The 70,696-nt window shown below is 41.3% G+C and overlaps 1 protein-coding gene and 1 long non-coding RNA gene across 4 annotated transcripts; both read left to right on the forward strand.

The window, feature by feature from the left end:
* The first annotated feature begins 737 nt into the window (after positions 1-737).
* On the forward strand, positions 738-4,492 carry LOC135530834 (uncharacterized). Its single transcript, XR_010453908.1, has 3 exons — positions 738-897; positions 3,092-3,138; positions 3,573-4,492. It is a non-coding gene; the product is annotated as an uncharacterized LOC135530834 (long non-coding RNA).
* Positions 4,493-35,779: 31,287 nt separating this feature from the next.
* On the forward strand, positions 35,780-60,310 carry LOC135530835 (NLR family CARD domain-containing protein 3-like). 3 transcript variants are annotated; one of them, XM_064959006.1, is made up of 11 exons: positions 35,780-35,932; positions 39,431-39,498; positions 43,319-43,462; positions 43,747-43,860; positions 49,180-49,295; positions 49,607-49,691; positions 49,821-50,049; positions 51,999-53,769; positions 54,055-54,228; positions 56,730-56,903; positions 60,106-60,310. In XM_064959006.1, the coding sequence occupies exons 5-11, from the start codon at positions 49,246-49,248 to the stop codon at positions 60,293-60,295; spliced, it is 2,673 nt and encodes an 890-aa protein (XP_064815078.1). In that variant the 5' UTR covers positions 35,780-35,932; positions 39,431-39,498; positions 43,319-43,462; positions 43,747-43,860; positions 49,180-49,245; the 3' UTR covers positions 60,296-60,310. The 3 variants fall into 3 exon arrangements, with proteins under 3 accessions (XP_064815078.1, XP_064815080.1, XP_064815081.1); XM_064959008.1 differs by lacking the exon at positions 43,747-43,860; XM_064959009.1 differs by lacking the exon at positions 39,431-39,498.
* The last annotated feature ends 10,386 nt before the right edge of the window (positions 60,311-70,696 follow it).

Here is a 70,696-nt window from a genome sequence, read left to right on the forward strand (position 1 = left end):
ATTTACTATTGGGCAAAACATAACCCAAAGAAACTGCAAATGCACAAATGAATTTACAACCAAATACTAAACTCTTGACTACTTTAAAACACTTTGAGTGAATTGGTCAGACTACTTATGACTTCTTCAAATAAATACATAAAGTGTTTTTATTTTTGTAAATGGTGAAACAGATATGTATTAAAATATCCTCAAATAAAAGGTGACATTATATACTGTCACCTCATATGAAACATTTGATCTGAAATCCAAAATGTTGGAGTATAAAGGCACATTTAAAATGTTAGTTTCACTGTCAAAATAGATATGGTGTGGACTGAATAGTCAATACAATCTAAATCTGATACCTCACTGTCTAAATAGATATGGTGTGGACTGTATACTCAATACAATCTAAATATGATACCTCACTGTCTAAATAGATATGATGTGGACTGTATACTCAATACAATCTAAATCTGATACCTCACTGTCTGTCTTCTGACTGATACTGCTTTTTAAACTGGTCTGGTCAGTCTACTCAAATAATTGTACAATACATGTTTCTATCTGCAGGCAATACTTGATCATTTGTCACTTCTAATAATGAAACATTAATTTATGAATAGATATGGAAGGTTTTAGGACACTGATATATCTGAACATGTTGAAAAAAATATACTGCCACAATTTTTACCACCAAATAATAGCAGTGTGATTTTAATATGATTTGACTCTTTACAGGCTGTCAGGCTGTCTAGTCACAGAGGAAGGCTGTGCTTCTCTGGTCTCAGCTCTGAGGTCAAACCCCTCACACCTGAGAGAGCTGGACCTGAGCTACAATCACCCAGGAGACTCAGGAGTCAGACTGCTCTCTGCTGGACTGGAGGATCCACACTGCAGACTGGAGAAACTCAAGTATGGAGTAATGTTTTGCTTTGCTATCGATAAACTTACATCAACGCTTGGATTGCTTTCGCTGTAAAGCATAATTTCAAAATCTGAGACGACGGGTGGATTAACAAAAGGCTAAGCTGTGTTTTGCAATATTGCACTTGTGATGTCATGAATATTAATAATTTTTGCAATATTATTTGACTGTGGTGCCATGCTATTCAGCAGTTGCTGATGACAATTATCCCGCTTGAGAGATGGGCAGCGTCAAGAAGTTAAGACAAACGTTCTTGGACAAAGTTAAATGCTGACCGTGTGTGTGAGTTAAAAGAGGGCCACCATTCTCCCTGTTCCCAAGAAAGCTAAGGGAACTGAGCTAAATGACTACCGCCCCGTAGCACTGACTTCCATCATCATGAAGTGCTTTGAGAGACAAGTCAAGGACCATATCACCTCCACCCTACATGACACCCTAGACCCACTCCACTTTGCTTACCGTCCAAATAGGTCCACAGATGACGCAATCTCAACCACACTGCACACTGCCCTAACCCATCTGGACAAGATGAATACCTATGTATGCAGGGTAGCCTAGTGGTTAGAGCATTGGACTAATAACCGAAAGTTTGCAAGTTTGAATCCCTGAGCTTAAAGGTACAAATCTGTCGTTCTGCTCCTGAAATGGCAGTTACTCACTTTTCCTAGGCCGTCATTGAAAATAAGAATTTGTTCTTAACTGACTTGCCTCGTAAAATAAAGGTTAAAAATGTGAGAATGCTGTTCATCAACGACAGCTCAGCATTTAACACCATAGTACCCTCCAAACTCGTCATCAAGCACTGGGCGGGGTTGAGACCCTGGGTCTCGACCCCGCCCAGTGCAACTGGGTACTGGACTTCCTGACGGGCCGCCCCCAGGTGGTGAGGGTAGGCAACAACATCTCCACCCCGCTGATCCTAAACACTGGGGCCCCACAAGGGTGCGTTCTGAGCCCTCTCCTGTACTCCCTGTTCACCGACGACTGCGTGGCCATGCACACCTCCAACTCAATCATCAAGTTTGCGGACGACACTACAGTGGTAGGCTTGATTACAAACCACGACGAGATAGCCTACAGGGAGGAGGTGAGGTACCTCGGAGTGTGGTGTCAGGAAAATAACCTCATACTCAATGTCAACAAAACAAAGGAGATGATTGTGGGCTTCAGGAAACAGCAGATGGAGCACCCCCCTATCCACATCGATGGGACAGTAGTGGAGATGGTAGTAAGTTCCTCGGCGTATACATCGCGGACAAACTGAATGGGTCCACCCACACAGACAGCGTCGTGAAGAAGGTGCAGTAGCGTCTCTTCAACCTCAGGAGGCTGAAGAAATGCGCCTTGTCACCAAAAACACTCACAAACTTCTACAGATGCACAATCAAGAGCATTTTGTCGGGCTGTATCACCGCCTGGTACGGCAACCGCTCTGCCCACAACCGTAAGGCTCTCCAGAGGGTAGTGAGGTCTGCACAACGCATCACCGGGGGCAAACTACCTGCCCTCCAGGACACCTACACCACCCAATGTCACAGGAAGGCCATAAAGATCATCAAGGACAACAACCACCCGAGCCACTGCCTGATCACCCCGCTATCATCCAGAAGGCGAGGTCAGTACAGGTGCATCAAAGCTGGGACCGAGAGACTGAAAAACAGCTTCTATCTCAAGGCCATCAGACTGTTAAACAGCAACCACTAACATTGAGTGGCTGCTGCCAACACACTGACTCAACTCCAGCCACTTCAATAATGGGAATTGATGGAAATTATGTAAAATATATCACTAGCCACTTTAAACTAGCCACTTTAAACAATGCTACTTAATATAATGTTTACATACCCTACATTACTCATCTCATATGTATATACTGTACTCGATACCATCTACTGCATCTTGCCTATGCCGTTCTGTACCATCACTCATTCATAGATCTTTATGTACATATTCTTTATCCCCTTACACGTGTGTGTGTATAAGGTAGTAGTTTTGGAATTGTTAGGTTAGATTACCTGTTGGTTATTACTGCATTGTCGGAACTAGAAGCACAAGCATTTCACTACCCTCGCATTAACATCTGCTAACCATGTGTATGTGACAAATAACATTTGATTTTATTTAATTTTGAGTTCAGGTGTATCCCTCAATGACTATCTGTTCTTCTGCTTACCGCTACAGTGTGGAACATGGTGGAGAGAACAGAATGAAACCTGGGCTTAGAAAATGTGAGTGTTGACTGCTGTGAAGAATATGACTAAAAACAAGTCTTAATTCAAGTTTAAGTCAAAGTCAAAGACCACCATCATTACTTACTGGGTCATATTAAATATCAGCTGCTGTTCTACAGAAGCAGAAATCAGGGACATCAAAGATTATAAAGAGTTGCTTTGACAATGTGTGTGTCTGTCTGTGTCTGTCTGTCTGTGTGTGTGCGTGCGTGCGTGCGTGCGTGTGTGTGTGTGTGTGTGATTAATGGGAATCAGTGTGTTTTATATTACCAGACAGTATAACATATGATCATTCAACAAGTCTCAAGTTACCTTAACTTCTCATTTTGATACCTAGAAACATCTACATTAAATTAATTAGTGAAAAATTAGTTAACATTCTAATGTGAATGATGATGATTTCTAATATTGTGTCTGGTTTCATCCATCAGATGTCTGTTATCTCACGCTGGACCCAAACACAGCACACAGACTCTCTCTGTCTGAGGAGAACAGAAAGGTGACATGGAGGAGAAAGAAGCAACAGCCGTATCCTGATCACCCAGAGAGATTTAAGGACTGGCAGCAGGTGCTGTGTAGAGAGGGTCTGACTGGGCGCTGTTACTGGGAGGTAGAGTGGAGTGGGAGAGGTGCTGTTATAGGAGTGACATATAAAGGAATCAGCAGGAGAGGAAGGGGTGATGACTGTTGTCTTGGATACAGTGACAAGTCCTGGAGTTTGGACTGCTCTGACAAAAGTTACACTGCCTGGCACAATAATAATTACACTACCATAGACGTCCCCTCCTCCAGCTCCCACAGAGTAGGAGTGTATCTGGACTGGCCAGCCGGCACTCTGTCCTTCTATAGAGCCTCCTCTGACACACTGACCCACCTGATCACATGCACCTCCACATTCACTGAACCCCTCTATCCAGGGTTTTATGTTTGGTATGTTGACTCTTCAGTGTCCCTGGAAAAAATAACCTGACACACACACACACACACACTGGACACACACACACACTGGACACACACACACACTGGACACACACAAAAACACTGGACACACACACACTGGACACTGGAAACGCACACACACAAACACAATCTTGTACAGCTAACCTTGTGGGAACATACAATTCAGTCCCATTCAAAATCCTATATTCCTTTACCCCTAACCCTAAACCTAACCCTAACCCGTATCCTTACCTTAACGCTAACCCTAAACCTTAGCCCCTAACCCTAACCCTAACCCGTATCCTTACCTTAACGCTAATCCTAAACCTTAGCCCCTAACCCTAACCCTAACCCTAACCCGTATCCTTACCTTAACGCTAACCCTAAACCTTAGCCCCTAACCCTAAACCTAACCCTAACCCGTATCCTTACCTTAACGCTAACCCTAAACCTTAGCCCCTAACCCTAAACCTAACTCGTATCCTTACCTTAACGCTAACCCTAAACCTTAGCCCCTAACCCTAAACCTAACCCTAACCCGTATCCTTACCTTAACGCTAACCCTAAACCTTAGCCCCTAACCCGTATCCTTACCTTAACCCGTATCCTTACCTTAACGCTAACCCTAAACCTTAGCCCCTAACCCGTATCCTTACCTTAACCCGTATCCTTACCTTAACGCTAACCCTAAACCTTAGCCCCTAACCCGTATCCTTACCTTAACCCTAACCCTACACCTTAGCCCCTAACCCTAAACCTTAGCCCCTAACCCTAAACCTAACCCTAACCCGTATCCTTACCTTAACGCTAACCCTAAACCTTAGCCCCTAACCCTAAACCTAACCCGTATCCTTACCTTAACGCTAACCCTAAACCTTAGCCCCTAACCCTAAACCTAACCCTAACCCGTATCCTTACCTTAACGCTAACCCTAAACCTTAGCCCCTAACCCTAAACCTAACCCTAACCCGTATCCTTACCTTAACGCTAACCCTAAACCTTAGCCCCTAACCCTAAACATGTGCTTAATGTGCCCCAGCTGTGGGCCAAGATGTGACAAATAGGGAAATTTGAACCCGTACCTCTCCTCTTTGTCCATCAAAGGGCCATGGCTCAACGTGTAGTACACGAGCCTCATCTGCCAGGTTTGATCCCCACCTAGGATATGCCCAAGGTGTAAGGTTGGACATAGTCTCTGGAGCAAAAGTTCAAGTTTGGACTATGTCCAGCCTGTGCACCTGGTGATTGTACGGGTTACCAGGCGCACATTTTTTATGTTTTTTTTAATGCCTTTAGGGGGGTTCCAGGATCCATGCCTGGGTAGGGAGTCCCCCAACCGGGATTGTCCACAAGGAGGTGCCACTTGCCATTTTAAGCCGTTTTTAATCACTAATGTACAGTGGGGCAAAAAAGTATTTAGTCAGCCACCAATTGTGCAAGTTCTCCCACTTAAAAAGATGAGAGAGGCCTGTAATTTTCATCATAGGTACACTTCAACTATGACAGACAAAATGAGAAGAAAACAATCCAGAAAATCACATTGTAGGATTTTTAATGAATTTATTTGCAAATTATGGTGGAAAAAAAGTATTTGGTCACCTACAAACAAGCAAGATTTCTGGCTCTCACAGACCTGTAACTTCTTCTTTAAGAAGAGAGAGAGAGACACACACACATTGGACACACACACACTGGACACACACACACTGGAGACACACACACACTGGAGACACACACACATTGGAGACACACACACATTGGACACACACACACACACACAGGAGACACACACACACACTGGACACACAGAGACTGTAAATTAAAATGTTAATTGTATGCGTCCACATAACTGAGTATTAGACTAACCTTGTGAAACTGTCATGTTATAATCTCCTGTCCTTCTGAGTATAAGTCTGTGTTGCAAACCAGTTTGCTCCTGTGTCCTGGTAGAGAATGAAAGGGAACAGAGAGTTCCTCCCAACTACAGGAACTATAAAGATATGTGCTGATCAATGTTTCTGAATTCAGACTGTCTACACTGTGGAACTCTGTTATTCTCTCTGAGATCACAATGCTTCAGAATTCAGACTGTCTACACTGTGGAACTCTGTTATTCTCTCTGAGATCACAATGCTTCTGAATTCAGACTGTCTACACTGTGGAACTCTGTTATTCTCTCTGAGATCACAATGCTTCAGAATTCAGACTGTCTACACTGTGGAACTCTGTTATTCTCTCTGAGATCACAATGCTTCTGAATTCAGACTGTCTACACTTTGTATTCTTTCTGAGCTCAGAAATAAAGAATCTTGGTTTCTTGGACTCCAGGAGATCCTAATTTTTATATATCCATGACAACACACACACACACACACACACACATACACCTTTGACACACAAACACATACACTGAACACACACAAACACACACTGTACACACACACTAGCCACACACACAATGTACACACACACGGGACACACACACACACACCAGTTTGAGCCAGTTTATTCCTGTAAATACAAACATAGAAAGGCAACATGTAAAGTGTTGGCTCCGTGTTTCATGAGCTGAAATAAAAGATGAAATGTTCCATATGCACAAAAAGGGTATAAGTTTTACATTAGTGAGCATTTCTCCTTTACCCAGATAATCCATCCACCTGACAGGTGTTGCATATCAAGAAGCTGATTAAACAGCATGATCATTACAAAGGTGCACCTTGTGCTGGGGACAATAAAAGGCCACTCTAAAATGTGCAGTTTGGTCACAGAACACAATGCCAGATGTCTCAAGTTTTAAGGGATTGTGCAATTTGCATGCTGACTGCAGGAATGTCCAACAGAGCTGTTGCTAGAGAATTGAATGTTCATTTCCCTAAACCACCTTGAATGTTGTTTTAGAGAATGTTGGTTTTCTGATCCACACTCCTACTGTTTTATTAAGGTGTCTGACAAACAGATGCAGATCTGTATTCCCAGTCATGTGAAATCTGTAGATCAGGGCCTAATGAATTTAGTTTTTCAACTGACTGATTTCCTTATAAGAACTATAACTCAGTAAGACCTTTGGTGTCCATTTACTTACATTATTGTCTTGTATACAGTCTGATATATAATGGACCTTATGCTTGTTATGTCACCTCTTTTGTTCAGTGTAACAAAACATATCAGTTGCAAATGTTTTATTTTGGATATGCTTGATATGATGTTAGTAACACTCTGAAGTCATTCCATCCTTTCACTAAATGGTAGTAACACTAAGTCATTCCATCCTTTCACTAAATGGTAGTAACACTAAGTCATTCCATCCTTTCACTAAATGGTAGTAACACTAAGTCATTCCATCCTTTCACTAAATGGTAGTAACACTGAGTCATTCCATCCTTTCACTAAATGGTAGTAACTCTGAAGTCATTCCATCCTTTCACTAAATGGTAGTAACACTAAGTCATTCCATCCTTTCACTAAATGGTAGTAACACTGAGTCATTCCATCCTTTCACTAAATGGTAGTAACTCTGAAGTCATTCCATCCTTTCACTAAATGGTAGTAACACTAAGTCATTCCATCCTTTCACTAAATGGTAGTAACACTCTGAAGTCATTCCATCCTTTCACTAAATGGTAGTAACACTAAGTCATTCCATCCTTTCACTAAATGGTAGTAACACTCTGAAGTTATTCCATCCTTTCACTAAATGGTAGTAACACTGAGTCATTCCATCCTTTCACTAAATGGTAGTAACACTAAGTCATTCCATCCTTTCACTAAATGGTAGTAACACCAATTCATTCCATAACTTTCACTAAATGGTAGTAACACTAAGTCATTCCATCCTTTCACTAAATGGTAGTAACACCAAGTCATTCCATAACTTTCACTAAATGGTAGTAACACTAAGTCATTCCATCCTTTCACAAAATGGTAGTAACACTCTGGCATCAATCATTACATGCACCTGGCATCCATCATTAGACACACCTGGCATCAATCATTACAAGCACCTGGCATCAATCAATACATGCACCTGGCATCAATCATTACATGCACCTGGCATCAATCAATAGACACACCTGGCATCAATCATTACATGCACCTGGCATCAATCATGACATGCACCTGGCATCCATCATTACATGCACCTGGCATCCATCATTACATGCACCTGGCATCAATCATTACATGCACCTGGCATCAATCATGACATGCACCTGGCATCCATCATTACATGCACCTGGCATCCATCATTACATGCACCTGGCATCCATCATTACATGCACCTGGCATCCATCATTACATGCACCTGGCATCCATCATTACACGCACCTGACATCAATCATTACACGCACCTGGCATCAATCATTACATGCACCTGGCATCAATCATTTCATGCACCTGGCATCCATCATTACACGCACCTGGCATCCATCATTACATGCACCTGGCATCCATCATTACAGGCACCTGGCATCAATCATTACACGCACCTGGCATCAATCACTACACGCACCTGGCATCAATCATTACACGCACCTGGCATCCATCATTAGACGCACCTGGCATCAATCATTACACGCACCTGGCATCAATCATTAGACACACCTGGCATCAATCATTACACGCACCTGGCATCAATCATTAGATGCACCTGGCATCAATCATTACACGCACCTGGCATCAATCACTACACGCACGTGGCATCAATCATTACACGCACCTGGCATCAATCATTAGATGCACCTGGCATCAATCATTACACGCACCTGGCATCAATCACTACACGCATCTGGCATCAATCATTACACGCACCTGGCATCCATCATTAGACCTACCTGGCATCAATCATTACACGCACCTGGCATCAATCATTAGACACACCTGGCATCAATCATTACACGCACCTGGCATCAATCACTACACGCAACAGGCATCAATCATTACACGCACCTGGCATCAATCATTAGACGCACCTGGCATCAACCTTTACACGCACCTGCGCTTCATCATGAGGCACACCTGGACCCCATTATCTCACTCATTACCTCCCCTTTATCTGGCACTCTCTTAGGTTCATTACCCAGGAAGTATTAGCTGTGTTTCATGTCTGTAGGTCACTCTTGTTCCCCAGGCAGTATTGACTGTGTTTCATGTCTGTAGGTTACTCTTGATCCCCAGGCAGTATTGACTGTGTTTCATGTCTGTAGGTTACTCTTGTTTCCCAGGCAGTATTGACTGTGTTTCATGTCTGTAGGTTACTCTTGTTCCCCAGGCAGTATTGACTGTGTTTCATGTCTGTAGGTTACTCTTGTTCCCCAGGCAGTATTGACTGTGTTTCATGTCTGTAGGTTACTCTTGTTCCCCAGGCAGTATTGACTGTGTTTCATGTCTTTAGGTTACTCTTGTTCCCCAGGCAGTATTGACTATGTTTCATGTCTGTAGGTTACTCTTGTTCCCCAGGCAGTATTGACTGTGTTTCATGTCTGTAGGTTACTCTTGTTCCCCAGGCAGTATTGACTATGTTTCATGTCTGTAGGTTACTCTTGTTCCCCAGGCAGTATTGACTATGTTTCATGTCTGTAGGTTACTCTTGTTCCCCAGGCAGTATTGACTATGTTTCATGTCTGTAGGTTACTCTTGTTCCCCAGGCAGTATTGACTGTGTTTCATGTCTGTAGGTTACTCTTGTTCCCCAGGCAGTATTGACTATGTTTCATGTCTGTAGGTTACTCTTGTTCCCCAGGCAGTATTGACTGTGTTTCATGTCTGTAGGTTACTCTTGTTCCCCAGGCAGTATTGACTATGGTTCATGTCTGTAGGTTACTCTTGTTCCCCAGGCAGTATTGACTGTGTTTCATGTCTGTAGGTTACTCTTGTTCCCCAGGCAGTATTGACTGTGTTTCATGTCTTTAGGTTACTCTTGTTCCCCAGGCAGTATTGACTGTGTTTCATGTCTTTAGGTTACTCTTGTTCCCCAGGCAGTATTGACTGTGTTTCATGTCTGTAGGTTACTCTTGTTTCCCAGGCAGTATTGACTGTGTTTCATGTCTGTAGGTTACTCTTGTTCCCCAGGCAGTATTGACTATGTTTCATGTCTGTAGGTTACTCTTGTTCCCCAGGCAGTATTGACTGTGTTTCATGTCTGTAGGTTACTCTTGTTCCCCAGTCAGTATTGACTATGTTTCATGTCTGTAGGTTACTCTTGTTCCCCAGGCAGTATTGACTGTGTTTCATGTCTGTAGGTTACTCTTGTTCCCCAGGCAGTATTGACTGTGTTTCATGTCTGTAGGTTTCTCTTGTTCCGCAGGCAGTATTGACTGTGTTTCATGTCTGTAGGTTACTCTTGTTCCCCAGGCAGTATTGACTGTGTTTCATGTCTGAAGGTTTCTCTTGTTCCCCAGGCAGTATTGACTGTGTTTCATGTCTGTAGGTTACTCTTGTTCCCCAGGCAGTATTGACTGTGTTTCATGTCTGTAGGTTACTCTTGTTCCCCAGGCAGTATTGACTATGTTTCATGTCTGTAGGTTACTCTTGTTCCCCAGGCAGTATTGACTGTGTTTCATGTCTGTAGGTTACTCTTGTTTCCCAGGCAGTATTGACTGTGTTTCATGTCTGTAGGTTACTCTTGTTCCCCAGGCAGTATTGACTGTGTTTCATGTCTGTAGGTTACTCTTGTTCCCCAGGCAGTATTGACTGTGTTTCATGTCTGTAGGTTACTCTTGTTCCCCAGGCAGTATTGACTATGGTTCATGTCCGTAGGTTACTCTTGTTTCCTGTATTGGTCCATATTCCGTTTATTTTTAAACTATCCACTTGCTTCCCGACTCCCAGCATCTCTACGTTACAGGGCTTACTTCGTCAGAGGGCTTTCATCAACGGATCTGAAGTCAGCCTTCCTCCTTGACTACTGCCATAGACTGACTGATGGTCAACAAAGACTACCTAGATATCTCCCTCTGATGTGAGCAGATCTCACTCCCGGTTCTGAGGTGATGTAACTGTAGTGATATCTGATTGGAGAAGGTTTGTTCTATCTAACTGCACAGGACTTCTAGAGTAATGGATATTTTAGATTTTTTTTCTCTGACTTTTTGCTATTTTTACCTGCAGTAAAGGCAGTGAGATATTTGATTCTTGGTCTGGCAGGTATCTTTGAGAGAGAATAGTGTCATGATAACAATCATTTAAATCTATATGGAGGTCTGGCAGGAATCTTTGAGTGAGAATAGTGTCAGCATAACAATGATTTACATCTATATGGTGTGCTGCGCTGGTTTCTTATCAGTTTTACTAGAGTTTGTAATTGTTTATCTCGTAGTACTTTCTGTTCTGTATTCCAGTTTGTCGTTGTTTATAGTTTCACTCAATTCCGGGGGTTAAGAAATAATGTATAGCACAATGCCTTATTTTTTCTTGCCAAACAGATTGATGTCAACTTCTACAGATGTCAGTGGGGAAATGATTAGTGTCTCCTGGTTCTGACCTCTCTGCTGGAGTCCCCACTCTAATGAATCAGTTCAATGGAAGGATTTTACACTCAGACTGGGACCCTATTGGTCACTTTCTGTGTCTTGTCATCAACTGTAACGACATCATCATTATTACCGACATTCATTGGTTCAATTCCAAACTTGAAAATGATCAGTGACTTGAATCTTTGGAAAAGCGTATTCTCCATTGGCTAACCAAGTTCCCTAATGCTTTACTTATAGTAGGCTAACCAAGTTCCCTAATGCTTTACTTATAGTAGGCTAACCAAGTTCCCTAATGCTTTACTTAAAGTAGGCTAACCAAGTTCCCTAATGCTTTACTTAAAGTAGGCTAACCAAGTTCCCTAATGCTTTACTTATAGTAGGCTAACCAAGTTCACTAATGCTTTACTTATAGTAGGCTAACCAAGTTCCCTAATGCTTTACTTATAGTAGGCTAACCAAGTTCCCTAATGCTTTACTTATAGTAGGCTAACCAAGGTCCCTAATGCTTTACTTATAGTAGGCTAACCAAGGTCCCTAATGCTTTACTTATAGTAGGCTAACCAAGTTCCCTAATGCTTTACTTATAGTAGGCTAACCAAGTTCCCTAATGCTTTACTTATAGTAGGCTAACCAAGTTCCCTAATGCTTTACTCATAGTAGGCTAACCAAGTTCCCTAATGCTTTACTTATAGTAGGCTAACCAAGTTCCCTAATGCTTTACTTATAGTAGGCTAACCAAGTTCCCTAATGCTTTACTTATAGTAGGCTAACCAAGTTCCCTAATGCTTTACTTATAGTAGGTGGCGATTTCAATATTTTTCTGAATCATTTAAATGAAAGATGAGAGTCCTTTTCTATGAATATTAGTTTGGCCTCCAGGACAGTTCATTTCTATGAATATTAGTTTGACCTCCAGGACAGTTCATTTCTATGAATATTAGTTTGACCTCCAGGACAGTTCATTTCTATGAATATTAGTTTGGCCTCCAGGACAGTTCATTTCTATGAATATTAGTTTGGCCTCCAGGACAGTTCATGTCTATGAATATTAGTTTGAGCCAGTTGATGGAGAGGTTTGATATTGTAGATATTTGGAGAGTAAAGTTTCCTAATGACGAGTCTTTCACTTGGAGTAATAAGACCCACTCCAGACAATCACCACAGATCTTTGGTTGGTGTCTAAATGTTTTGATTAACAGGCTATTTCTGTTAACATCCTGGTCACTCCCCTTTCTGATCATAGAGCTGTTTATAATGACATTACACTGTTTATCTCTGATAATGGCCCTTACTGATCATAGAGCTGTTTATATTGACATTACACTGTTTATCTCTGATAATGGCCCTTACTGACCATAGAGCTGTTTATATTGGCATTACACTGTTTATCTCTGATAATGGCCCTTACTGATCATAGAGCTGTTTAAATTGACATTACACTGTTTATCTCTGATAATGACCCTTACTGATCATAGAGCTGTTTATATTGACATTACACTGTTTATCTCTGATAATGGCCCTTACTGATCATAGAGCTGTTTATATTGACATTACACTGCGTATCCACTCTAAAAATAATACAATTCAGCATTTAAATATGACTGGTCTCATCACAGATGACCCCACATTAATCTCCATCTTTAGTTGCATCTTCTACAGTATTGTGAGGTGTCCTCATCCTCTACAGTATTGTGAGGTGTCCTCATCTTCTACTGTATTGTGAGGTGTCCTCATCTTCTACAGTATTGTGAGGTGTCCTCATCTTCTACAGTATTGTGAGGTGTCCTCATCTTCTACAGTATTGTGAGGTGTCCTCATCTTCTACAGTACTGTGAGGTGTCCTCATCTTCTACAGTACTGTGAGGTGTCCTCATCTTCTACAGTATCGTAAGGTGTCCTCATCTTCTACAGTATCGTAAGGTGTCCTCATCTTCTACAGTATTGTGAGGTGTCCTCATCTTCTACAGTATTGTGAGGTGTCCTCATCTTCTACAGTATTGTGAGGTGTCCTCATCTTCTACAGTACTGTGAGGTGTCCTCATCTTCTACAGTACCGTAAGGTGTCCTCATCTTCTACTGTATTGTGAGGTGTCCTCATCTTCTACTGTATTGTGAGGTGTCCTCATCTTCTACAGTACTGTGAGGTGTCCTCATCTTCTACAGTATTGTGAGGTGTCCTCATCTTCTACAGTACTGTGAGGTGTCCTCATCTTCTACAGTACTGTGAGGTGTCCTCATCTTCTACAGTACTGTGAGGTGTCCTCATCCTCTACAGTATTGTGAGGTGTCCTCATCTTCTACAGTATTGTGAGGTGTCCTCATCTTCTACAGTACTGTGAGGTGTCCTCATCTTCTACTGTATTGTGAGGTGTCCTCATCTTCTACAGTATTGTGAGGTGTCCTCATCTTCTACAGTATCGTGAGGTGTCCTCATCTTCTACAGTATCGTGAGGTGTCCTCATCTTCTACAGTATCGTGAGGTGTCCTCATCTTCTACAGTATTGTGAGGTAGCCTCATCTTCTACAGTATTGTGAGGTGTCCTCATCTTCTACAGTATTGTGAGGTGTCCTCATCTTCTACAGTATTGTGAGGTAGCCTCATCTTCTACAGTATTGTGAGGTGTCCTCATCTTCTACAGTACTGTGAGGTGTCCTCATCTTCTACAGTACTGTGAGGTGTCCTCATCTTCTACAGTACTGTGAGGTGTCCTCATCTTCTACAGTACTGTGAGGTGTCCTCATCTTCTACAGTATTGTGAGGTGTCCTCATCTTCTACAGTACTGTGAGGTGTCCTCATCCTCTACAGTATTGTGAGGTGTCCTCATCTTCTACAGTATTGTGAGGTGTCCTCATCTTCTACAGTACTGTGAGGTGTCCTCATCTTCTACAGTATTGTGAGGTGTCCTCATCTTCTACAGTATTGTGAGGTGTCCTCATCTTCTACTGTATTGTGAGGTGTCCTCATCTTCTACAGTACTGTGAGGTGTCCTCATCTTCTACAGTATCGTAAGGTGTCCTCAACTTCTACAGTATTGTGAGGTGTCCTCATCTTCTACAGTATTGTGAGGTGTCCTTATCTTCTACAGTATTGTGAGGTGTCCTCATCTTCTACAGTATTGTGAGGTGTCCTCATCTTCTACAGTATTGTGAGGTGTCCTCATCTTCTACAGTACTGTGAGGTGTCCTCATCTTCTACAGTACTGTGAGGTGTCCTCATCTTCTACAGTACTGTGAGGTGTCCTCATCTTCTACAGTATTGTGAGGTGTCCTCATCTTCTACAGTATTGTGAGGTGTCCTCATCTTCTACTGTATTGTGAGGTGTCCTCATCTTCTACAGTACTGTGAGGTGTCCTCATCTTCTACAGTATCGTAAGGTGTCCTCAACTTCTACAGTACTGTGAGGTGTCCTCATCTTCTACAGTATTGTGAGGTGTCCTCATCTTCTACAGTATTGTGAGGTGTCCTCATCTTCTACAGTACTGTGAGGTGTCCTCATCTTCTACATTATTGTGAGGTGTCCTCAACTCTTTGTTGTGATTGTCTGGGGGATGTGAAATCAGTTGGTGAGGCTGACAGGGAACAGTGTCATGACCCTGTTATAGTTGAACACATCATTTATTCTATTGAACAACTTCAAAATAATAAGACTCCTGGGACTGATGGTGTATCTGCTGAGACTGATGGTGTATCTGCTGAGACTGATGGTGTATCTGCTGAGACTGATGGTGTATCTGCTGAGACTGATGGTGTATCTGCTGAGACTGATGGTGTATCTGCTGAGACTGATGGTGTATCTGCTGAGACTGATGGTGTATCTGATGAGACTGATGGTGTATCTGCTGAGACTGATGGTGTATCTGCTGAGACTGATGGTGTATCTGCTGAGACTGATGGTGTATCTGCTGGGACTGATGGTGTATCTGCTGAGACTGATGGTGTATCTGCTGAGACTGATGGTGTATCTGCTGGGACTGATGGTGTATCTGCTGAGACTGATGGTGTATCTGCTGAGACTGATGGTGTATCTGCTGAGACTGATGGTGTATCTGCTGAGACTGATGGTGTATCTGCTGAGACTGATGGTGTATCTGCTGAGACTGATGGTGTATCTGATGAGACTGATGGTGTATCTGCTGAGACTGATGGTGTATCTGCTGAGACTGATGGTGTATCTGATGAGACTGATGGTGTATCTGATGAGACTGATGGTGTATCTGCTGAGACTGATGGTGTATCTGATGAGACTGATGGTGTATCTGATGAGACTGATGGTGTATCTGCTGAGACTGATGGTGTATCTGCTGAGACTGATGGTGTATCTGCTGAGACTGTTGGTGTATCTGCTGAGACTGATGGTGTATCTGCTGAGACTGATGGTGTATCTGCTGAGACTGATGGTGTATCTGCTGAGACTGATGGTGTATCTGCTGAGACTGTTGGTGTATCTGCTGAGACTGATGGTGTATCTGCTGAGACTGATGGTGTATCTGCTGAGACTGATGGTGTATCTGCTGAGACTGATGGTGTATCTGCTGAGACTGATGGTGTATCTCCTGAGACTGATGGTGTATCTGCTGAGACTGATGGTGTATCTGCTGGGACTGATGGTGTATCTGCTGAGACTGATGGTGTATCTGCTGAGACTGATGGTGTATCTGCTGAGACTGATGGTGTATCTGCTGAGTTTTACACAACTGTTTACAGAACAGTTAGTCCCTTTTCTGATGGTCTTTTCTGATTACATTGTAAATAATGCTCTCCCTCCCAGTCTGACTCCAGGTCTGATTACATTGTAAATAATGCTCTCCCTCCCAGTCTGACTCCAGGTCTGATTACATTGTAAATAATGCTCTCCCTCCCAGTCTGACTCCAGGTCTGATTACATTGTAAATAATGCTCTCCCTCCCAGTCTGACTCCAGGTCTGATTACATTCATCCATAAGCCCAAGAAAGACTTGCTTGTCTCCTATAATTTACATCCAGTCTGTCTGCTCAACAACGAATACAAAATATTAGCTTCTATATTTGCAAAAGGAATGAAAGCAATATTGGACTCAATTATAGAGGAGACCCAATCTGTCTTCATGAGGAATAGACATATGTTACAGACTGTGTGATAGACAGATGTTACAGACTGTGTGATAGACATATGTTACAGACTGTGTGATAGACAGATGTTACAGACTGTGTGATAGACAGATGTTACAGACTGTGTGATAGACAATGTTACAGACTGTGTGATAGACATATGTTACAGACTGTGTGATAGACATATGTTACAGACTGTGTGATAGACAATGTTACAGACTGTGTGATAGACATATGTTACAGACTGTGTGATAGACAGATGTTACAGACTGTGTGATAGACAGATGTTACAGACTGTGTGATAGACATATGTTACAGACTGTGTGATAGACATATGTTACAGACTGTGTGATAGACATATGTTACAGACTGTGTGATAGACATATGTTACAGACTGTGTGATAGACATATGTTACAGACTGTGTGATAGACATGTTACAGACTGTGTGATAGACACATGTTACAGACTGTGTGATAGACATATGTTACAGACTGTGTGATAGACATATGTTACAGACTGTGTGATAGACATATGTTACAGACTGTGTGATAGACAGATGTTACAGACTGTGTGATAGACATATGTTACAGACTGTGTGATAGACAGATGTTACAGACTGTGTGAATCCCTCTATCTGCAATATTCCACTTAAGGAAAATGTAACATACCTTGGGATTACCATATCTAAGGATCAACAGAAAATATGCTCATTCAATGTGTGTACTTATTATTGAAGAAAACAAATGAAAAGAAGTTGAACCAATGGTTGCAGAGGGTTTATCCTTGAAAGGTTGAGTATTGCTTTCTAAAGATGAAGTTATTTACAGATCTACTTCCAGATCTACTTCCAGAACTTATTCCAGAACTACTTACAGATCTACCTACAGATCTACCTACAGATCTACCTACAGATCTACCTACAGATCTACCTACAGATCTACATACAGATCTACTTACAGATCTACCTACAGATCTACATACAGATCTACCTACAGATCTACCTACAGATCTACCTACAGATCTACCTACAGATCTACATACAGATCTACCTACAGATCTACCTACAGATCTACCTACAGATCTACCTACAGATCTACATACAGATCTACCTACGGATCTACCTACAGATCTACATACAGATCTACCTACAGATCTAACTACAGATCTACCTACAGATCTACTTCCAGATCTACTTCCAGATCTACTTCCAGATCTACCTACAGATCTACTTACAGATCTATTTACAGATCTACTTCCAGATCTACTTAGTTCCTGAATTAAGTTTTGAGATTATGCTGCAGGATTTAGAGGTAATTTGTGTTTTAGTACATTACCCTGCTTGACTGCTTATTTCATTGCTCCACACCACCACAAGGGGGAGGTAGAACACTGACTGTGCTCTTGGGTTCCAAGGCGCTCATTTGTCTAATGTAGCTGACAGTGAATGAATGGGCTGATGTAGCTGACAGTGAATGAATGGACTGATGTAGCTGACAGTGAATGAATGGACTGATGTAGCTGACAGTGAATGAATGGACTGATGTAGCTGACAGTGAATGAATGGGCTGATGGAGCTGACAGTGAATGAATGGGCTGATGTAGCTGACAGTGAATGAATGGGCTGATGGAGCTGACAGTGAATGAATGGACTGATGTAGCTGACAGTGAATGAATGGGCTGATGGAGCTGACAGTGAATGAATGGGCTGATGTAGCTGACAGTGAATGAATGGGCTGATGTAGCTGACAGTGAATGAATGGGCTGATGTAGCTGACAGTGAATGAATGGGCTGTTGTAGCTGACAGTGAATGAATGGGCTGATGTAGCTGACAGTGAATGAATGGGCTGATGTAGCTGACAGTGAATGAATGGACTGATGTAGCTGACAGTAAATGAATGGGCTGATGTAGCTGACAGTGAATGAATGGGCTGATGTAGCTGACAGTGAATGAATGGGCTGATGTAGCTGACAGTAAATTAATGGGCTAATGTAGCTGACAGTGAATGAATGGGCGGCATAAACCAAACAGAAACTGATAATTGTGCACAACTTCAAAACTGTATTTCAATGAACTGAATGATGAGGATGAAGAAGGTGATTGAATTTAGAACAAGTTAAGAATTGCTATTCCTCTGTCCTGCACTTGTTTGTTCAGGAGAACTGTACCTGTGGGAAATGACAAACTGTTGTTCCACTGAGGTTGTGATTCTAAGAGGAACTAAAATGACCTGGTTGTCATGTATTATAGTCTCTAAAAGGAAACATATTACCACCGTCTCTTATTGTCCTTTCATAATGCATCCTGATTTACAAAGTTATTATTATTATTATTAGATATTGTCACAGAACAGATTTGCACTAATGAAAAATGCCCCTTAGATATGAATTCGGAGGGCAGAATGTTAAATATTAAAGCATTAGACTAAATCACTAAAGGCGTCAGTCATACAGAAGTTGTTTGCAGCCCAGTTCCTACATCTTGACCACGAAATAGGGAAAGAGGTTGATTAGATGCTTTTCAACTTCATCTGGGAAAATCACACATTATATAAGGACATCTGTCGTTATCAACATTTTGTTGATTTTACTATAAATAATGCTAATACTACTTTAAAGAGAAATTGGGAAAAACATTTCTTTCTCACGAGGAGGATAAACACTCCTAACAACCCCACCACTAGGAGGTGTCCACATGGTCTGATAAACACTCCTAACAACCCCACCACTAGGAGGTGTCCACATGGTCTGATAAACACTCCTAACAACCAGACCACTAGGAGGTGTCCACATGGTCTGATAAACACTCCTAAAAACCAGAACACTAGGGGGTGTCCACATGGTCTGATAAACACTCCTAACAACCCCACCACTAGGAGGTGTCCACATGATCTGATAAACACTCCTAACAACCCCACCACTAGGAGGTGTCCACATGGTCTGATAAACACTCCTAACAACCCCACCACTAGGAGGTGTCCACATGATCTGATAAACACTCCTAACAACCCCACCACTAGGAGGTGTCCACATGGTCTGATAAACACTCCTAACAACCCCACCACTAGGAGGTGTCCACATGGTCTGATAAACACTCCTAACAACCCCACCACTAGGAGGTGTCCACATGGTCTGATAAACACTCCTAACAACCCCACCACTAGGAGGTGTCCACATGGTCTGATTAGCACTCCTAACAACCCCACCACTAGGAGGTGTCCACATGGTCTGATAAACACTCCTAACAACCCCACCACTAGGAGGTGTCCACATGGTCTGATAAACACTCCTAACAACCCCACCACTAGGAGGTGTCCACATAGTCTGATAAACACTCCTAACAACCCCACCACTAGGAGGTGTCCACATGGTCTGATAAACACTCCTAACAACCCCACCACTTGGAGGTGTCCACATGGTCTGATAAACACTCCTAACAACCCCACCACTAGGAGGTGTCCACATGGTCTGATAAACACTCCTAACAACCAGACCACTAGGAGGTGTCCACATGGTCTGATTAACACTCCTAACAACCCCACCACTAGGAGGTGTCCACATGGTCTGATAAACACTCCTAACAACCCCACCACTAGGAGGTGTCCACAGGGTCTGATTAACACTCCTAACAACCCCACCACTAGGAGGTGTCCACATGGTCTGATAAACACTCCTAACAACCCCACCACTAGGAGGTGTCCACATGGTCTGATAAACACTCCTAACAACCCCACCACTAGGAGGTGTCCACATGGTCTGATAAACACTCCTAACAACCCCACCACTAGGAGGTGTCCACATGGTCTGATAAACACTCCTAACAACCCCACCACTAGGAGGTGTCCACAGGGTCTGATAAACACTCCTAACAACCCCACCACTAGGAGGTGTCCACATGATCTGATAAACACTCCTAACAACCCCACCACTAGGAGGTGTCCACAGGGTCTGATTAACACTCCTAACAACCCCACCACTAGGAGGTGTCCACATGGTCTGATAAACACTCCTAACAACCCCACCACTAGGAGGTGTCCACATGATCTGATAAACACTCCTAACAACCCCACCACTAGGAGGTGTCCACAGGGTCTGATAAACACTCCTAACAACCCCACCACTAGGAGGTGTCCACATGGTCTGATTAACACTCCTAACAACCTGACCACTAGGAGGTGTCCACATGGACTGATTAACACTCCTAACAACCAGACCACTAGGAGGTGTCCACATGTTCTGATAAACACTCCTAACAACCCCACCACTAGGAGGTGTCCACAGGGTCTGATAAACACTCCTAACAACCCCACCACTAGGAGGTGTCCACATGGTCTGATAAACACTCCTAACAACCCCACCACTAGGAGGTGTCCACATGGTCTGATAAACACTCCTAACAACCAGACCACTAGGAGGTGTCCACATGGTCTGATAAACACTCCTAACAACCCCACCACTAGGAGGTGTCCACATGGTCTGATAAACACTCCTAACAACCCCACCACTAGGAGGTGTCCACATGGTCTGATAAACACTCCTAACAACCTGACCACTAGGAGGTGTCCACATGGTCTGATAAACACTCCTAACAACCCCACCACTAGGAGGTGTCCACATGGTCTGATAAACACTCCTAACAACCCCACCACTAGGAGGTGTCCACATGGACTGATAAACACTCCTAACAACCCCACCACTAGGAGGTGTCCACATGGTCTGATAAACACTCCTAACAACCCCACCACTAGGAGGTGTCCACATGGTCAGTGGTATGGTCAGATAGACTAGTGGTGAGAGTGTTGGGTCAGTAACTGGTATGGTCAGATAGACTAGTGGTTAGAGTGGTGGGTCAGTAACTGGTATGGTCAGATAGACTAGTGGTTAGAGTGGTGGTGGGTCAGTAACTGGTATGGTCAGATAGACTAGTGGTTAGAGTGTTGGGTCAGTAACTGGTATGGTCAGATAGACTAGTGGTTAAGTGGTAGGTCAGTAACTGGTATGGTATGGTCAGGTAGACTAGTGGTTAGAGTGGTGGATCAGTAACTGGTATGGTCAGATAGACTAGTGGTTAGAGTGGTGGGTCAGTAACTGGTATGGTATGGTCAGATAGACTAGTGGTTAGAGTGGTGGATCAGTAACTGGTATGGTCAGGTAGACTAGTAGACCGCAGTACCTCCAGGCTCTGATCAGGCCCTACACCCAAACAAGGGCACTGCGTTCATCCACCTCTGGCCTGCTCGCCTCCCTACCACTGAGGAAGTACAGTTCCCGCTCAGCCCAGTCTAAACTGTTCGCTGCTCTGGCCCCCCAATGGTGGAACAAACTCCCTTACGACGCCAGGACAGCGGAGTCAATCACCACCTTCCGGAGACACCTGAAACCCCACCTCTTCAAGGAATACCTAGGATAGGATAAAGCAATCCTTCTCACCCCCCCCCCTTAAATGATTTAGATGCACTATTGTAAAGTGGCTGTTCCACTGATGTCAGAAGGTGAATTCACCAATTTGTAAGTCGCTCTGGATAAGAGCGTCTGCTGAATGACTTAAATGTAATGTTAATGTAATGTAGTGGTTAGAGTGGTGGGTCAGTAACTGGTATGGTCAGTTAGACTAGTGGTTAGAGTGGTGGGTCAGTAACTGGTATGGTCAGGTAGACTAGTGGTTAGAGTGGTGGTGGTCAGTAACTGGTATGGTCAGATAGACTAGTGGTTAGAGTGGTGGGTCAGTAACTGGTATGGTATGGTCAGGTAGACTAGTGGTTAGAGTGGTGGTCAGTAACTGGTATGGTATGGTCAGGTAGACTAGTGGTTAGAGTGGTGGGTCAGTAACTGGTATGGTCAGGTAGACTAGTGGTTAGAGTGGTGGGTCAGTAGCTGGTATGTTCAGGAAGACTAGTGGTTAGAGTGGTAGGTCAGTAACTGGTATGGTCAAATAGACTAGTGGTTAGAGTGGTGGGTCAGTAACTGGTATAGTCAGATAGACTAGTGGTTAGAGTGTTGGGTCAGTAACTGGTATGGTCAGATAGACTAGTGGTTAGAGTGGTGGGTCAGTAACTGGTATGGTCAGATAGACTAGTGGTTAGAGTGGTGGGTCAGTAACTGGTATGGTCAGATAGACTAGTGGTTAGAGTGGTGGGTCAGTAACTGGTATGGTATGGTCAGATAGACTAGTGGTTAGAGTGTTGGGTCAGTAACTGGTATGGTCAGGTAGACTAGTGGTTAGAGTGTTGGGTCAGTAACTGGTATGTTCAGGTAGACTAGTGGTTAGAGTGGTGGGTCAGTAACTGGTATGGTCAGATAGACTAGTGGTTAGAGTGTTGGGTCAGTAACTGGTATGTTCAGGTAGACTAGTGGTTAGAGTGGTGGGTCAGTAACTGGTATGGTCAGATAGACTAGTGGTTAGAGTGTTGGGTCAGTAACTGGTATGTTCAGATAGACTAGTGGTTAGAAGTGGTGGGTCAGTAACTGGTATGGTCAGATAGACTAGTGGTTAGAGTGTTGGGTCAGTAACTGGTATGTTCAGGTAGACTAGTGGTTAGAGTGGTGGGTCAGTAACTGGTATGGTCAGATAGACTAGTGGTTAGAGTGTTGGGTCAGTAACTGGTATGTTCAGATAGACTAGTGGTTAGAAGTGGTGGGTCAGTAACTGGTATGGTCAGATAGACTAGTGGTTAGAGTGGTGGATCAGTAACTGGTATGGTCAGGTAGACTAGTGGTTAGAGTGGTGGGTCAGTAACTGGTATGGTCAGGTAGACTAGTGGTTAGAGTGGTGGGTCAGTAACTGGTATGGTCAGGTAGACTAGTGGTTAGAGTGGTGGGTCAGTAACTGGTATGGTCAGGTAGACTAGTGGTTTGAGTGGTGGGTCAGTAACTGGTATGGTCAGATAGACTAGTGGTTAGAGTGGTTGGTCAGTAACTGGTATGGTCAGATAGACTAGTGGTTAGAGTGGTGGGTCAGTAACTGGTATGGTCAGATAGACTAGTGGTTAGAGTGGTGGGTCAGTAACTGGTATGGTCAGATAGACTAGTGGTTAGAGTGGTGGGTCAGTAACTGGTATGGTCAGATAGACTAGTGGTTAGAGTGGTGGGTCAGAAACTGGTATGGTCAAATAGACTAGTGGTTAGAGTGGAGGGTCAGTAACTGCTATGGTCAGATAGACTAGTGGTTAGAGTGGTGGGTCAGTAACTGGTATGGTCAGATAGACTAGTGGTTAGAGTGGTGGGTCAGTAACTGGTATGGTCAGATAGACTAGTGGTTAGAGTGGTGGATCAGTAACTGGTATGGTCAGGTAGACTAGTGGTTAGAGTGGTGGGTCAGTAACTGGTATGGTCAGTTAGACTAGTGGTTAGAGTGGTGGGTCAGTAACTGGTATGGTCAGGTAGACTAGTGGTTAGAGTGGTGGTGGTCAGTAACTGGTATGGTCAGATAGACTAGTGGTTAGAGTGGTGGGTCAGTAACGGGTATGGTATGGTCAGGTAGACTAGTGGTTAGAGTGGTGGTCAGTAACTGGTATGGTATGGTCAGATAGACTAGTGGTTAGAGTGGTGGGTCAGTAACTGGTATGGTCAGATAGACTAGTGGTTAGAGTGGTGGGTCAGTAACTGGTATGTTCAGGAAGACTAGTGGTTAGAGTGGTGGGTCAGTAACTGGTATGGTCAGATAGACTAGTGGTTAGAGTGGTGGGTCAGTAACTGGTATGGTCAGATAGACTAGTGGTTAGAGTGGTGGGTCAGTAACTGGTATGGTCAGGTAGACTAGTTGTTAGAGTGGTGGGTCAGTAACTGGTATGGTCAGATAGACTAGTGGTTAGAGTGTTGGGTCAGTAACTGGTATGTTCAGGTAGACTAGTGGTTAGAGTGGTGGGTCAGTAACTGGTATGGTCAGATAGACTAGTGGTTAGAGTGTTGGGTCAGTAACTGGTATGGTCAGATAGACTAGTGGTTAGAAGTGGTGGGTCAGTAACTGGTATGGTCAGATAGACTAGTGGTTAGAGTGGTAGATCAGTAACTGGTATGGTCAGGTAGACTAGTGGTTAGAGTGGTGGGTCAGTAACTGGTATGGTCAGGTAGACTAGTGGTTAGAGTGGTGGGTCAGTAACTGGTATGGTCAGGTAGACTAGTGGTTAGAGTGGTGGGTCAGTAACTGGTATGGTCAGGTAGACTAGTGGTTTGAGTGGTGGGTCAGTAACTGGTATGGTCAGATAGACTAGTGGTTAGAGTGGTGGGTCAGTAACTGGTATGGTCAGATAGACTAGTGGTTAGAGTGGTGGGTCAGTAACTGGTATGGTCAGATAGACTAGTGGTTAGAGTGGTGGGTCAGTAACTGGTATGGTCAGATAGACTAGTGGTTAGAGTGTTGGGTCAGTAACTGGTATGGTCAGATAGACTAGTGGTTAGAAGTGGTGCGTCAGTAACTGGTATGGTCAGATAGACTAGTGGTTAGAGTGGTAGATCAGTAACTGGTATGGTCAGGTAGACTAGTGGTTAGAGTGGTGGGTCAGTAACTGGTATGGTCAGGTAGACTAGTGGTTAGAGTGGTGGGTCAGTAACTGGTATGGTCAGGTAGACTAGTGGTTAGAGTGGTGGGTCAGTAACTGGTATGGTCAGGTAGACTAGTGGTTTGAGTGGTGGGTCAGTAACTGGTATGGTCAGATAGACTAGTGGTTAGAGTGTTGGGTCAGTAACTGGTATGTTCAGGTAGACTAGTGGTTAGAGTGGTGGGTCAGTAACTGGTATGGTCAGATAGACTAGTGGTTAGAGTGGTGGGTCAGTAACTGGTATGGTCAGGTAGACTAGTGGTTTGAGTGGTGGGTCAGTAACTGGTATGGTCAGATAGACTAGTGGTTAGAGTGGTGGGTCAGTAACTGGTATGGTCAGATAGACTAGTGGTTAGAGTGGTGGGTCAGTAACTGGTATGGTCAGATAGACTAGTGGTTAGAGTGGTGGGTCAGTAACTGGTATGGTCAGATAGACTAGTGGTTAGAGTGGTGGGTCAGTAACTGGTATGGTCAGATAGACTAGTGGTTAGAGTGGTGGGTCAGAAACTGGTATGGTCAAATAGACTAGTGGTTAGAGTGGAGGGTCAGTAACTGCTATGGTCAGATAGACTAGTGGTTAGAGTGGTGGGTCAGTAACTGGTATGGTCAGATAGACTAGTGGTTAGAGTGGTGGGTCAGTAACTGGTATGGTCAGATAGACTAGTGGTTAGAGTGGTGGATCAGTAACTGGTATGGTCAGGTAGACTAGTGGTTAGAGTGGTGGGTCAGTAACTGGTATGGTCAGTTAGACTAGTGGTTAGAGTGGTGGGTCAGTAACTGGTATGGTCAGGTAGACTAGTGGTTAGAGTGGTGGTGGTCAGTAACTGGTATGGTCAGATAGACTAGTGGTTAGAGTGGTGGGTCAGTAACTGGTATGGTATGGTCAGGTAGACTAGTGGTTAGAGTGGTGGTCAGTAACTGGTATGGTATGGTCAGATAGACTAGTGGTTAGAGTGGTGGGTCAGTAACTGGTATGGTCAGATAGACTAGTGGTTAGAGTGGTGGGTCAGTAGCTGGTATGTTCAGGAAGACTAGTGGTTAGAGTGGTGGGTCAGTAACTGGTATGGTCAGATAGACTAGTGGTTAGAGTGTTGGGTCAGTAACTGGTATGTTCAGGTAGACTAGTGGTTAGAGTGGTGGGTCAGTAACTGGTATGGTCAGATAGACTAGTGGTTAGAGTGTTGGGTCAGTAACTGGTATGGTCAGATAGACTAGTGGTTAGAAGTGGTGGGTCAGTAACTGGTATGGTCAGATAGACTAGTGGTTAGAGTGGTGGATCAGTAACTGGTATGGTCAGGTAGACTAGTGGTTAGAGTGGTGGGTCAGTAACTGGTATGGTCAGGTAGACTAGTGGTTAGAGTGGTGGGTCAGTAACTGGTATGGTCAGGTAGACTAGTGGTTAGAGTGGTGGGTCAGTAACTGGTATGGTCAGGTAGACTAGTGGTTTGAGTGGTGGGTCAGTAACTGGTATGGTCAGATAGACTAGTGGTTAGAGTGGTGGGTCAGTAACTGGTATGGTCAGATAGACTAGTGGTTAGAGTGGTGGGTCAGTAACTGGTATGGTCAGATAGACTAGTGGTTAGAGTGGTGGGTCAGTAACTGGTATGGTCAGATAGACTAGTGGTTAGAGTGGTGGGTCAGTAACTGCTATGGTCAGATAGACTAGTGGTTAGAGTGGTGGGTCAGTAACTGGTATGGTCAGATAGACTAGTGGTTAGAGTGGTGGGTCAGTAACTGGTATGGTCAGATAGACTAGTGGTTAGAGTGGTGGGTCAGTAACTGGTATGGCCAGATAGACTAGTGGTTAGAGTGGTGGGTCAGTAACTGGTATGGTCAGGTAGACTAGTGGTTAGAGTGGTGGTCAGTAACTGGTATGGCCAGATAGACTAGTGGTTAGAGTGGTGGGTCAGTAACTGGTATGGTCAGATAGACTCGTGGTTAGAGTGGTGGGTCAGTATCGCTCGTTTGACCCATCAAGGTGAAAATCTGTCGATGTGCCCTGAAGCAAGACACTTATATCTAATTTGCTCCATGGTCACCTTGGTTACTACGACCCTGTAAAACAACACCTATCACACTACTATGACCCTGTAAAACAACACCATACTACTATGACTGACCCTGTAAAACAACACCTATCATACTACTATGACTGACCCTGTAAAACAACACCTATTATACTACTATGACTGACCCTGTACAACAACACCTATCATACTACTATGACTGAGCCTGTACAACAACACCTACCATACTACTATGACTGACCCTGTAAAACAACAGCTATTATACTCCTATGACTGACCCTGTGAAACAACACCTATCATACTACTATGACTGACCCTGTACAACAACACCTACCATACTACTATGACTGACCCTGTAAAACAACAGCTATTATACTCCTATGACTGACCCTGTGAAACAACACCTATCATACTACTATGACTGACCCTGTAAAACAACACATATCATACTACTATGACTCTGTACAACAACACCTATCATACTATGACTGACCCTGTAAAACAACACCTATCATACTACTATGACTGACCCTGTAAAACAACACCTATCATACTACTATGACTGACCCTGTAAAACAACACCTATCATACTACTATGACTGACCCTGTAAAACAACACCTATCACACTACTATGACTGACCCTGTAAAACAACACCTATCATACTACTATGACTGACCCTGTAAAACAACACCTATCATACTACTATGACTGACCCTGTAAAACAACACCTATCATACTACTATGACTGACCCTGTAAAACAACACCTATCATACTACTATGACTGACCCTGTACAACAACACCTATCATACTACTATGACTGACCCTGTACAACAACACCTACCATACTACTATGACTGACCCTGTAAAACAACAGCTATTATACTCCTATGACTGACCCTGTGAAACAACACCTATCATACTACTATGACTGACCCTGTAAAACAACACCTATCATACTACTATGACTGACCCTGTAAAACAACACCTATCATACTACTATGACTGACCCTGTACAACAACACCTATCATACTACTATGACTGACCCTGTACAACAACACCTACCATACTACTATGACTGACCCTGTAAAACAACAGCTATTATACTCCTATGACTGACCCTGTGAAACAACACCTATCATACTACTATGACTGACCCTGTAAAACAACACCTATCATACTACTATGACAGACCCTGTAAAACAACACATTTCACACAACCAATCTGATGTCTGTGACAATCAAACACTTTAAAAGCTAACCAACATCAAGAAAATGACAGCGTAGATTATTTTTTATTACAACAGTTAATTTAACAATGCTGTTTATAAATCTAGTTGACATTCATCCCAGGACACCTTGACTTGCATTCCACTCTCACTGCAGAACAACATCCTCATGAAATCACATGACTTCTAGTTAGAGGAGAGGATTCCTGTGAACACAGCCTGCTACAAGCAGGAAACTAGTTCTGGACCAACCAGAAATGTGACATGTCTGTTTGACAGTTACCCTGAACCATGCATGTGTGAACTATCTTGTCATCTATTTGGCTAACCACATTGGAACATTCTAGTCTTTAAGGACATGAACTGGCGGAACAGGTTTCAGCAAAGAATGGAGTCATTGTTTTCAGGAAGGTGTAACCATGACGATGGGAGGGACAACAGGCAGACTAAGTGCAAAGACTTGAACTACTGTCCTACAGAGACAAACAGCCACCTGAACTACTGTCCTACAAAGACAAACAGCCACTGTGGGAGCAAATATAACACATAGACAAATGCATAAGATGTACAGAATAGCTGAAAATTAAAACCAGACTACATGAAGAGAAGGACACATAGAAGCCTAGTCCAGCTGGACATACAAAGGTCAGAGGTTGTATAAGGAGGGGGTCAGCCAAAGGACCAACTGATGGATTACAGATATCAATCACATCACAGGGGAGATACAAGTCTGTTTGATCTTAGACAGCCATAGGAAGTGAAGGCGACCAGAACAGCTGGGCACCCTAAAGCTAAAGGAGATGAAGACACACACACAAAAGGGACACAGAGTTAATTACAGAGCCAAAGCATAGGGCTGTAAAATAGAGGAATGTAAACTAGTTTTAGTATAGCTGGACATGCTAGAAACTGAGGAGACACATAGTCTGCTGATCCTGGATAGTCCACAAACAAAAGAATGCTTTTAGCTAAATACAAGAACAAGGCAAGGGTCTTATCATCATAATCTGACGGAAAGCAGGTATGGGCGTTGTTGAGCTGAACAAGCGGGATGCACGGATGGGAATGTAACTTTATTTGCATTTGGGATGGGCTCATATGCAATATGTGGATAAATACTGGAGCCGGGGCTCTGGGAAGTGGGGGTGTTCCATGGACCTTCCCGGCTTGCTATATTCTTGTATTAAAAAGCCGAATTGACTTCACAAGTTCTGTAATGCGTTGTATTTGATCCGATTTTCTACTACACCACCTGAACTACTGTCCTACAAAGACAAACAGCCACCTGAACTACTGTCCTGCAAATACAAACAGCATCTACACAAACAGCCACCTGAACTACTGTCCTACAAAGACAAACAGCATGTACACAAACAGCCACCTGAACTACTGTCCTACAAAGACAAACAGCATCTACACAACCAGCCACCTGAACTACTGTCCTACAAAGACAAACAGCATCTACACAACCAGCCACCTGAACTACTGTCCTACAAAGACAAACAGCATCTACACAAATAGCCACCTGAACTACTGTCCTACAAAGACAAACAGCATCTACACAACCAGCCACCTGAACTACTGTCCTACAGAGACAAACAGCCACCTGAACTACTGTCCTACAAAGACAAACAGCATCTACACAAACAGCCACCTGAACTACTGTCCTACAAAGACAAACAGCCACCTGAACTACTGTCCTACAAAGACGAACAGCATCTACACAAACAGCCACCTGAACTACTGTCCTACAAAGACAAACAGCATCTACACAAACAGCCACCTGAACTACTGTCTTACAAAGACAAACATCATCTACACAAACAGCCACCTGAACTACTGTCCTACAGAGACAAACAGCCACCTGAACTACTGTCCTACAGAGACAAACAGCATCTACACAAACAGCCACCTGAACTACTGTCCTACAAAGACAAACAGCATCTACACAAACAGCCACCTGAACTACTGTCCTACAAAGACAAACAGCCACCTGAACAACTGTCTTACAAAGACAAACAGCATCTAAAGAAACAGCCACCTGAACTATTGTCTTACAAAGACAAACAGCATCTACACAAACAGCCACCTGAACTACTGTCCTACAGAGACAAACAGCATCTACACAAACAGCCACCTGAACTACTGTCCTACAAAGACAAACAGCATCTACACAAACAGCCACCTGAACTATTGTCCTACAAAGACAAACAGCATCTACACAAACAGCCACCTGAAATACTGTCCTACAAAGACAAACAGCATCTACACAAACAGCCACCTGAACAACTGTCCTACAGAGACAAACAGCCACCTGAACTGCTGTCCTACAGAGACAAACAGCCACCTGAACTACTGTCCTACAGAGACAAACAGCCACCTGAACTACTGTCCTACAAAGACAAACAGCCACCTGAACTAATGTCCTACAAAGACAATCAGCCACCTGAACTACTGTCCTACAAAGACAAACAGCATCTACACAAACAGCCACCTGAACTACTGTCCTACAGAGACAAACAGCCACCTGTACTACTGTCCTACAAAGACAAACAGCATCTACACAAACAGCCACCTGAACTACTGTCCTACAAAGACAAACAGCATCTACACAAACAGCCACCTGAACTACTGTCCTAAAAAGATAAACAGCATCTACACAAACAGCCACCTGAACTACTGTCCTACAGAGACAAACAGCATCTACACAAACAGCCACCTGAACTACTGTCCTAAAAAGATAAACAGCATCTACACAAACAGCCACCTGAACTACTGTCCTACAAAGACAAACAGCATCTACACAAACAGCCACCTGAACTACTGTCCTACAAAGACAAACAGCATCTACACAAACAGCCACCTGAACTACTGTCCTAAAAAGACAAACAGCCACCTGAACTACTGTCCTACAAAGACAAACAGCCAACTGAACTACTGTCCTACAAAGACAAACAGCATCTACACAAAACAGCCACCTGAACTAATGTCCTACAAAGACAATCAGCCACCTGAACTACTGTCCTACAAAGACAAACAGCATCTACACAAACAGCCACCTGAACTACTGTCCTACAAAGACAAACAGCCACCTGAACAACTGTCCAACAAAGACAAACAGCCACCTGAACTACTGTCCTACAAAGACAAACAGCATCTACACAAACAGCCACCTGAACTACTGTCCTACAAAGACAAACAGCCACCTGAACAACTGTCTTACAAAGACAAACAGCATCTAAAGAAACAGCCACCTGAACTATTGTCTTACAAAGACAAACAGCATCTACACAAACAGCCACCTGAACTACTGTCCTACAAAGACAAACAGCATCTACACAAACAGCCACCTGAACTATTGTCCTACAAAGACAAACAGCATCTACACAAACAGCCACCTGAAATACTGTCCTACAAAGACAAACAGCATCTACACAAACAGCCACCTGAACAACTGTCCTACAGAGACAAACAGCCACCTGAACTGCTGTCCTACAGAGACAAACAGCCACCTGAACTACTGTCCTACAGAGACAAACAGCCACCTGAACTACTGTCCTACAAAGACAAACAGCCACCTGAACAACTGTCCTACAAAGACAAAGAGCCACCTGAACTAATGTCCTACAAAGACAATCAGCCACCTGAACTACTGTCCTACAAAGACAAACAGCATCTACACAAACAGCCACCTGAACTACTGTCCTACAGAGACAAACAGCCACCTGTACTACTGTCCTACAAAGACAAACAGCATCTACACAAACAGCCACCTGAACTACTGTCCTACAAAGACATACAGCATCTACACAAACAGCCACCTGAACTACTGTCCTACAAAGACAAACAGCATCTACACAAACAGCCACCTGAACTACTGTCCTAAAAAGATAAACAGCATCTACACAAACAGCCACCTGAACTACTGTCCTACAAAGACAAACAGCATCTACACAACCAGCCACCTGAACTACTGTCCTACAAAGACAAACAGCCACCTGAACTACTGTCCTACAAAGACAATCAGCCACCTGAACTACTGTCCTACAAAGACAAACAGCATCTACACAAACAGCCACCTGAACTACTGTCCTACAAAGACAAACAGCCACCTGAACTACTGTCCTACAAAGACAAACAGCATCTACACAAACAGCCACCTGGACTACTGTCCTACAAAGACAAACAGCATCTACACAAACAGCCACCTGAACAACTGTCCTACAGAGACAAACAGCCACCTGAACAACTGTCCTACAAAGACAAACAGCCACCTGAACTTCTGTCCTACAAAGACAAACAGCATCTACACAAACAGCCACCTGAACAACTGTCCTACAAAGACAAAGAGCCACCTGAACTAATGTCCTACAAAGACAATCAGCCACCTGAACTACTGTCCTACAAAGACAAACAGCATCTACACAAACAGCCACCTGAACTACTGTCCTACAAAGACAAAGAGCATCTACACAAACAGCCACCTGAACTATTGTCCTACAAAGACAAACAGCATCTACACAAACAGCCACCTGAACTACTGTCCTACAGAGACAAACAGCCACCTGAACTACTGTCCTACAAAGACAAACAGCCACCTGAACTACTGTCCTACAAAGACAAACAGCCACCTGAACTACTGTCCTACAAATACAAATAGCCACCTGAACTACTGTCCTACAAAGACAAACAGCATCTACACAAACAGCCACCTGAACTACTGTCCTACAAAGACAAACAGCATCTACACAAACAGCCACCTGAACTACTGTCCTAAAAAGACAAACAGCCACCTGAACTACTGTCCTACAAAGACAAACAGCATCTACACAAACAGCCACCTGAACTACTGTCCTACAAAGACAAACAGCATCTACACAAAACAGCCACCTGAACTAATGTCCTACAAAGACAATCAGCCACCTGAACTACTGTCCTACAAAGACAAACAGCATCTACACAAACAGCCACCTGAACTACTGTCCTACAAAGACAAACAGCCACCTGAACAACTGTCCAACAAAGACAAACAGCCACCTGAACTACTGTCCTACAAAGACAAACAGCATCTACACAAACAGCCACCTGAACTACTGTCCTACAAAGACAAACAGCATCTACACAAACAGCCACCTGAACTACTGTCCTACAGAGACAAACAGCATCTACACAAACAGCCACCTGAACTACTGTCCTACAGAGACAAACAGCCACCTGAACTACTGTCCTACAGAGACAAACAGCCACCTGAACTACTGTCCTACAAAGACAAACAGCAACCTGAACTACTGTCCTACAAAGACAAACAGCCACCTGAACTTCTGTCCTACAAAGACAAACAGCATCTACACAAACAGCCACCTGAACTACTGTCCTACAAAGACAAACAGCCACCTGAACTACTGTCCTACAGAGACAAACAGCATCTACACAAACAGCCACCTGAACTACTGTCCTACAGAGACAAACAGCCACCTGAACTACTGTCCTACAGAGACAAACAGCATCTACACAAACAGCCACCTGAACTACTGTCCTACAGAGACAAACAGCCACCTGAACTACTGTCCTACAAAGACAAACAGCATCTACACAAACAGCCACCTGAACTACTGTCCTACAGAGACAAACAACATCTACACAAACAGCCACCTGAACTACTGTCCTACAGAGACAAACAGCCACCTGAACTACTGTCCTACAAAGACAAACAGCATCTACACAAACAGCCACCTGAACTACTGTCCTACAAAGACAAACAGCATCTACACAAACAGCCACCTGAACTACTGTCCTACAAAGACAAACAGCCACCTGAACTACTGTCCTACAGAGACAAACAGCATCTACACAAACAGCCACCTGAACTACTGTCCTACAAAGACAAACAGCATCTTCACAAACAGCCACCTGAACTACTGTCCTACAAAGACAAACAGCATCTTCACAAACAGCCACCTGAACTAATGTCCTACAAAGACAAACATCATCTACACAAACAGCCACCTGAACTACTGTCCTACAAAGACAAACAGCATCTACACAAACAGCCACCTGAACTACTGTTCTACAAAGACAAACAGCATCTACACAAACAGCCACCCGAACTACTGTCCTACAAAGACAAACAGCATCTACACAAACAGCCACCTGAACTACTGTCCTACAGAGACAAACAGCCACCTGAACTGCTGTCCTACAGAGACAAACAGCCACCTAAACTACTGTCCTACAGAGACAAACAGCCACCTGAACTGCTGTCCTACAAAGACAAACAGCATCTACACAAACAGCCACCTGAACTACTGCCCTACAAAGACAAACAGCATGTACACAAACAGCCACCTGAACTACTGTCCTACAAAGACAAACAGCCACCTGAACTACTGTCCTACAAAGACAAACAGCCACCTGAACTACTGTCCTACAAAGACAAACAGCCACCTGAACTACTGCCCTACAAAGACAAACAGCATGTACACAAACAGCCACCTGAACTACTGTCCTACAAAGACAAACAGCCACCTGAACTACTGTCCTACAAAGACAAACAGCCACCTGAACTACTGTCCTACAAAGACAAACAGCCACCTGAACTACTGTCCTACAAAGACAAACAGCCACCTGAACTGCTGTCCTACAAAGACAAACAGCATCTACACAAACAGCCACCTGAACTACTGCCCTACAAAGACAAACAGCATCTACACAAACAGCCACCTGAACTACTGTCCTACAAAGACAAACAGCATCTACACAAACAGTGAATCTGAGAAAAATGGCTTTAAAGTTTGTTTTTTTGTCCATGCATATCAGCCATGACCACTGATCTGACCTATGACCCCTAAGTACTGATACTACACTCTGCCTTGGTATGACCTATGACCCCTAAGTATTGATACTGCACTCTGCCTTGGTATGACCTATGACCCCTAAGTACTGATACTGCACTCTGCCTTGGTCTGACCTATGACCCCTAAGTAATGATACTACACTCTGCCTGGGTATGACCTTAAACAGCTGTCTGGGTAATGAAACAGCAAAGTGCAGCATCTAGAAATCTAAATGTGTTGATCCAGATGTATTGTTGTTTTTCTGTTTGATGGAAACAGTTTGAGTTCTAACTACATTCCAACTGTATTTAATGGTGTTATGTAGTTGTGTTGTCATGTTGTGAATGTTGTATTGTAGCAGGCCGATATGATGGAGTGAGACACAGACAAGACACAGAGACAACAACAGAATAGGATATGATGGAGAGAGACACCAGACAAGACACAGAGACAGCAACAGACGACACAGAGAAAGTAATGGAGAGAGACAGAAGAATAGAGTTCCAGACAGTTGTAGAATGTATGCCAAGACACATTGTAAGAGCTATAAAGAGAGAGGGAGAGAGAACAGGCAGAACCTGATATGTAAATGAGCAGAGCAAATGAAACTAACTTTTGACGACCTGATGATCATCCAGACTCTGTTTCTATTGAGAGATAAAAGGTAAGACGACGATTGTTCTGTGTATTCATATAGTTGATGATATTGTTATGTGTATTCATATAGTTGATAATATTGTTATGTGTGTTCATATAGTTGATGATATTGTTATGTGTGTTCATATAGTTGATGATATTGTTATATGTATTCATATAGTTGATGATATTGTTATATGTATTCATATAGTTGATGATATTGTTGTTTATTCATATAGTTGATGATATTGTTATGTGTATTCATATAGTTGATGATATTGTTATTTGTATTCATATAGTTGATGATATTGTTATGTGTATTCATATAGTTGATTACATTGTTATGTGTATTCATATAGTTGATGATATTGTTATGTGTATTCATATAGTTGATGATATTGTTATGTGTATTCATATAGTTGATGATATTGTTATGTGTATTCATATAGTTGATGATATTGTTATGTGTATTCATATAGTTGATGATATTGTTATGTGTATTCATATAGTTGATGATATTGTTATGTGTATTCAGATAGTTGATGATATTGTTATGTGTGTTCATATAGTTGATGATATTCTTATGTGTTTTCATATAGTTGATGATATTGTTATGTGTATTCATATAGTTTATGATATTGTTATGTGTATTCATATAGTTGATGATATTGTTGTGTATTCATATAGTTTATGATATTGTTATGTGTATTCATATAGTTGATGATATTGTTATGTGTATTCATATACTTGATGATATTGTTATGTGTATTCATATAGTTGATGATATTTCTGGTGGACAGTGTTACAATAGTCCTACTCTCCTTAAAATGTTTTAGATACAAATTAGATGTGTGGGGTAAATTTGTTCTGTGCCCATCTGTGTGCCCCAAGGTGATCACTCCTACACTATCTAGAATCTAAAAGGGTTCTTTGGCTGTCCCCATAGGATAACCCTTTGCAGAACCCTTTTTGGTACTTGGTAGAAACCTTTTGGATTCCATGAAGAACCCTTTCCACAGAGGGTTCTACATAGAAGCCAGGAGAATTCTACCTGGAACCCAAAAGCGTTCTCCTACGGGGACAGCCAGAGGACCTGTTTGGAACCCTTTACTCTAAGATTGTACTGTATCATAGGTCTATAGACCAGGGTGATCTCCTACTGTATCATAGGTCAATAGACCAGGGTGATCTCCTACTGTATCATAGGTCTATAGACCAGGGTGATCTCCTACTGTATCATAGGTCAATAGACCAGGGTGATCTCCTACTGTATCATAGGTCTATAGACCAGGGTGATCTCCTACTGTATCATAGGTCTATAGACCAGGGTGATCTACTACTGTATCATAGGTCTATAGACCAGGGTGATCTCCTACTGTATCATAGGTCTATAGACTTGTCTTCTCAAAACTGGCTTAAAAAACAACAAGCAACAAACAAACATTTTTTCTTTCTAATCTACTGTTAATGCTTTTCACTCAGGGAGGTATTTTGTGTGAAAGAGACAAATAAATATTGTGGAAAGACTAACAACAACTTACACTTCCTCAAAACAGGTTGTGTGTATTCATTAGTGCCATTTAAAACTGTTGGCTGTGGAGTAAACTAATGAACACAACCCAGGTTGTTGCCTACGACTCGGCATGTTGATACCTGCCTGATGCTGAAACCTGATTGTAGCCTGAGGGGTAAACTATGATACTAGCTAGATATACTGGTTTTCTAAAAATAGCCAGGTTCAGTTAGCTTCACATTCCAGCTCAGGCCTCATCCATCAGAATATACAGAACAGAACAGAAAATATCTCAATGTCTTGACATGTTCTGGTTGTGAATTCAGGCTAGAAGGTGAGAATCCTGCCAGGGATTATTGTAAAGTGTGTAGAGACATTCAATGTATGGTGTAATGTTAGTATAGTGAATGACAGTAAAACACTCCTAACAGTAGATACATTAAATGTCTGGTGTAATGTTAGTATAGTGAAGTAAAACACTCCTAACAGTAGATAAATTAAATGTCTGGTGTAATGTTAGTATAGTGAATGACAGTAAAACACTCCTAACAGTAGATAAATTAAATGTCTGGTGTAATGTTAGTATAGTGAAGTATAACACTCCTCACAGTAGATACATTAAATGTATGGTGTAATGTTAGTATAGTGAATGGAAGTAAAACACACCTAACAGTAGATACATTAAATGTATGGTGTAATGTTAGTATATGATAATGTAATTGTTTCATAGTTCCACTATAGTGTAGTGATACTCACTATATGAGCCACGTCACAATTCCAACCAAGTTACCCAATTGATGCCAATGGTGTGATGTGTAGTGTGTTCACCTTTAACACATGCAACCTGGGTTCACTTCCCTGCCCCGCTGTTTGCTACATTGGTGTCAGAAGGGGTGTCTGAGACATGCTTTTGTGTGAGCCAGGTAACAATTTCCACCACGTGGGTTAACCCTATTGGTGCAATACGTAGGGTGTTGACCTCCCTGCCCGCTGTTTTCAACTATATTAACAGCACAGGTTGCCTGTAGGGTGTTGATCTCCCTGCCTGCTGTCTTCAACTATATTAACAGCACAGGCTGCCTGTAGGGTGTTGACCTCCCTGCCCGCTGTTTTCAACTATATTAACAGCACAGGCTGCCTGTAGGGTGTTGATCTCCCTGTCTGCTGTCTTCAACTATATTAACAGCACAGGCTGCCTGTAGGGTGTTGACCTCCCTGCCCGCTGTTTTCAACTATATTAACAGCACAGGCTGCCTGTAGGGTGTTGACCTCCCTGCCCGCTGTTTTCAACTATATTAACAGCACAGGCTGCCCCACATTCGTTGAACAAAGAGACACAATAATAGGAGTGAAAGGATGTTAGGATAATATGAGTAAGTGTTGATTTAGAGTTGTCTCCTGGGTTCAGCCTTCTAGTTGCCTTCATCAACAGGTTGAAATGTAACTAATGACATCACAATGACATGTCCTCAGAGTTGGAAAGATCCTACATCTGAACACATTATTTAACATGGTGACATGGTGCTGCTAGTGAAAGAAAACATTAAGAGACAGAATACAGGCGGTGGAGTTTGCACAAAGTTTACGTACAACAATATATTGAACTAGGTAGACTGAGCATAGAGCTAAAGGCTATAACCACGGGGAAGAAACTGTTCAGATTGGGGTCTATAACATCCAATCACAGAGGTTTACAGCAGCTGACAGTTGCAACTTCATTGCTAATAACTCAAACTTCATTTTTCATATAAAGACATCATCTCTGTACAGATGTAGGATCTGAATTTGATCACCCTGTTGCAGGAAAACTAAAACTTGCAGTGTATTTGATGTTTTAAAAGGCTTCTGAAGTTTGTCATTTCCACTTTCCACTTTAAAATGTTCATTATAATCCACATAATTTTTCTGCTGTCGTAAACTGTCTCAAATTAAGATCCTACATCTGTAGCAAAATACCTGTCTTTCATGTGTTCTCCTTTGACGATTTGACATCTTGTATTTACTGTTGTTTAGGCTGGTTGAATGAGTTGTCTATGAAAGCTACTTCATCTGTAAGAAAACAGGCATCTGCACCAGTGACTGTAAGTTATGTGATTTCCTCATATGAAATTAAAAGTATGTTGGTAGCCTACGCATTTATAAAATGGCTGTTGAAACTGTGGCACATATTTCTCAGTACATTAGAAGTCAGATAAATGTGTTGAGACCTAGGAAAGATGGGCAAACTCTCGTTGGTCTTGGCTTTCTACACACTATTATAAGGTTAGTTGATGTCAGACATTCAATAGTCAGAGTAGGTTGGAGTTATGATCACTTATCATGCTGACAAACCTGATGGTCTCTGTGAACTGATCTGAACAGGTTTAGACTGGTCATCTATGATATGTAGGTTATATACAGTACATTCTCTGTCCTGCTACTGGTAGGACTATAACATTATGTGAACTGATCTGAACAGGTTTAGACTGGTCATCTATGATATGTAGGTTATATACACTACATTCTCTGTCCTGCTACTGGTAGGACTATAACATTATGTGAACTGATCTGAACAGGTTTAGGCTGGTCATCTATGATATGTAGGCTGTAGCCGAGGGATAGACCTTGATCTGCATATCACTAACAAACTACTATTATACATTATAACCTAGTCTACTTTACATAATATAACATCTACATATAACTAACAAACCACTAGTATACATTATAACCTAGTCTACTTTACATAATATAACATATCACTAACAACCCACTACTATACATTATAACCTAGTCTACTTTACATAATATAACATCTACATATCACTAACAACCCACTACTATACATTATAACCTAGTCTACTTTACATAATATAACATCTACATATCACTAACAACCCACTACTATACATTATAACCTAGTCTACTTTACATAATATAACATCTACATATCACTAACAACCCACTACTATACATTATAACATAGTCTACTTTACATAATATAACATCTACATATCACTAACAACCCACTACTATACATTATAACCAAGTCTACTTTACATAATATAACATCTACATATCACTAACAACCCACTACTATACATTATAACATAGTCTACTTTACATAATATAACATCTACATATCACTAACAACCCACTACTATACATTATAACCAAGTCTACTTTACATAATATAACATCTACACATCACTAACAACCCACTATTATACATTATAACCAAGTCTACTTTACATAATAAAACATCTACACATAATTAACAACCCACTATTATACATTATAACCTAGTCTACTTTACATAATAAAACATATACATATCACTAACAACCCACTACTATACATTATAACCTAGTCTACTTTACATAATATAACATCTACATATCACTAACAACCCACTACTATACATTATAACCTAGTCTACTTTACATAATATAACATCTACATATCACTAACAACCCACTACTATACATTATAACCTAGTCTACTTTACATAATATAACATCTACATATCACTAACAACCCACTACTATACATTATAACATAGTCTACTTTACATAATATAACATCTACATATCACTAACAACCCACTACTATACATTATAACCAAGTCTACTTTACATAATATAACATCTACACATCACTAACAACCCACTATTATACATTATAACCAAGTCTACTTTACATAATAAAACATCTACACATAATTAACAACCCACTATTATACATTATAACCTAGTCTACTTTACATAATAAAACATATACATATCACTAACAACCCACTACTATACATTATAACCTAGTCTACTTTACATAATATAACATCTACATATCACTAACAACCCACTACTATACATTATAACCTAGTCTACTTTACATAATATAACATATCACTAACAACCCACTACTATACATTATAACCTAGTCTACTTTACATAATATAACATATCACTAACAACCGACTACTATACATTATAACCTAGTCTACTTTACACAATATAACATATCACTGACAACCCACTACTATACATTATAACTTAGCCTACTTTACATAATATAACATATCACTAACAAGCCACTACTATACATTATATCCTAGTCTACTTTACATAATATAACATCTACATATAACTAACAACCCACTAGTATACATTATAACCTAGTCTACTTTACATAATATAACATATCACTAACAACCCACTACTATACATTATAACCTAGTCTACTTTACATAATATAACAACTACATATCACTAACAACACACTACTATACATTATAACCTAGTCTACTTTACATAATATAACATCTACATATCACTAACAACCCACTACTATACATTATAGCCTAGTCTACTTTACATAATATAACATATACATATCACTAACAACCCACTACTATACATTATAACCTAGTCTACTTTACACAATATAACATGTCACTGACAAACCACTACTATACATTATAACCTAGTCTACTTTACATAATATAACATCTACATATCAATAACAACCCACTACTATACATTATAACCTAGTCTACTTTACATATGAAACATTTCTGAATGGATCAATAATTTTCCCTCAGATCAATCACTCCAGTTTTAGCCCTTCTGTCTATATTCTCAGATACATTTAGAAAATAACAGATTGAAAGACAATAAATAGCCTACTTTTAATGAATTAAAATAATTGTGAGACATGGCCTTGTGTTGCTGTACTGTCTATAACTACCTTAACAAACAGTGACTTATTATTATAATTATTATTATTGTTATTGTTGTTGTACTGTCTATAACTACCTTAACAAACAGTGACTTATTATTATTATTGTTATTGTTGCTGTACTGTCTATAACTACCTTAACAAACAGTGACTTATTATTATAATTATTATTATTGTTATTGTTGTTGTACTGTCTATAACTACCTTAACAAACAGTGACTTATTATTATAATTTTTATTATTGTTATTGTTGTTGTACTGTCTATAACTACCTTAACAAACAGTTACTTATTATTATTATTATTATTGTTGCTGTACTGTCTAGAACTACCTTAACAAACAGTGACTTATTATTATTATTATTATTATTATTATTATTATTGTTATTATTGTTGCTGTACTGTCTATAACTACCTTAACAAACAGTGACTTATTATTGTTATTATTATTACTATTATTATTATTGTTGTTGTTGTTGTTGTTGTTGTTGTACTGTCTATAACTACCTTAACAAACAGTGACTTATTATTATTGTTATTATTATTATTATTATTGTTATTGTTGCTGTAATGTCTAGAACTACCTTAACAAACAGTGACTTATTATTATTATTATTATTATTGTTATTATTATTATTGTTGCTGTACTGTCTAGAACTACCTGAACAAACAGTGACTTATTATTATTATTATTGTTATTGTTGCTGTACTGTCTATAACTACCTTAACAAACAGTGAATTATTATTATTATTATTAGTAATGTTGATGTACTGTCTATAACTACCTTAACAAACAGTGACTTATTATTATTGCTATTATTGTTGCTGTACTGTCTATAACTACCTTAACAAACAGTGACTTATTATTATTATTATTATTATTATTATTGTTGCTGTACTGTCTATAACTACCTTAACAAACAGTGACTTATTATTATTATTATTATTGTTATTATTGTTGTTGTACTGTCTAGAACTACCTTAACAAACAGTGACTTATTATTATTACAGACTGTTACCATGGAGATGAAATGTCACAACTACATGTTCATGTGATGCATTAAATCACCTGACTGTTTCTATGTCTGTTAGTAAATGTTTTATAAGAGATAATTAATAAATGAAAACAATTGACATTCAATAATTACTGTGTTAACCACAACAAACATGTTGGATCTCTGTTTAGGGGCCAGTGCTCAAAAATGAGTGTCTCTGGGGAGAGAGAGGAGGGGGACCCTGCCTCTAAAATGAGTCTCTCTGGGGAGAGAGGGGAGGGGGGCCCTGCCTCTAAAATGAGTCTCTCTGGGGAACATGACACCAAAGCTAAGAGGTGAGATGACAATTTTTGATATCATTATTGTGAGTTTCCAAAATGTTCACATTTGTTTTTTTTAAATCAGAAATGGTTGCTTCAATATTACTGTTCTCAGATTTTTTATTAATAGATTTTAGATTTTATATGTATATATATATATATATATTTATTTTTTCAAAACGCTATAAATCCATTGTTTAGCTGGAATATAATGCTCCTATCTTGTATATTTGACTGTATTATGAGCTTGGATAAGAGCATCTGCTAAATCAGGGGTTCTCAATCCGGGGTCTGCGGAGGTACTGCAGGGGTTCTCAATCCGGGGTCTGTGGAGGTACTGCAGGGGTTCTCAATCCGGGGTCTGTGGAGGTACTGCAGGGGTTCCGCGGCACCCTGACTGTACTCGATGCAATGTAAGACATTTGATAGAATTTTAACATGACAATACCACTTTGCCTACTCTTAATTTTTGCCGAATATAATGTAATGCATATTTTTTTAACCAATTGTGATTGATGATACAAACATAATTTGGACATTATTACCGTTATATCAACACACTCTTCACACCTGTTTAACAACTCTAAATATCTTTGGCTTCGTTGGCATCAAGTCCCGTGCCAATAATGTTATAAGCAGCATACTAGTTATCCTATCCTCCCTCTCTCGTTGATTGATGCTGGCAACCTCTGTCCGGTTCTCCTCTCTTCACTAGATGGACTGTAACTTCCGTGTTTAACCCCTCTGTGTCCATGGACCAAACTTTTTTATATTATTTTCGGGAGGGCCTCAAGTAGGCTGGACAAATTCCATTTTTAACATTTCTTTCTGATAGAAACTAGTTCATTGAATCTACCATAGAGCCAAGTTTCATAACATGACCTTATTCCCCTAGTCATGAAGTCATCGTGAAAAAACAGGCCTTATTTTAGGTCATTTTTCACCCTGCCAGCTCCTATTAGTTCTATTGAGCAGCGTGGAATCATCTCACCTTCTGAACGTTCTATTCCCAGCTCATTGTTCTGTTTCACAATGGCAGCTTCACTATTGTGTCAATCACACCTACGTTTACCTTGGGTTCATTACTAAGCTGATTACTGCTATTTTATGAGCGCCAACCCTGTATGCTGAAGTACACGTTGTGGTGACCCACAGTGCTAAACTTTAAGATTTTTCTGGTCATGGTTAACCATATTTATTTTCAGAAAAGGTATACAACCTAAACAATATACATATCCCTGTCCTCTTTTTCAAGATGCGGCCGATTTAAAAAGCCAGAAGACATTTTTTATTACGAAATAACATAATACTTTTTTTGACTTCTTGTCGTTTTTTCTAAATGGCTGCTGGGTAATTTGATATGTATCGAAATCTTCATTTGAAGGCATCAAATTGAGTGAATGCTGTGCAGGTTCACTGAGTTGCAAACCAAATGGAAAGGTCTAGCTCACTGATTTGTAGATCTGACGCAGGTGCTGCTTCAGATTATGAGCCTAGGTGTCGTGAAAGAGATATGTAGTACCCACACAGGCCACAGGTAGGAGGACACTTTTAGAAACTATTTGAGTAATAATATTATGTATTATGTAAATACAACACTTGATAAACAAGACACATTAGTTTTATTTTTCAAATGCGGTTTGAACTGTGTGACCTAGTAACTTCAATGTGAAAGTCTAGCAATTGCCGTGAGATGGGTGGGGTGAGACAGGTTTGAGACTGATCTAAGGAATTAACAAGAAAAATACACTTTATTTCGCAGCTGCCTCACCAATGTCTGTTCATGAAATTATTACCTTTTAATTGCTAAATATTTCCAATAGACAGCAGTATAAGACCATGAAGCATCAGTTATAGGCTTCAAGCAGCAATATGATGGACCATGAAGCATCAGTTATAGGCTACAAGCAGCAATATGATGGACCATGAAGCATCAGTTATAGTCTACAAGCAGCAATGTGATGGACCATGAAGCATCAGTTATAGTCTACAAGCAGCAATATGATGGACCATGAAGCATCAGTTATAGGCTACAAGCAGCAATATGATGGACCATGAAGCATCAGTTATAGTCAACAAGCAGCAATATGATGGACCATGAAGCATCAGCTTTAGGCTACAAGAAGCAATATGATGAACATAAAATAGCAGCAATCACAGACTATATGTACCATGATTTTCTACAACGGTCAATCATTACTAGTTAGCTATTTATCTCATATTAGAGCTGATAGTAGTGATTATAGCAGGTATTGAATACCAGGTAAATAATCACTAGTCAGAGCCTCAACCTTAGTATTCATTCATTGTAAAATATAATCTTAATATCTGATATTGTGAGTAAACAACCTCTGAATAGAAAAGACAACAGTGCGTCTTCCAGCCCACCAATAAATTACATCATTCAACCCTCCCGGTTAGTAAATTAACCTCAACCTTCCCCTGGAGAAGGCAGAGTGACGACACCAGCTTTTTAGCGGGACTGAGTTGACTACTAGCGAGAGAAGGCAGAGTGACGACACCAGCTTTTTAGCGGGGCTGAGTTGACTACTAGCGAGAGAAGGCAGAGTAACGACACCAGCTTTTTAGCGGGGCTGAGTTGACTATTTGCGAGAGAAGGCAGAGTGACGACACCAGCTTTTTAGTGGGACTGAGTTGACTACTAGCGAGAGAAGGCAGAGTGACGACACCAGCTTTTTAGCGGGACTGAGTTGTCTAATAGCGAGAGAAGGCAGAGTGACCACACCAGCTTTTTAGCGGGACTGAGTTGTCTACTAGCGAGAGAAGGCAGAGTGACGACACCAGCATTTTAGCGGGACTGAGTTGACTACTAGCGAGAGAAGGCAGAGTGACCACACCAGCTTTTTAGCGGGACTGAGTTGACTACTAGCGAGAGAAGGCAGAGTGACGACACCAGCTTTTTAGCGGGGCTGAGTTGACTACTAGAGAGAGAAGGCAGAGTGACGACACCAGCTTTTTGCGGGGCTGAGTTGACTACTAGCGAGAGAAGGCAGAGTGGCTCGATGCTGGTTCATGAATTTTACAGTGAATGTACTATGAAAGTATGATTTTCTCAACCAGAGATGTCTGAGTTAATGTTCAGGCTTATTGATAACCGTTATATTAATGAAGTATAATTTCAAAACATGAGCATAAAACCAGGTAATAATAAACATGAATCATCATTATATTACTTCACAGTAATCTGTTAAATGCTGTTTCAGTGCTTCCTCTTGTGTTAGCAGTGTGGAAAGGGACAGGAAGAAGCACACAGGAGTTTTCCTGTGAGGGGAGGGGTGGTGTATCCAGGGAGGAAACTAAACTAATCTTCTGAAATGTCATTAGTGGTCTTATGCTGCCATCTATTGGAATTATGTAGCAACTGCAGTAGTACTGAATAATGTGTAATTCCTTACTAAAGTACTAATTACTTAGAATTGCAAAATCTAACATTTTCTAGTTCATTTCATACTTACAACCATAAAATAACAATTTATAGCAAAACAAACCATGAATCTGACTTAAACAGTATCTGCCCTGTAGACAAAGAAGAGCTCTCCAGTAGGTACCAAAACAATCAATGGCCATTTTCTCAAACGTGAGGTTACAAGTTAATCAACGTTCAGAGCAGAATTACTTTCCCATTGCTCCTCAACAGTAGTGTATGATATACACCACCGTACCTGCGCAATCCGGTTTCAGAGGTGCACCTCAGCCATGCTCATGGTACTAAACGATATCATAACCACCATCGATTAAACACAGTACTGTGCAGCCGTCTTCATCCACCACCAGAATACAGTCCATCAAATCTGAGAGCCTGTTGTCCGGACCTTCTGGCTGTCTCTATGGGGGTACCACAGAGTTCAATTCTTGGGCTGACTCTTTTCTCTGTATATATCAACGATGTCGCTCTTGCTGCGGGCAATTCCATGATTCACCTCTACGAAGACGAGACCATTCTGTATCCATCTGGCCCTTCTCTGCACACTGTTAATTAACCTCCAGAGGAGCTTCAATACAACCTCCTTCTGTGGCCACCGGATGCTCTTAAACGCCAGTAAAACTAAATGCTTTACAACCGATTGCTGCCTGCACCCGCCCGCCCGCCTAGCATCACTACTCTGGACCCGCACGCCTAGCATCACTACTCTGGATGGTTTTTGACTTAGAATATGTGGACAACTACAAATAGGTGTCTGACTAGACTGTAAACTCTCCTTCTAGACTCATATTAAGCATCTCCAATCAAACATTACATCTAGATTCGGCATCCTATTTCGCAACAAAGCCTCCTTCACTCACGCTTCCAAACATAACCTCGTAAAACTGACTATCCTACCAATCCTTGACTTCTGCCATGTCATTTACAAAATAGCCTCCAACACTCTACTCAGCAATGTGGATGCAGTCTATCACAGTGCAATCCTTTTTGTCACCACAGCCCCTTATACCACTGCGAACTGTATGCTCTAAACGGCTCGCTACATATTCGTCGCCAGACCCACTGACTCCAGGTCATCTATAAGGCTTTGCTATGTAAAGCTCTGCCTTATCTCAGCTCACTGGTCACCATAACAACACGCGCTCCAGCAGGTATATTTCACTGGTCATCCCCAAAGCCAACATCTCCTTTGGCTACTTTTCCTTCCAGTTCCCTGCTGCCAATGACTGGAACAAATTGTAAAAATCACTGAAGTTGGAGTCTTATATCTCCCTCACTAACTTTAAGCTTCAGCTATCTGAGCAGCTTACCGATCGCTGCAGCTGTACACAGCCCATCTGTAAATAGCCCACCCAATCAACCTACCTCATCCCCATATTGTTTTTATTTACTTTTCTGCTCTTTAGCACACCAGTCTTTCTACTTGCACATCATCATCTGCACATCTATCACTCCAGTTTTAATTTGCTAAATTGTAATAACTTTGCTACTATGGCCAATTTATTAACTTACCTCCTCATGCCATTTCCACACCGTATATAGACTTTTCTATTGTGTTATTGACTGTACGTCTGTTTTATCCATGTGTAAGTCTGTGTTGTTGTTTGTGTCGCACTGCTTTGCTTTATCTTGGCCAGGTCGCAGTTGTAAATGAGAACTTGTTCTCAACTGGCAAACCTGGTTGAATAAAGGTGAAATTATAAAATAAAAAAATAAAATAAAATTTTCTAGCTCGGAGTCTCTAATTTTATCCAATGTAAAAAACATAATTTCAAATGTTACTTACATGAATTGAGCCGGTCGGTAACATTTGACTGTATAAAACCTAGCAGTACTACTGATTCCTCTGAGTGAGACAGATATATATTATTACTGTATAAAACCTAGCAGTACTTCTGATTTCTCTGAGAGTGAGACAGATATATATTATTACTGTATAAAACCTAGCAGTACTACTGATTTCTCTGAGAGTGAGGCAGATATATATATTATTACTGTGTAAAACTTAGCAGTACTACTGATTTCTCTGAGAGTGAGGCAGATATATAGCATTTAGCAAAATAAACATGATTTTTTTCTCTGAAATGAAAAATCAAGTGAAAGACATTGAACAAATACATGTCTGTCATTGAACGACCCCATGCCATGATTAGATAGTGAAAAAAAACATCTCGTTCATAATTTCTATAAACAATAAAAGCTTATTTACAAACATTTCTGAAAAGTGTTTTGGAATCTGAGCTCAGAGTAGATGAGAGATGTAATGTTTGTCTCTGTTGTGTTGAAGCCCAATCAAGCAGGAGAGACCAGCCTCCCCTGTTCCCAGCTGTGTGTCCATGAAGAGTGACTGGTCATGGAACAACCTATACTGTTTAGAGAGGGAGACTTTTCTACTGAACAAAGGTAAGAAGAACTCATGGGTCCTGGTCAGTGAGTTAAACAACACTGTCTCTAGTCATTTCTCCTCTCCCATTTTCCCATTTATTGTTGTTGTTTTCATAATCCATAGGCTCATCCTTTTGTCCATTTTCATAGTCCTAAAACAATATTAAACAAACACAACATTCCCTCCATGTGTGTGTGTGTGTGTGTGTGTGTGTGTGTGTGTGTGTGTGTGTGTGTGTGTGTGTGTGTGTGTGTGTGTGTGTGTGTGTGTGTGTGTGTGTGTGTGTACTCCCTGGATGAGGAGATGTAATCTCATGTTTTGTCCACAGAAACCAACAGGAGAGATCAGAGTCAGATATTCTCAGCGATCAGTCTTCCCAGAGTCATCAAACAGACCTGGCCTCCATATTGAGTGTATGTGGTCCTGTTCTGTACATTTGTTTTCGTTTATCTCAAGTAAAGTTGATCTGTCAAACATTCATTAATGTGTTGATGAGAAAGCATTTATTCTCTTGCTTAACTTATTTACTTTATTTATTTCAGTTGCTTGAAGAGAATATTATGACATTTGTGAAGAACGAGCTGAAGATGTTCAAGAGGATTCTTAGTCCAGAACTCCCAGAAGGCTTTGAGAGTCAGAAGCAGGATAAGGAAGTGGTGGATGCTGAAGATGAGAAGCAGGAGAGCAGTGCCAGAGAGGGGGCTCTGAAGATCACACTTCACATCCTGAGGAAAATGAACCAGAAGGAGCTTGCTGACATACTGGAGAAATGTAAGATCTGTCTGCCTCATGTTGAATGCTGTTTTATAACATTTAAAAGCTGTAGCTAAAGTACAGCTAAAGTAGCTGTGTAACTCAATGATATTGTAGCAGCCTGAACACAACACCCTAGTGACCTCATCAAGTAGCAGCAGTGATGTGTTGTGCTGATTAATTTAGAGAGAGAGAGAGAGAGAGAGAGAGAGAGAGAGAACATTAATAATATCATCAATAATAATATAGTCAGTCACACCAGTCTATAATGCATTATGAAAACATCCCTCTACTATATACCTTCCTCCTACAGATACCCATTAACTTCTAATGTAGACCCTCCACTATATACCTTCCTCCTACAGATACCCATTAACTTCTGGTGTGGACCCTCTACTATATACCTTCCTCCTACAGATACCCATTACCTTCTGGTGTAGACCCTCCACTATATACCTTCGTCATACAGATACCCATTACCTTCTGGTGTAGACCCTCCACTATATACCTTCCTCCTATAACCATTACCTTCTGGTGTAGACCCTCCACTATATACCTTCCTCCTACAGATACCCATTACCTTCTGGTGTAGACCCTCCACTATATACCTTCCTCCTACAGATACCCATTAACTTCTGGTGTAGACCCTCTACTATATACCTTCCTCCTACAGATACTCATTACCTTCTGGTGTAGACCCTCTACTATATACCTTCCTCCTACAACCATTACCTTCTAGTGTAGACCCTCTACTATATACCTTCCTCCTACAACCATTACCTTCTAGTATAGACCCTCCACTATATACCTTCCTCCTATAACCATTAACTCATGGTGTAGACCTTCCACTATATACCTTCCTCCTACAGATACCCATTACCTTCTGGTGTAGACCCTCTACTATATACCTTCCTCCTACAGATAACCATTACCTTCTGGTGTAGACCCTCCACTATATACCTTCCTCCTATAACCATTAACTTCTGGTGTAGACCCTCCACTATCTACCTTCCTCCTACAGATAACCATTACTTTCTGGTGTAGACCCTCCACTATATACCTTCCTCCTACAGATACACATTACCTTCTGGTGTAGACCCTCCACTATATACCTTCCTCCTATAACCATTACCTTCTGGTGTAGACCCTCCACTATATACCTTCCTCCTATAACCATTACCTTCTGGTGTAGACCCTCCACTATATACCTTCCTCATACAGATACCTATTACCTTCTGGTGTAGACCCTCCACTACATACCCTCCTACTATACCCATTACCTGCTGGTGTAGACCCTCCACTATATACCCTCCTCCTATACCCATTACCATCTGGTGTAGACCCTCCACTATATACCTTCCTCCTAAAACCATTACCTTGTGGTGTAGACCCTCAACAATATACATTCCTCCTACAGATACCCATTACCTTCTGGTGTAGACCCTCTACTATATACCTTCCTAGTATAGTTAACCATTACCTTCTGGTGTAGACCCTCCACTATATACCTTCCTCCTATAACGTTAACTTCTGGTGTAGACCCTCTACTATATACCTTCCTCGTACACATACCCATTACCTTCTGGTGTAGACCAACCACTATATACCTTCCTACTATAGATACCCATTACCTTCTGTTGTAGACCCTCTAAATTCCCTCAGTGACATGAATAAGTATATTTCAAATTCTTAAAGTCCAACAACACAACAGCTTTTTACCTCATCAAGAAGCAGGGATGTGTTGTGTTGATTCATTTAGAGAGAGAGAGAGAACATTAATAATACCATCAATGATACCAATAATAATATAATCAGTCAAACCAGTCTGTCATGCATTATGAAAACATGTACAGATGTATACAGTCAATTAAGATAATAAATGATTATAATTTAAACTTTATAACAGTCCTACAATACTGTAGACATTAAAACAGACGTAATATTAATATCCTCTGTGTTATTTCTAGATTCAGATGATCCTGCTGTGATTTGCCAACGTGAACTCAAATCTAATCTAAAGAAGAAGTTTCAATGTGTATTTGAGGGGATCGCTAAACAAGGAAACCCAACACTTCTCAATAAGATCTACACAGAGCCCTACATCACAGAGGGTGGAACAGGAGAGGTCAATAATGAACATGAGCTGAGACAGATTGAGACAACAACCAGGAAACAAGCAAGACCAGAGACTGCAATCAAATGTAACGACATCTTCAAACCCTTAACTGGACAAGACAAACGTATCAGAACTGTGCTGACAAAGGGAGTCGCTGGCATTGGAAAAACAGTCTCTGTGCAGAAGTTCATTCTGGACTGGGCTGAAGGAAAAGCAAATCAGGATGTCCAATTTGTATTTTCATTCCCTTTTCGGGAGCTGAATTTGATGAAAGATGACAAACACACGTTCATTGAACTTCTCAAACACTTCTCAATGGAAACCAAAGAATCAAGAATCTCCAACTACAACAAGTACAAAGTTCTGTTCATCTTTGATGGTCTGGATGAGTGCCGACTGCCCCTAGACTTCCAGAAGAACAAGATCTGTTGTGATGTCACAGAGTCAACCTCAGTGGATGTTCTGCTGACAAATCTCATCAAGGGAAATCTGCTTCCCTCTGCTCTCCTCTGGATAACTACCCAACCTTCAGCAGCCCATAAGATCCCTTCAGGGTGTGTTGACCAGGTGACAGAGGTACGAGGGTTCAATGACCCACAGAAGGAGGAGTACTTCAGGAAGAGATTCATTGATGAGGACCTGGCCAGCAGAATCATCTCACACATAAAGACATCAAGGAGCCTCCACATCATGTGCCACATTCCAGTCTTCTGTTGGATTTCTGCAACAGTCCTTGAGCACATGCTGAAACATAAGAGAGAAGAGATGCCCAAGACTCTGACTGAGATGTACACACACCTTGTGGTGTTTCATACCAAACAGAAGAATGAAAAGTATCTTGGGGAAGAAGAGACAGATCCACACTGGAATAAAGAGAGCATTCTGTCACTGGGAAAACTGGCTTTTCAGCAGCTTGTGAAATGCAATTTGATTTTCTATGAAGAAGACCTGAAAGAGGCTGGCATTGATGTCAATGAATCCTCAGTGTACTCAGGATTGTGCACACAGCTCTTTAAAGAGGAATGTGGGCTGTACCAGGACAAGGTGTACTGCTTTGTTCATCTGAGCATTCAGGAGTTTCTGGCTGCTGTATATGTGTTCCTCTCATTCATCAACAACAATGAGAATCTAATGGACAAACTGCAAACAAAAGATGAGTCTTCAATTAATTTCTACAAGAGTGCTGTGAATAAAGCCTTCCAAAGTGAGACGGGAAACCTGGACCTTTTCCTCCGCTTCCTACTGGGCCTCTCACTGGAGTCCAATCAGAAGCACTTACGAGGTCTATTGACAAAGACAAGAAGCAGCTCAAAGACCCATGAAGAAACAGTCAAGTACATCAAGGAGAAGATCAGGGAGAATCCCTCTCCAGAGAGGAGCATCAATCTGTTCCACTGTCTGAATGAACTGAATGACCATTCTCTAGTGGAGGAGATCCAAAGATACCTGAGATCAGGAAGTCTCTCAAAACCCAACCTGTCACCTGCACAGTGGTCAGCTCTGGTCTTTGTGTTGCTGACTTCAGAAAAGGAGCTGGATGTGTTTGACCTGAAGAAATACTCCAGATCAGAGGAAGGTCTTCTGAGGCTGCTGCCAGTGGTCAAAGCCTCCAGAGCTGTTCTGTGAGTAAATAAAATGACATATAAGAACTAATCATCAGGAAGAAATAGTCAGTTAAGAGAAAATATGTATTATAATATGTGTATAATATTACATTGAAAAACATATTGAATAAATGCATTGATTTTCAGGTTAGTTTAGTAATATGACCATACAATTCTAGGAGATGAAAGATTAAACGATATGCTGTTTGGGACAATAAACCAAATGCATATGTCATTGTCCTTCTACACTACTGGTGTTAAATTAACAGTGTGTTTGTGAAGTCATGATGATCTCTTTGTCAGGCTGTCAGGCTGTGGAGTCACAGAGGAAGGCTGTGCTTCTCTGGTCTCAGCTCTGGAGTCAAACCCCTCACACCTGAGAGAGCTGGACCTGAGTAACAATGACCTGAAGGATTCAGGAGTGAAACTGCTCTATGCTGGACTGGAGAATCCCCACTGTAAACTGGAGACTCTGAGGTCAGTATTATCAGATATGAAAGCACTTTATGTATGTAGTTCTCCCATTTGAAAAGTCATAATTACTCTGACATATTCACTCATATTGTATTAACGTATTCATAAGTTTTGTATTTGGTCCTATATTCCTTGCCTGCAGTGATTACATCAAGCTTGTAATTCTACTAACTTGTTGAATGCATTTGCAGTTTGTCTTGGTTGTATTTTAGATGATGTTTTTCCAAATAGAAACTGAATGGTGAATAGTGTCCTGTCATTTTGGAGTCACTTCACTTGTATTGTCAGTAAGAATAGAAGATGTTTCTGAACACTTCTACATCCATGTAGATGTTACCATTATCATGAATAATCATGAATGAATCGTAAATTATGACAAATGAGAAAGTTGCAGAGGCAAAAAGATCAGACCCCCTCTGTTATTGGTAATGGTGAGAGGTTATCATGTTTTGTTGTAGTCTCTGTTATTGGTAATGGTGAGAGGTTAGCATGTTTTGTTGTAGCCTCTGTTATTGGTAATGGTGAGAGGTTAGTATGTTTTGTTGTAGCCTCTGTTATTGGTAATGGTGAGAGGTTATCATGTTTTGTTGTAGTCTCTGTTATTGGTAATGGTGAGAGGTTAGCATGTTTTGTTGTAGTCTCTGTTATTGGTAATGGTGAGAGGTTAGCATGTTTTGTTGTAGCCTCTGTTATTGGTAATGGTGAGAGGTTATCATGTTTTGTTGTAGTCTCTGTTATTGGTAATGGTGAGAGGTTAGCATGTTTTGTTGTAGCCTCTGTTATTGGTAAAGGTTGAGAGGTTAGCATGTTTTGTTGTAGTCTCTGTTATTGGTAATGGTGAGAGGTTATCATGTTTTGTTGTAGTCTCTGTTATTGGTAATGGTGAGAGGTTAGCATGTTTTGTTGTAGCCTCTGTTATTGGTAATGGTGAGAGGTTATCATGTTTTGTTGTAGTCTCTGTTATTGGTAATGGTGAGAGGTTAGCATGTTTTGTTGTAGCCTCTGTTATTGGTAATGGTGAGAGGTTAGTATGTTTTGTTGTAGCCTCTGTTATTGGTGATGGTGAGAGGTTAGCATGTTTTGTTGTAGTCTCTGTTATTGGTAATGGTGAGAGGTTAGCATTTTTTGTTGTAGCCTCTGTTATTGGTAATGGTGAGAGGTTAGCATGTTATGTTGTCGCCTCTGTTATTGGTGATGGTGAGAGGTTAGCATGTTTTGTTGTAGTCTCTGTTATTGGTAATGGTGAGAGGTTAGCATTTTTTGTTGTAGCCTCTGTTATTGGTAATGGTGAGAGGTTAGCATGTTTTGTTGTAGTCTCTGTTATTGGTAATGGTGAGAGGTTAGCATGTTTTGTTGTAGCCTCTGTTATTGGTAATGGTGAGAGGTTAGTATGTTTTGTTCTGGCCTCTGTTATTGGTAATGGTGAGTGGTTAGTATGTTTTGTTCTGGCCTCTGTTATTGGTAATGGTGAGAGGGTGAGGCTTGCAAGCCGAATAACACCATCCCAACCGTGAAGCCCTGGGGTGGCAGCATCATGTTGTGGGGGTGCTTTGCTGCAGGAGGGACTGGTGCACTTCACAAAATAGTTGGCATCATGAGGAGGGAAAATTATGTGGATATATTCAAGCAACATCTCAAGACATCAGTCAGGAAGTTAAAGATTGGTCACAAATGGGTCGTCCAAATGGATAATGACCTGAATATTACTTCCAAAGTTGTGGTAAAATGGCTTAAGGACAACAAAGTCAAGGTTTTGGAGTGGCCATCACAAAGCCCTGACCACAATCCTATAGAACATTTGTGGACAGAACTGAAAAAGTGTGTGTGAGCAAGGTGGCCTACTAACCTGACTCAGTTACTCCAGCTCTGTCAGGAGGAATGGGCCAAAATTCACCCGTCTTATTGTGGGAAGCTTGTGTAAGGCTACCCAAAACATTTGACCCAAGTTAAACAATTTAAAGGCAATGCTATCAAACACTAATTGAGTGTATGTAAACTTTTGACACTCTGGAAATGTGCTGAAATAAATCATTCTCTCTACTATTATTCTGAAGCCTTTTTAAAATGTTAGCTTCACTGTCAGAATAGATATGGTGTGGACTGTATACTCAATACAATCTAAATCTGATAATTCACTGTCAAAATAGATATAGTGTGGACTGTATACTCAATACAATCTAAATCTGATACTTCACTGTCAAAATAGATATAGTGTGGACTGTATACTCAATACAATCTAAATCTGATTCCTCTTTGTCTGTCTTCTGACTGATATTGCTTTTTACTGGTCTGGACAGTCTACTCAAATATTTGTACTATACATGTTTCTATCTCCAATCAAAACTTTGATAATTTGTCATTTTTAAGGATGATACATTAATTTACAAATAGATATGAAGGTTTCAGGACACTGATATATCTAAATATGTTGAAAAAATATACTGCCACTATTTTCACCACCAAAGAATATCAGTGTGATTTTAATATGATTTGACTCTTTGCAGGCTGTCAGGCTGTGGATTCACAGAGGAAGGCTGTGCTTCTCTGGTATCAGCTCTGGAGTCAAACCCCTCACACTTGAGAGAGCTGGTCCTGAGTAACAATGACCTGAAGGATTCAGGACTGAAGCTGCTCTCTGCTGGACTGGGGAATCCCCACTGTAAACTGGAGACTCTGAGGTCAGTATTCCTGTAGTTGGTCAACAAGTGACAACTGTTCACCAGATCCACATGTGTTTACCAGACACACATAGTCCACATCATATGTGTTTGGACAGTGAAGCTTACAGTTTTACATTTGCTGCTCCAGCATTTTGGATTTGAGATATAATGTTTCATATTAGTAAAGTCACCTTTAATTTAATTTGAGGCTATTTTCATACATAGCTGTGTTACTGTTAAGAAAGGAAAGCACTTTATGTATCTAGTTCTCCCACTTGAAAACATATTCACCTATAGTGCACTAAAGTAGTCATAAGATTAGTATTGGGTCCCATATTCTATGCCTGCAGTGATTACATCAATCTTGTGATTCTACAAACTTGTTGAATGAATTTGCAGTTAGTTTTAGTTGTGTTTTGGATCATGTTTTTCCTAATAGAAACTGAATTGTGAATTATGTCCTGTCATTTTGGAGTCACTTCACTTGTATTGTCTGTAAGAATAGAATATGTTTCTGAACACTTCTACATTCATGTGGATGCTACCACGATTATGAATAATCATGATGAATCGTGAATAATGATGAATGAGAAAGTTACAGAGGTACAAAGATCATACCCCCTCTGTTATTGGTAATAGGGAGAGGTTAGCATTTTGTGTTGTAGTCTCTGTTATTGGTAATGGTGAGATGTTAACATGTTTTGTTGTAGCCTCTGTTATTGGTAATGGTGAGAGGTTAGCATGTTTTGTTGTAGTCTCTGTTATTGGTAATGGTGAGAGGTTAGCATGTTTTGTTGTAGCCTCTGTTCTTGGTAATGGTGAGAGGTTAGCATGTTTTGTTGTAGCCTCTGTTATTGGTAATGGTGAGAGGTTAGCATATTTTGTTGTAGCTTCTGTAACTTTCTCACTAATTATTATGCATGACTCGTTCATGATTTTTCTTAATAATTGCATCGTCGGGATTCATTTATTATTGTTCAGAAACATGTTATCTACTCTCTGGGCAAAACACAACCCAAAACACAACCAAAACAAACTACAAATGCAACCAATGAGTTTACAACCAAATACTAAAGTTTTGACTACTTTAATGCACTATAAGTGAAGTGGTCAGAATACTTATGACTTCTTCAAATGGGGGGACTAGATACATAAATTGCTTTTATTTTTCTAAATGGTGAAACAGATATATATTAAAATATCCTCAAATAAAAGGTGACATTAGATACTGTCACCTCATATGAAACATTTGATTTCAAATCCAAAATGTTGGCATATAGAGCCACATTTAAAATGTTAGCTTCACTGTCAAAATAAAATATGGTGTGGACTGTATACTCAATGCAATCTAAATCTGATACCTCACTGTCTGTCTTCTGACTGATGATGCTTTTTAAACTGGTCTGGTCAGTCTACTCAAATATTTGTACTGTACATGTTTCTATCTGCAGGCAATACTTTGATAATTTGTCATTTTTAATGATGATACATTAATTTACGAATAGATATGGAAGGTTTCAGTGATACACTGATACAGTGGGGCAAAAAAGTATTTAGTCAGCCACCAATTGTGCAAGTTCTCCCACTTAGAAATATGAGAGAGGCCTGTAAGTTTCCTCATAGGTACACTTCAACTATGACAGAAACAAATGAGAAAAAAATCCAGAAAATCACATTGTAGGATTTTTTATGAATTTATTTGCAAATTATGGTGGAAAATAAGTATTTGGTCACCTACAAACAAGCAAGATTTCTTGCTCTCACAGACCTGTAAAATCTTCTTTAAGAGGCTCCTCTGTCCTCCACTCATTACCCGTATTAATGGCACCTGTTCGAACTTGTTATCAGTATAAAAGACACCTGTCCACAACCTCAAACAGTCACACTCCAAACTCCACTATGGCCAAGACCAAAGAGCTGTCAAAGGACACCAGAAACAAAATTGTAGACCTGCACCAGGCTGGGAAGACTGAATCTGCAATAGGTAAGCAGCTTGGTTTGAAGAAATCAACTGTGAGAGCAATTAATAGGAAATGGAAGACATACAAGACCACTGATAATCTCCCTTGATCTGGGGCTCCACGCAAGATCTCACCCCGCGGGGTCAAAATGATCACAAGGACATTGAGCAAAAATCCCAGAACCACACAGGGGGACCTAGTAAATGACCTGCAGAGAGCTGGGACCAAAGTAACAAAGCCTACCATCAGTAACACACTACGCCGCCAGGGACTCAAATCCTGCAGTGTCAGACATGTCCCCCTGCCTAAGCCAGTACATGTCCAGGCCCGTCTGAAATTTGCTAGAGAGCATGAGGATGATCCAGAAGAAGATTGGGAGAATGTCATATGGTCAGATGAAACCAAAATATACATTTTTGGTAAAAACTCAACTCGTCATGTTTGGAGGACAAAGAATGCTGAGTTGCATCCAAAGAACACCATACCTACTGTGAAGCATGGGGGTGGAAACATCATGCTCTGGAGCTGTTTTTCTGCAAAGGGACCAGGACGACTGATCCGTGTAAAGGAAAGAATGAATGGGGCCATGTATCGTGAGATTTTGAGTGAAAACCTCCTTCCATCAGCAAGGGCATTGAAGATGAAACGTGGCTGGGTCTTTCAGCATGACAATGATACACAACCACCCGGGCAACGAAGGAGTGGCTTCGTAAGAACAATTTCAAGGTCCTGGAGTGGCCTAGCCAGTCTCCAGATCTCAACCCCATAGAAAATCTTTGGAGGGAGTTGAAAGTCCGTGTTGCCCAGCAACAGCCCCAAAACATCACTACTCTAGAGGAGATCTGCATGGAGGAATGGGCCAAAATACCAGCAACAGTGTGTGAAAACCTTGTGAAGACTTACAGAAAACGTTTGACCTCTGTCACTGCCAACAAAGGGTACAGAACAAAGTATTGAGATAAACTTTTGTTGTTGACCAAATACTTATTTTCCACCATAATTTGCAAATAAATTCATTAAAAATCCTAAAATGTGATTTTCTGGATTTTTTCTCATTTTGTCTGTCATAGTTGAAGTGTACCTATGGTGAAAATTACAGGCCTCTCTCATCTTTTTAAGTGGGAGAAATTGCACAATTGGTGGCTGACTAAATACTTTTTGCCCCACGGTATATCTGAATACGTTGATTAAATATACTGCCACTATTTTCACCTCCAAAGAATAGCAGTGTTATTTTAATATGATTTGACTCTTTGCAGGCTGTCAGGCTGTGGAGTCACAGAGGAAGGCTGTGCTTCTCTGGTATCAGCTCTGGAGTCAAACCCCTCACACTTGAGAGAGCTGGTCCTGAGTAACAATGACCTGAAGGATTCAGGACTTAAGCTGCTCTCTGCTGGACTGGGGAATCCCCACTGTAAACTGGAGACTCTGAGGTCAGTATTCCTGTAGTTGGTCAACAAGTGATAACTGTTCACCAGATCCACATGTGTTTACCAGACACACATAGTCCACACCATATGTGTTTGGACAGTGAATCTTACAGTTTTACATTTGGTGCTATGCTCTAGCATTTTGGATTTGAGATATAATGTTTCGTATTAGGCAACAGTACAGAATGTCAACTTTTTTTTTAGGCTATTTTCATACATAGCTGTGTTACTGTTAAGAAAGGAAAGCACTTTATGTATCTAGTTCTCCCACTTGAAAACATATTCACTTATAGTGCATTAAAGTAGTCATAAGTTTAGTATTGGGTCCCATATTATATGCCTGCAGTGATTACATCAATCTTGTGATTCTACATCTTGTTGAATGAATTTGCAGTTTTTCTTGGTTGTGATTTGGATGTTGTTTTTCCTCATAGAAACTGAAAGCTGAATAATGTCCTGTCATTTTGGAGTCACTTCACTTGTATTGTCAGTAAGAATATAATATGTTTCTGAACACTTCAACATTCATGTGGATGCTACCATGGTTATGAATAATCAGGAATGAGTCTTGAGAGGCACAAAGATCAGAATAAATGCTAACCTCCACTGTTATTGGTAATGGTGGTTAGCATGGTTGTAGTCTCTGTTATTGGTGATGTGAGAGTTTAGCATGTTTTGTTGTAGCTTCTGTTATTGTTAATGGTGAGAGGTTAGTTTGTTTTGATTTAGCCTCTGTTATTGGTAATGGTGAGAGGTTAGCATGTTTTGTTGTAGCCTCTGTTATTGGTAATGGTGAGAGGTTAGCATGTTTTGTTGCAGCATCTGTTATTGGTAATGGTGAGTGGTTAGCATGTTTTGTTGTAGCCTCTGCTATTAGTAATGTTAGCATGTTTTGTTGTAGTTTCTGTAATTGGTAATGGTGAGAGGTTAGCATGTTTTGATGTAGCCTCTGTTATTGGTAATGGTGAGAGGTTAGCATGTTTTTTTAGCATCTGGTATTGGTGATGGTGAGAGGTTAGCATGTTTTGTTGTAGCCTCTGTTATTGGTAATGGGGAGAGGTTAGCATGTTTTGTTGTAGTCTCTGTTATTGGTAATGGTGAGAGGTTAGCATGTTTTGATGTTGCCTCTGTTATTGTTAATGGTGAGAGGTTCATGTTTTGATGTAGCCTCTGTTATTGTTAATGGTGAGAGGTTAGCATGTTTTGATGTAGCCTCTGTGGATATAAATGACTTAAATGTAATGTAAATGTGAGAGGTTAGCATGTTTTGATGTAGCCTCTGTTATTGTTAATGGTGAGAGGTTAGCATGTTTTGATGTGGCCTCTGTAACTTTCTCACTAATCAATTTTCAAATCAAATCAAATCAAATTGTATTTGTCACATACACATGGTTAGCAGATGTTAATGCGAGTGTAGCGAAATGCTTGTGCTTCTAGTTCCGACAATGCAGTAATAACCAACAAGTAATCTAGCTAACAATTCCAAAACTACTACCTTATAGACACAAGCGTAAGGGGATAAAGAATATGTACATACAGATATATGAATGAGTGATGGTACAGAGCAGCATAGGCAAGATACAGTAGATGGTATTGAGTGCAGTATATACAAAGTATATACAAACAAAGTGGCATAGTTAAAGTGGCTAGTGTTACATGTATTACATAAAGATGCAGTAGATGATATAGAGTACAGTATATATGTATACATATGAGATGAATAATGTAGGGTATGTAAACATTATATTAGGTAGCATTGTTTAAAGTGGCTAGTGATATATTTTACATCATTTCCCATCAATTCCCATTATTAAAGTGGCTGGAGTTGAGTCAGTGTGTTGGCAGCAGCCACTCAATGTTAGTGGTGGCTGTTTAACAGTCTGATGGCCTTGAGATAGAAGCTGTTTTTCAGTCTCTCGGTCCCAGCTTTGATGCACCTGTACTGACCTCGCCTTTTGGATGATAGCGGGGTGAACAGGCAGTGGCTTGGGTGGTTGTTGTCCTTGATGATCTTTATGGCCTTCCTGTGACATCGGGTGGTGTAGGTGTCCTGGATGGCAGGTAGTTTGCCCACGGTGATGCGTTGTGCAGACCTCACTACCCTCTGGAGAGCCTTACGGTTGTGGGCGGAACAGTTGCCGTACCAGGCGGTGATACAGCCCAACAGGATGCTCTTGATTGTGCATCTGTAGAAGTTTGTGAGTGCTTTTGGTGACAGGCCAAATTTCTTCAGCCTCCTGAGGTTGAATAGGCGCTGCTGCGCCTTCTTCACTATGCTGTCTGTGTGGGTGGACCAATTTAGTTTGTCTGTGATGTGTACGCCGAGGAACTTAAAACGTACTACCCTCTCCACTACTGTTCCACCGATGTGGATAGGGGGGTGTTCCCTCTGCTGTTTCCTGAAGTCCACAATCATCTCCTTAGTTTTGTTGACGTTGAGTGTGAGGTTATTTTCCTGACACCACACTCCGAGGGCCCTCACCTCCTCCCTGTAGGCCGTCTCGTCGTTGTTGGTAATCAAGCCTACCACTGTTGTGTCGTCCGCAAACTTGATGATTGAGTTGGAGACGTGCATGGCCACGCAGTCATGGTTGAACAGGGAGTACAGGAGAGGGCTCAGAACGCATCCTTGTGGGGCCCCAGTGTTGAGGATCAGCGGGGTGGAGATGTTGTTGCCTACCCTCACCACCTGGGGGCAGCCTGTCAGGAAGTCCAGTACGCAGTTGCACAAGGCGGGGTCGAGACCCAGGGTCTCGAGCTTGATGACGAGCTTAGAGGGCACTATGGTGTTAAATGCCGAGCTGTAGTCGATGAACAGCATTCTCACATAGGTATTCCTCTTGTCCAGATGGGTTAGGGCAGTGTGCAGTGTGGTTGAGATTGCATCGTCTGTGGACCTATTTGGGCGGTAAGCAAATTGGAGTGGGTCTAGGGTGTCAGGTAGGGTGGAGGTGATATGGTCCTTGACTAGTCTCTCAAAGCACTTCATGATGACGGAAGTGAGTGCTATGGGGCGGTAGTCGTTTAGCTCAGTTACCTTAGCTTTCTTGGGAACAGGAACAATGGTGGCCCTCTTGAAGCATGTGGGAACAACAGACTGGGATAGGGATTGATTGAATATGTCCGTAAACACACCAGCCAGCTGGTCTGCGCATGCTCTGAGGGTGCGGTTGGGGATTGCAGCCTTGCGAGGGTTAACGCGTTTAAATCTTTTCCTCACGTCGGCTGCAGTGAAGGAGAGTCCGCATGTTTTAGTTGCGGGCCATGTCAGTGGCACTGTATTGTCCTCAAAGCGGGCAAAACAGTTATTTAGTCTGCCTGGGAGCAAGACATCCTGGTCCATGACGGGGCTGGTTTTATTTTTTTAATCCGTGATTGACTGTAGACCCTGCCACATACCTCTTGTGTCTGAGCCGTTGAATTGAGATTATACTTTGTCTCTATACTGACGCTTAGCTTGTTTGATTGCCTTGCGGAGGGAATAGTTACACTGTTTGTATTCGGTCATGTTTCCGGTCACCTTGCACCTTTGCATGATTCATCCATGATTTTTCTTAATCAAGAGATCATCAGGATTGCTTTTGTAGTGTTTAGAAACATGTTATCTTCTCACTTAGACAGAAAATGACTCCAGTCAACATCCACCTATTTTATTATTGGGCAAAACACAACATAAACAAAAAAAACTGCAAATGCAACAAGTTAACTTCTTTATTAATCTTTTGACTACTTTAATAATATAAATTAACTGGTCAGAATACTTAGAACTTCTTCAATTAGATACATAAAGTACTTTTCATGTTGTTCTGCCACTGAACAGGCAGTTAACCCACTGTTCCTAGGCCATCATTGAAAGTAAGAATTTGTTCTTAACTGACTTGCCTAGTAAAATAAAAGTAAAATATATATGTTTTCAAAAATGTCAAAACATGAAACAGATATGTTTGAAAATACCCTCAAATAAAAGGTGTTATTATATACTGTCACCTCATATGAAACATTTGATCTCACATTTAAAATGTTAACTTCACTTTCAAAATATATATGCTGTGGACTGTAAACTCAATACAATCTAAATCTGATACCTCACTGTCTGTCTTTTGACTGATTCTGCTTTCTAAACGGGTCTGTTCAGTCTACTCAAATATTTGTACTATACATGTTTCTATCTGAAGGCAATACTTTGACCATTTGTCATTTCTAATAATGATACATTAAGTTATGAATAGATATGGCAGGTTTCAGGACACTGATGTATCTGAAAATGTTTAAAAAATACACTGCCGATATTTTCACCACCAAAGAATACCAAATCAAATAAAATGTATTTTCAAATCAAATAAAATGTATTTATATAGCCCTTCGTACATCAGCTGATATCTCAAAGTGCTGTACAGAAACCCAGCCTAAAACCCCAAACAGCAAGCAATGCAGATGTAGAAGCACGGTGGCTAGGAAAAACTCCTTAGAAAGGCCAAAACCTAGGAAGAAACCTAGAGAGGAACCAGGCTATGTGGGGTGGCCAGTCCTCTTCTGGCTGTGCCGGGTGGAGATTATAACAGAACATGGCCAAGATGTTCAAATGTTCATAAATGACCAGCATGGTCCAATAATAATAAGGCAGAACAGTTGAAACTGGAGCAGCAGCACGGCCAGGTGGACTGGGGACAGCAAGGAGTCATCATGTCATGTTGTCCTGAGACATAGTCCTAGGGCTCAGGTCCTCCGAGAGAGAGTAAGAAAGAAAGAGAGAAAGAGATAATTAGAGAGAGCACACTTAAATTCACACAGGACACCGAATAGGACAGGAGAAGTACTCCCGATATAACGAACTAACCCTAGCCCCCCGACACAAACTACTGCAGCATAAATACTGGAGGCTGAGACAGGAGGGGTCGGGGGGGGGGGCAACCCAGGCAGGAAGATCGCATCAGTGACTCAACCCACTCAAGTGACGCACCCCTCCCTGGGACGTTATGAAAGAGTCCCAGTAAGCTAGTGACTCAGCCCCTGTAATAGGGTTAGAGGCAGAGACTCCCAGTGGAAAGAGGGGAACCGGCCAGGCAGAGACAGCAAGGGCGGTTCGTTGCTCCAAAGCCTTTCCGTTCACCTTCCCACTCCTGGGCCAGACTACACTCAATCATATGACCCACTGAAGAGATGAGTCTTCAGTAAAGACTTAAAGGTTGAGACCGAGTTTGCGTCTCTTACATGGGTAGGCTGACCATCCCGTAAAAATTGAGCTCTATAGAAGAAATCCCTGCCTCCAGCTGTTTGCTTAGAAATTCTAGGGACAATTAGGAGGCCTGCGTCTTGTGACCGTAGCGTACGTGCAGGTATGTACGGCAGGACCAAATCAGAGAGATAGATAGGAGCAAGCCCATGTAATGCTTTGTAGGTTAGCAGTAAAACCTTGAAATCAGCCCTTGCCTTGACAGGAAGCCAGTGTAGGAAGGCTAGCACTGGAGTATTATGATCAAATATTTTGGTTCTAGTCAGGATTCTAGCATCCGTATTTAGCACTAACTGAAGTTTATTTAGTGCTTTATCCGGGTAGCCGGAAAGTAGAGAATTGCAGTAGTCTAACCTAGAAGTGACAAAACCATGGATGAATTTTTCTGCATAATTTTTGGACAGAAAGTTTCAGATTTTTGCAATGTTACGAAGATGGAAAAAAGCTGCCCTTGAAAATTGTCTTGATATGTTCTTCAAAAGGGAGATCAGGGTCCAGAGTAAGGCAAAGGTCCTTCACAGTTTTATTTGAGACGACTGTACAACCATTAAGATTAATTTTCAGATTCAACAGAAGATCTCTTTGTTTCTTGGGACCGAGAACAAGCATCTCTGTTTTGTCCGAGTTTAAAAGTAAAAAGTTTGCAGCCATCCAGTTCCTTATGTCTGAAACACATGCTTCTAGCATGGGCAATTTTGGGGCTTCACCATGTTTTTTGTTGTTGTTTTTTTTACCTTCATTTTACTAGGCAAGTCAGTTAAGAACAAATTCTTATTTTCAATGACAGCCTAGGATCAGTGGGTTAACTGCCTGTTCAGGGGCAGAATGACAGATTTTGCACCTTTTCAGCTTGGGGACCTTTCGGTTACTAGTCCAATGCTCTTACCACTAGGCTACACTGCCTCCCAAATGTTTCATTTAAATGTACAGCTGTGTGTCATCTGCATAGCAGTGAAAGTTAACATTATGTTTTTGAACGACATCTCCAAGAAGTAAAATATATAGTGAAAACAATAGTGGTCCTAAAACAGAACCTTGAGGAACACCGAAATTTACAGTTGATTTGTCAGAGGACAAACCATTCACAGAGACAAATTGATATCTTTCCGACATATAAGATCTAAACCAGGCCAGAACTTGTCGATGTAAACCAATTTGGGTTTCCAATCTCTCCAAAAGAATGTGGTGATCGATGGTATCAAAAGCAGCACTAAGGTCTAGGAGCACAAGGACAGATGCAGAGCCTCGGTCTGATGCCATTAAAAGGTCATTTACCACCTTCACAAGTGCAGTCTCAGTGCTATGATGGGGTCTAAAACCCGACTGAAGCATTTCGTATACATTGTTTGTCTTCAGGAAGGCAGTGAGTTGCTGAGCAACAGTATTTTCTAACATTTTTGAGAGGAATGGAAGATTCGATATAGGCCGATTTTTAAAAAATATTTCTGGGCCAAGGTTTGGCTTTTTCAAGAGAGGCTTTATTACTGCAACTTTTAGTGAGTTTGGTACACATCCGGTGGATAGAGAGCCGTTTATTATGTTCAACATAGGAGGGCCAAGCACAGGAAGCAGCTCTTTCAGTAGTTTTGTTGAAATAGGGTCCAGTATGCAGCTTGATGGTTTAGAGGCCATGATTATTTTCATCATTGTGTCAAGTGATGTAGTCCTAAAACACTTGAGCATCTCTCTTGATCCTCGGTCCTGGCAGAGTTGTGCAGACTCAGGACAACTGAGCTTTGAAGGAATACGCAGATTTAAAGAGGAGTCCATAATTTGCTTTCTAATAATCATGATATTTTCCTCAAAGAAGTTCATGAATTTATCATTGCTGAAGAGAAAGCCATCCTCTCTTGGGGAATGCTGCTTTTTAGTTAGCTTTGCGACAGTATCAAAAAGGAATTTCGGATTGTTCTTATTTTCCTCAATTAAGTTAGAAAAATAGGATGATCGAGCAGCAGTAAGGGCTCTTCGGTATTGCACGGTACTGTCTTTCCAAGCTAGTCGGAAGACTTCCAGTTTGGTGTGGCGCCATTTCCGTTCCAATTTTCTGGAAGCTTGCTTCAGAGCTCGGGTATTTTCTGTGTACCAGGGAGCTAGTTTCTTATGAGAAATGTTTTTAGATTTTAGGGGTGCAAATGCATCTAGGGTATTGCGCAAGGTTAAATTGAGTTCCTCAGTTAGGTGGTTAACTGGTTTTTGTTCTCTGGCATCCTTGGGTAGACAGAGGGAATCTGGAAGGACATCAAGGGATCTTTGTGTTGTCTGTGAATTTATAGCACGACTTTTGATGTTCCTTGGTTGGGGTCTGAGCAGATTATTTGTTGCAATTGCAAACGTAATAAAATGGTGGTCTGATAGTCCAGGATTAGGAGGAAAAACATTAAGATCCACAACATTTATTCCATGGGACAAAACTAGGTCCAGAGTATGACTGTGACAGTGAGTGGGTCCATAGACATGATGGACAAAACCCACTGAGTCGATGATGGCTCCGAAAGCCTTTTGGAGTGGGTCTGTGGACGTTTCCATGTGAATAATAGCATTCGAAAGAAAACACTCTGACGTGTCCAGAAATACCAAGATATTTTCTGTGCGTGCCCTAGAACGTGAGCTTCAGGCAAAACCAAGATGAGACGGCATCCAGGAAATGAGCAGGATTTTTGAGGCTCTGTTTTCCATTGTCTCCTTATATGGCTGTGAATGCGAGAGGAATGAGCCTGCCCTTTCTGTCGTTTCCCCAAGGTGTCTGCAGCATTGTGACGTATTTGTAGGCAGATCATTGGAAGATTGACCATAAGAGACCACATTTACCAGGTGTCCGCCCGGTGTCCTGCGCCGAAATTGGTGCGCAAAAGACAGCTGCCAGTATTTTTCCATGGGATACAGAGAGGAAAGCAAGCTTCCACGAACTGCATATCAATGAAGAGATATGTGAAAAAACACCTTGAGGATTGATTCCAAACAACGTTTGCCATGTTTCGGTCGATATTATGTAGTTAATCCGGAAAAAGTTTTACGTTGTAGGTGACTGAATTTTCGGTTCGTTTCGGTAGCCAGACGCAATGTAGAAAACGGAACGATTTCTCCTACACACAGACGCTTTCAGGAAAAACTGCGCATTTGGTATGTAACTGAGAGTCTCCTCATTAAAAACATCAGAAGCTATTCAAAGGTAAATGATTTTATTTATTTGGTTATCTGGTTTTTGTGAAAATGTTGCGTGCTAAATGCTACTCAAAATGCTATGCTAGCTTTGCATACTCTTACACAAATTAGTCAATTTCTATGGTTCAAAAGCATATTTTGAAAATCTGAGATGACAGTGTTGTTAAAGTCACCAAAGATTAGAATATTATCTGCTATGACTACAAGGTCCAATAGGAATTCAGGGAACTCAATAAGGAACGCTGTATATGGCCCAGGAGGCCTGTAAACAGTAGCTATAAAAAGTGATTGAGTAGGCTGCATATATTTCATGACTAGAATCTCAAAAGACGAAAATGGCGTTTTTTGTTTTGTAAATTGAAATTTGCTATCGTAAATGTTAGCAACACCTCCGCCTTGCGGGATGCACGGGGATATGGTCACTAGTGTAGCCAGGAGGTGAGGCCTCATTTAACACAGTAAATTCATCAGGCTTAAGCCATGTTTCAGTCAGGCCAATCACATCAAGATTATGATCAGTGATTAGTTCATTGACTATAATTGCCTTTGATGTAAGGGATCTAACATTAAGTAGCCCTATTTTGAGATGTGAGGTATCATGATCTCTTTCAATAATGACAGGAATGGAGGAGGTCTTTATTTCACTGAGATTGCTAAGGCAAACACCGCCATGTTTAGTTTTGCCCAACCTAGGTCGAGGCACAGACACGGTCTCAATGGTGATAGCTGAGGAGACTACACTGACTGTGCTAGTGGCAGACTCCACTATGCTGGCAGGCTGGCTTACAGGCTGCTGCCTGGCCTGCACCCATTGTGGAGCTAGAGGAGTTAGAGCCATGTCTATGTTGGTAGATAAGATGAGAGCACCCCTCCAGCTAGGATGGAGTCTGTCACTCCTCAGCAGGTCAGGCTTGGTCCTGTTTCTGGGTGAGTCCCAGAAAGAGGACCAATTATCTACAAATTCTATCTTTTGGGAGGGGCAGAAAACAGTTTTCAACCAGCGATTGAGTTGTGAGACTGCTGTAGAGCTCATCACTCCCCTAACTGGGGAGGGGGCCAGAGACAATTACTCGATGCCGACACATCTTTCTAGCTGATTTACATGCAGAAGATATGTTAGCTTGGTGATCTCTGACTGTTTCATCCTAACATCGTTGGTGCCGACGTGGATAACAATATCTCTATACTCTCTACACTCGGCAGTTTTAGCTTTAGCCAGCACCATCTCCAGATGAGCCTTAACCTGTCGGTAGCCCTGCCCCCTGGTAAACAGTGTATGATCGCTGGATGATTCGTTTTCAGTCTAAAACCACGGGTAAAGAAGTCGCCAAAAACTATAGTTTTCAATTTGTCAGAGCTAATGGTGGGAAGCTTCGGCGTCTCAGACCCGTAACGGGAGTAGTAGAGACCAGAGAAGTCGGTCTCTGACTCCGACTCGCTGCTTAATGGGAAAACCGGTTGAAAGTTTCTGTCGGCTGAATGAGGACACCGGTTGAGCGTTCCTACAGCATTTCCTTCCAGAAACCGTGAGAAAGTTGTCCGGCTGCAGGGACTGTGCCAGGGATTCATACTACTATCTATACTTACTGGTGGCACAGACATTGTTTCATCCTTTCCTACACTGAAATTACCCTGCCTAACGGTGCATCTGAAGCTGGGCTTATAGCACAGCTATCCTCGCCCGTAAGGCGATCGTTCTCCTGTGTATATTATGAGTACAGTGACTGCAATTAGAAGGCATCATGTAACTACTTAGCTCCGGTTGTTGGAGGTCTGACGAACCATGTCCAGATAAAGCATCCCGGAATCAAAAAGTTGGGGGAAAAAAAACTAAAATATAAACGTAATTAAACAGTAAAAACCTAAGTAAAGTTGTTAGGTAGCAAAGTAGGTTGGCAACAAAACGCACAGCAATAACACGTAAACAGATCTGCAAGTTGTGACTGGAAATGGGTACTGTCTCTCTCTGGTCTTTCTATTCCTTTTCCTAGCAGTGTGTGCTTTAATATGATTTGACTCTTT

Source organism: Oncorhynchus masou, unplaced genomic scaffold, assembly GCF_036934945.1.
Source record: "Oncorhynchus masou masou isolate Uvic2021 unplaced genomic scaffold, UVic_Omas_1.1 unplaced_scaffold_1435, whole genome shotgun sequence".
In the NCBI taxonomy this organism is placed as follows: Eukaryota; Metazoa; Chordata; class Actinopteri; order Salmoniformes; family Salmonidae; genus Oncorhynchus; species Oncorhynchus masou.

Bases quoted from the DNA above. Each gene is read 5' to 3' on its own strand.
- LOC135530835 (XM_064959006.1), top strand. From the start codon at position 49,246: ATGGAACAACCTATACTGTTTAGAGAGGGAGACTTTTCTACTGAACAA. The intron at 49,692-49,820 runs GTATGTGGTCCT...TATTTATTTCAG, and splicing joins ACCTGGCCTCCATATTGAGT to TTGCTTGAAGAGAATATTAT. The intron at 56,904-60,105 runs GTCAGTATTCCT...GACTCTTTGCAG, and splicing joins TGTAAACTGGAGACTCTGAG to GCTGTCAGGCTGTGGAGTCA.